This window comes from Dama dama, chromosome 3 (assembly GCF_033118175.1).
Source record: "Dama dama isolate Ldn47 chromosome 3, ASM3311817v1, whole genome shotgun sequence".
Classification (NCBI taxonomy): Eukaryota; Metazoa; Chordata; class Mammalia; order Artiodactyla; family Cervidae; genus Dama; species Dama dama.
This window is the reverse complement of record NC_083683.1, coordinates 61116560-61188648: the sequence shown is the minus strand read 5'-3', so window position 1 is coordinate 61188648 and position 72089 is coordinate 61116560. Positions and strand designations below refer to the sequence as shown.

Sequence of the window (72089 nt, the reverse complement as noted above, 5' to 3'; positions counted from 1 at the left end):
TATCTTTTCCCATAAAACATAGCAATGTGTTAAGGTTACCTTTGAAATTTGACTCTAAGACCAGTGACAACATCTAATTTGTGGTCATGAGATATAAAACTTGATGTCAGGTAGAAGGGAAACCCTTTGAACTAGAGAAGGTACAACCGAACTCCGACTTATCAATCCTGTATATAATTTTCAATGACAGTCACAAAAGTATAAATATCCAGGGGGCAGGCATCATGAATCTATGGTTTCTCTAGCCAGTTGCTAGAGACATTTTCAAAACTTCAAGCAGTGTATAATTTATGAAAATGGCTTCAGGTTTCAAGTTTAAATTCAGATTGATACACTGTCTTTTAAAGCAGGAGAACCTGATGGATCTATAAGAATGCTATAAGCACAACCTGCAATGTAAATTTAATGGTTTTATGCTAGCCAGAAAAAAAAAAAGCTCTGAGATGTAGTAGAAACGATATGGTATGTTTGTACATATGGGAGAGAAAAAAGAATGTGGGCTTCACAATCAGATTCAAGTTCAAACCCCAACTGTGATGAGTATGTGGACTTGAGTATCAAGTCTTGATTTTTTTCCACCTGTGATGGGACTAATAGTGCACAGACCTCATAGATTTGTTGTACTCTTCACATGGGATAATACACACAGAGTGCCCAGTATAGAACCTGGTGTGCAACAGGCCATCATTCTATGTCAATCCTTCTCTCTCTTTCTCTCTTGCAGTTAACTGCTGCCCCATGAGCTACCCTAGGCGTCCCTCTTTCCCCAAGCCTGGATGTAGAAACACAGTCTCCTCAGCTCCTTCTGCCTTGCTGTCTCTGACAAAGCACATAGAACATGGAACATAAGAAAGTTCCCAAGGATTTAAAGTCTTTTGAAATTCCAAGTACTGGTTCCAAGACTAGAGACCCTGCCACATCTGGGATGACCCATGGTAAGCTCCTCCCACTGCCCAGCACCATCTCTCCTACACTAGAATTAAGCCATAATATTTGTCTTACAAATGGTACCTTAAACTCATTTGAAGCAAATGAAATGCTCCTGTATAGAAAACTATCTCCAGCCCACCTTAGAAAAAATTTCATGGATCTTTTCTTCCCTTAATATAAAATAGTGGCATACCTGGGCACTCTGAGGGGTACAGAACATACATTGACAATTCAGATCTCCTGGCCCTTCACACTGGGTCATACCCGTTTTAATGGCACAATTGAGATATTTTCTCACTTACAGAGAGGCTATAAGACTAAATAGCATAATGGCTTATAAAAGCTCCTAGAAGGGTATTTACCTCAAAAAATAAATGCAGTCTTCTGTTTCCAACTTTGTCTCTGGATTCTAAAGTTACTGAGATATTTTACATTTGATATCAAGCTAATTTTTCTTTCCAGTGTATACTTAAGAATGAATTCTGATGGCTGTATATGTTTTTAGAAAGGGGGCCTAGGGAAGTAATTTTTCTCCTAAATTATCTAAATGTCTCATTGCATAAAGTTATACTATCAATATTATTATTATTATTCAGTTGTTTGGAAATTGCATAAATACAGATAAGATAAATGTTGAATTATACTGCTTCTAGTTCTCTCCTATCAGCCTTTATATAGTAGGGATTTCATATCAATGTTAGTTTAATGTTAATATTTTATGTTGTAATGAGTTGTCAATGTTTTTTTACTAGAATGGGTCATGTTGCTGTCCCTGATGAAGTGTGTAAAATAAAAATACATGTAAGTGAAGCTGTAGGTGCCTTTATTCATGATGAAAGAAACCTCAGAATTCTTAGATAAAAGTGTTCAGATGTATTTGGTTAGAGAAATGGTTGAAAATTTCAGAATTTTAAAACATTTTTCTGTATATTCTATATCTAACCACATTCAGATAACATGTATGTGTATTTATCCTTTTTCCATGTTGGGATACTCTGTCTTTCTCTAAAAATCATGTATGACAACAAGCAATAAATTGGAAAAATGAAAGCTGAGATTGAGTTGATTTGGATAAAAATGTGCATTTCTTTCTATTTAAGTTTTCACAATATTAATGATCTCATATAAAACCTTTGTTGTTGGTCAGTTTCACCATGGTTGAAATGATACATCACAGGAATAAAATAAAGCTTAAACAAGGAACATCTTCTAAATGTTAGCCAAGAAAAAAAATGACAATTAGGCTTATCTACTGTTAAAGACTGAATGTTTAGTTCATTCCCAAATTCTAACACTGAAGCTTAACTCTCCAAGTGATGATATTTGAAGAGGGGTTCTTTGGGGGGTAACTAAGGTTAGATGAGGCCAGGAGGGTGCAGACTGGTCGATGGGATTAGTGCCCCTGTAACAAGAGACACCAGCGAGTTTATACCTCTCTGCCACCTGAGGACACAGCAGACGGTGGCCGTCTATAAGCTGGGAAGAGAGTTCTCACCAGAATCCAAACTATGCTGGCTGGCATCTTGATCTTGGACTTCCAGGCTCCAGACTGTGAGAAAATAAAATTCTGTCATTTAAGCCACCCAATCTATGGTATGTTGCAGCCTGGGCAGAATAATATATCTAGCAAAGTGAAGGCAGACTTATACACTATTGGCAGGAAGAAATGATCATATATCATTGTACCTTAACATAGTGCAATGTCTCCTCTGAAAATTTAACTTGTGCTTGTAATTTTTATTCGCTGGTTGTTTTTGTTTGCTTGTTTGTTTGCTCCTGGATCACCCTTGAAAAAGTAAGTCACTACCAGCAACAACATAGTTTCATCCCCAGAAAGAGGGCAGGGAAGCTAGACCCTCTGGGAGCAGTCAAGGCCCAATGTCAGGTAAAGGCAAGAAGACCTTTACTGCTCGGAGTGCCTGGGACCTACGAGGCAATAAATGGAATCCAATGGAGCAGAAAAATGAAAGGTTGAAAACCTATGTAATGATTACAAGTAGAAAAGCCTGTAATAAAGTAAAAATTTTAAAGTTTTTTTAAATAACCTGTTATGGATGCTTCCCTGGTGGCTGAGACAGTAGAGAATCTGCCTGCAATGTGGGAGGCCTGGGATCAATCCCTGGGTTGAGAAGATCCCCTGGAGGAGGGTATGGCAGTCCACTCCAGTATTCTTGCCGGGAGAATCTCCATGGATAGAGGAGCCTGGCAGACTACGGCCCAAGGAGTCACAAAGAGTTGGATATGACTGAGCGACTAAGTACAGCACATTGTGGATGAGGTCTGTAGATGAGAAGCTTCCCAGGTTCACACTTGACATTCAAATCCCTGCAAAAATAAAAGGGATGCTGACTGGGGGTCCTCAAATGGTGGGCTATTGGGCCTCTTGTGACATAGGGCAGCTGGTGTCTTGGAGGATAGTTTAAAATTAAATTGTAAACCTGGAATTCAAGTGAAGAGACTCCTTGCCTAAGCTTGGCCTGAGGAAGGAACTTAGCCTCATTCAAAGATACAACATGGTAGAATCAGCTTCCTCCAAGGTGTGATTCTTCACTCCCATCCACCCACAGGGACGTGGGCCAGAAATATCTCCTTGGCCTTTAGATTTTATGGAATTTTACTTTAGTCACACTCTGTGTTGGTGAAAATTATGACAGTAAATGGCTGAGCTCTGCTTGGATACGGAAATCAGATGGAATCCCTCTCAGTTCAGTTCAGTTCAGTCACTCAGTTGTGTCCGACTTTTGGCAACCCCATGGACTGCAGCACATCAGGCTTCCCTGTCCATCACCAACGCATGGAGCTTGCTCAACTCCAAGTCCATCGAGTTGGTGATGCCATCCAACCATCTCATCCTCTGTCATCCCCTTCTCCTCCTGCCTTCAATCTTTCCCAGCATCATAGTCTTTTCTAATGAATCAGTTCTTCATGTCAGGTGGCCAAAGTATCGGAGCTTCACTATTGGAATCCCTCTATTAGACTGTATATGCCCTTGGGGTTCTTAGATGTTGAAAGGAAAGGCATAGCCTCAAGAGTAAGAGGTGAAACTTCTTGCTTATCTGGCATGGCAATAAGCTCAGGCTTGTTTAAAAATTTAATTGAGAACATAAAATAAATGTGCGCATCCTTGCAGTGGACAAGTTTGATTGACAACCAGGCATGCCTCAAGTAGTGGGTGCATATTACTTGAAAGGAGGTGCTCTTGGGAAGACTTGAGGCCAAATGGTTGGTGATTCAGAAAGGAATCATAGTTTGTGTGTTACTTTTCAAAGGAACTGATGAAGAATTTCCTTCCCAAATTGTTAACATGCTGTTGAATATAAAACTAAATGAGACCGAAAATTACAAACTCATTTCTATATTTGATCTTTTTGGCAACGTTCTCTTAATTCCTCTCTCAAACTACTTTCTCAGGTAAAATAAATGGGAGAAATGTGTAAGCTCTAACTCTGCAAAAGAATAGAGTTATAATTTTATTCTCCATTTGTGAATCTCCATGAAAATGAAATCGCTGATGAGAGCAAATCAAGTTGGGTTGATGCTCCAGTGCACAGGCAGGTATAAAATCTGGATATTAATGGACCATATTAACTACCTAATTAAGTTTTTAAAAATGAAAATCAATTATGTTTTCTGGTATTAAATGAGTTGAGCTAGAGCTAACTTTTTTTTTTCTCACCTTCATGAACACAGTAATACTTCCAGATTCTACAACACTTTCCAATGAAAGGAGATTGGGTTTTAATCATAATTTCCATTAAGCTTTTTATCTTGGCATCTCTTCACTTTCCTTCATTTCACGTATAAATCCCAGCTCCACTCCCAATCATTTATAAAAGAATTTTTTAAAATTGAGCTCATTAGCATTCTGATAATGCTTTTATTCAAGAAGAGTATATAGATTTGAATTATTACATTATGAAGATTCTTGTAAGACCGAAAATACACATTTCTTATGCCTTCAAAATGAATCTTATTTTTCTAAGCTTTAAACCTATCCATGTATTATATAAGACAAAATGAACCCTAATTAATATTTAGGAAAACAAAACGGTGAGTTCTTGGTTGACTTTCGGTTGCTGCTGCCCCTGCGGTTCAGTTGCTGCTGCCCCTGAGTTATGTCCGACTTCTGGGGAACTGATGGACTGTAGCTCTCTGTCCATGGGATTTCCCAGGCGAGAATACTGAGTGGGTTGCCATTTCCTTTTCCAGGGGATCTTCCGGACCCAGGGATCAAACCCACATCTTGCACACTGCAGGTGGATTCTTTACCACTGAGCCACCTGGAAGCATCCTGACTTTCAGCTACCTTAAAAAAGAAATACATGTAAGAAAAGTAGTCTGATACCTTGAAAAAGAAATATGTGTAAGAAAAATACTCTTATACTTGTACCCTGAATAGTTGGTTCTATCCGCCTTGCTCCAGAAGTGCGAAGGACATGTAGAATTTCTTTTATCATGATAAAAATAGGAAAATTGTATCAAAACCATCATGGGCTTGACTAGTCACAGACATTGATAGCATCTGCAGATTAGCAGGTTAATAGTTCTCGGTCTGCCATTCCTGTTCAAAAACAAACTCTAGCTTTTGTTGAAGATTTATTAGATTGGCCATTTTGTCTTTTCTTGTGAAATGGTTCATATTCACACACTGAAATCTCAGTTTGTATCTGTGGTTGGCAAAGAAAATGGCAACATCGAGCTTAACTGTGAAGAGGTAGATGACCTATTAAAATAACCATTAGACAAAGGAATCCAAAAAAAGATGAAACTTTCTGTCCTTTCTGAAATCCATATGCTTTCTGGTATGATCCTGGCCTTGTTTTTGTGGCTGGCAGAATGTTTTGTAGTTATAGATTTGGGCTCAATAACTGTGTTTTAGTTCAGAAAGGCCAACTGCATGTAGTTAATTGTTGGACTGTTTACATTAGTCTCATTTCTAACTGGAAATGGGCCCTGGAAAATGTTTTCAGCATCCAACAGAGACAAATTTTAATGTGGAACATTTCAAATGAAGCAGTGTTTTCCAATACATCAGTTGCTTTAAAATATTTTCTTTGCTGTAATGTACCCAGTATAGCACCATGAATGATAAGTTATCTTAATCCTCCTCTTAGATACTGGAAATTTCTGGTGGACTTTGGTATATCAATACATATATGTTTGATAATTAGGCTGGCAGTTTACTCTAGGTACTATGGCTTGCATACATTTTCCACAGTACTGGTCACTGATTAACCACATTATTACCATTTACTTGTCTGTCTGTCCCACCGGGTCATGAGCTCCTTGAGACCGGGAACTGAGGTTTTTATCCCATATACTGCTGCCTAAGACAGTCCCGTCATTGCAGGCACACATTTGCTTCTCTTTAAATATTCACTGTACACTTGCTAAGTCTAAGGCACGGTGTCAAGGCTTTTCGTTTAGTCACTCACTTAACATCTACAGACTAACCTAAAGGCAAAAGTGTATCACCATCCTCATTTTCTGGATAAGGAAATGAAGTTATCGAGAAGATAGACCATGACTAAGCCATGGCAGAACCAGGCTTCAAACCAGGGAGCCTGACCTCAGAGGCTCTACTCTTATTCTGACCACTATTGCTTTATAGGAATGATCTGGGGTGAAGGCAGATGAGAAAGAAGACTGGGGAACCTGGCCCTAAAAAGAGGCAATTAGGTGGATAATAGAATATAATCTTCCAAATCTGTAGGTCAGAGCTCTGAAAGTCTTTGATTGTGTAGCTCAAGTCTTCATTCCCTCAACTACTCTCTTATATTGCCTTTAACTTCCTAGAAATAGTTCTGTATCCATTTTATGGACACAGTTATACTTTCCAGAGGCAGTTAAATAAGAACGGAAGTGTGCCATTCAGAAATCCATAATCCAAGCGTGGTTAGTTAAAACTGAAAGGATCTTTTTTTTAAGAGACAATTCTTTTTTTTGAAGTATGATTTGATTTACAATGTTGTGCTAGTTTCAAGTGTATGGCAAAGTGATTCGTATATATATATATATATATATATATATATATATATATATATATATATATATATTCAGATACTTTTCCTTTATAGGTTATTACAAGATATTGAGTATAGTTCCCTGTGCTATACAGTAGGTCATTGTTGCTTACCTAGTTTACATACAGTAGTATGTATATGTGAATCCCAAACTCCTGATTTATCTCTTTCCAACCCCCACCATGCCCTTTAAGAACCATAAGTTTGTTTTCTATATCTGTGAGTCTGTTTCTGTTTTGCGTATACACTCATATTATTTTTTAGATTTCACGTGAAAGTGATATCATACAGTATTTTCTTTCTCTTTCTGACTTATTCCACAAAGCATAATATTCTCAAGGTTCATCTTGGGCTTCACTGGTGGCTCAGCTGGTAAAGAATCCGTCTGCAATGTGGGAGATCTGGGTTCAATCCCTGGGTTGGGAAGATGCCCTGGAGAAGGGAAAGGCTACCGGCTCCATTATTCTGGCCTGGAGAATTCCATGGACTGTATAGTCCACGGGGTTGCAAAGAGTTGGACAGGACTGAGCAACTTTCACTTTCCCTTTTACTTTTTTCCATATGTGTCACTGCAAAAGGTAACATTTCATTCTTTTTATAGCTGAGTAATATTCCATTGTTTATATAAACCACATCTTTTTAAACCAGTCATCTGTTGATTGGCACATGGATTGCTTCCCCACCTTCCTCTGAATGAGGCTATCAACCATGATCAATTGTGAATGGCCAAAGTAGTTCAGGACATTTCACAAAATCTTCCTTTCTCCCTCTACCTTATGAGCTCATAAATCTTGGCATTATCTCTATCATGTATGACTACTTTTGACTAATAATAATTAATTATTCCAAAAATTATCCATTAAATGATGCTATTTGTCTCTTGCTGATACTTTCTTTGCACAGTCTCTGCAAAGATCTGGTCCATGTATAGAGAGACAGGTAAGCATGTAACCAGCAAGTGGGAGCAGAGGAGATCAGACTTGCAAAAGGGCCTACATAAAAAGTTACAAGGTCCTAATGTCCTATTAAATGACTACAACAAGCCAAGCTAATTCAAGCACTGTATAACAGATTTTCCAGGGTGATAGCAGCCTCCCCTGGTTCCCCCCTCATCTCTAAATACACAAATTTGATAGTGGAGAATAACAGGGGATAAATACAGCTACACATCTTTGTCCCCAATTGAATAAGTCCATGTGGTCTAGGGGGGTAATCCAGAGGATATTAGCAGAAGCATCACAATAGTACTTCTAAACACATCTCAGTGAAGGATTACCCTTAAATCTATGCCAACAGAGGAAAAAGAAATCTACCACATTTGACATTCACATAGTAAAGAAGATGAATTCATAATCCTGTTTTTCTGCCATTACTATTATATGTACTGTTTGGCATGAACATTTCGGTAGGCTGTTTATAGTTACGGGTCTCTCTGCTGGCTCAGCAGTAAAGAATCTATCTGCCAATGCAGGAGATGCAGGTTCGATCCCTGGGTTGAGAAGATCCCCCTGGAAAAGAAAATGGCAACACACTCCACTATTCTTGCCTGGAAAACCCCATGGACAGAGGAGCCTGTTGGGCTACAGTGCATGGGTCACAGAGAGTTGGACACAACTTAGTAACTGAAGAACAAAAACAAATTCATATTTATAGGACTGTTTTTGATTTAGGTACTTATTCCAGGGATAAGGATTTCAGTTTTCCTTAAAAAATACTATAGGTTTTCAGTGCAATAATTCTCAAAAAAAAAAAAAAAAATTCACAGCATTCTAATTACTGAACTTTGAGAAATTTTTCAGAATTTGGTCTTTCCTTCTGATAGGGAAATTTTTTTTAGGGGATTTATAAGGCTAAATTTATTCAACTTTCACTCCTAAGAACTTGGGGCTGGAAAAGACTGACTTCTTTGCCTCTCCCTTCTTTCTAAGTTCAAGTGTAAAATACTTGAGAGAGATTGTCATTGACACTGTCCTTAAATATCTATGAAGTGGGAGATCTCATATCACCCTCTCACAGCTGTGGAGAAGCCACATCACATCGCTATTTATAAGCTTCACTTTACTCCATTCAGTATAAAAATCAGGCTATGTCTCCATAAACTTGGCCTTGTGTGTGCTGTGCGCTGTTGTTTCTGTCGTGTCCGACTCTTTGCAACCCGATGGACTGTAGCCCACCAGGCTCCTCTGTCCCTGGAATTTTCCAGGCAAGAATACTGGAGTGGGTTGCCATTTCCTCCTCCAGCAGATCTTCCCAACCCAGGGATCGAACCTATTTCTCTTACGTCTCAGGCATTGGCAGGCAAGTTCTTTATCACTGACAACACCTGGGAAGCCCTGACCTGGCCTTGATCTCTGGTTTAAATTATGTGGCATCAAGAGGAGCTTCAAAGTTACTGAGAACTGTAGCAAAGGAACTGCAGACCAGTAGCTCACTCATTTCTTCGCAAAAGTCTCATTTCCTAAGAAGCTTTCTCTGATCACCTATAGTTGGTTAGGACTACACTTAAAGATCTCCCCAGGGTAACTTGTACTTTTCTTTCATAGATTTTCACAGTGTGAGCTCTTTGAAGCAGAAAGACTATCTCTTTTGCTTCCTTCTGAATCCCTAGTTATCAAGTTCAATGCTGGCAAATACCAGGCAACCAAAAAATACTTGATGAGTGGATGAAGGACTCAGTGGGTGATAGATGATTCCTGTTCAGCCTCCTAGAAGTGGCCTCTTTCTTCCAGTATCTTTCTACTCAAAATTATCTGTGGCCAGGACTACTATGTATTTATTGGTATCTATTTCCTCCAGCTCATAGAGGCTGTAGATAGCCAGCCTACATTTTTCCAGCCTCTTTTGCAGTTAGGTTTGGCCACATGGCTGATTTTTTACCAATGAAACGTGGTCAGAAAACATCTATGTTCCTTTCATAACTACCCTATAAATTCCTGTGTGATCCTCCACATGCTCTTCTTCTTCCACTGGGTAAACACAGAGGCTTCAGTAAAGAACAGTGAGGCTCTAGAGGATGGCAGAGCCACAAGATGTCTAAATGGCTCTAGAGGATTTTGTGTTAATTTGCTAGAGCTGCCATCACTAAGTACCACAAACTGGGTGGCTTACACAACAGAAATTTGTCTCCCAGTTTGAGAGGCTAGAGGCTTCTGTTCAAAATTCGGGAAGAGTGAGTACCTCCTGAGGACTGCAAGGAGGGCTCAGTCCTCTGACTCTCTTGGCTCTTAGAGGCCTGTTCATCCTCATGTATGGGCACCTGTGTCTCATTTTATGAAGACACCAGACCTACTGGATTAGAGGCCCACCCCACTCATCTACTAATCACATTTGCAACAACAGCTCCATTTTCAAATGAGATCATGTTCTGAGGTACTTGGGCTTAGGACTTCAACATGATCAGTTTTTTTTTCAGCCCATAGCAGGCCGCAGGGAAGGTCATCTGTCAAAGAGGGCCATCTTCATTAGACACAGTGTGAGACACTTTTGCTGTTTGCTGTCATAGTAACTACTGCCTCCTACCGTAACTATGACACCATCCCATCGCACTAACCTTGGCCTCGAGAGTAACAAAGAAAAGTACCTACCTACCTATATATTAGGACGTCCTTGGTGTCTCAGCCGGTAAAGAATCTGCCTGCAAGACAGGAGACTTGGGTTCGATTCCTGGGTCGGAAAGATCCCCTGGAGAAGGAAATGACAACCCACGCCAGTTTTCTTGCCTGGAGAATCCCATGGACAGAGGAGCCTTGGTGGGCTACAGTCTATGGAGTTGCAGAGAGTTGGGCACAACTGAGCAACTAACACAAACACACACTACCTATATATTATGCTTTTTGGAAATTTTTTTTAAAAGCATCAAATTGTCCCTCAGCCTTCAGACCTGTAATTTTGCATGGACTTCCCAACACTGAACTGGTCACTGTCTGAAGAGGGTCACTCTTGGTCATGCAATGGCAGGAGAAACAGCTTTGGAGGACCCAAGTTTCAGCGCTGGCTCAGCTTGCCCTTAGGTAAATCATGTCTTTCTCTCTGCCATTGTTTATTCATCTGCTGAAAGAAAACAATACTCCCCTTCTGGGTTTGTTGGAAGGATTAATCAAATTAAATTAATCTTCACAATTAGCACTAAGTCTGGCATGGAGTAAAGGTATAATGTGGCTTTTTAAAAAGGTAAGAGGCAGGTTTCTTATCTGGAAGCTGTGCTCTCACCCTTCAACTTTGGCATTCAATGTCTGAGGCACATAGGATTCAGCAGCTGCCGTAGTAAATTAAACCTGGGGCAGATATTTGAATGGATGGCCTGAAGAGGAATTATATTTGGGGAGGCTAAAAGGATTTTAACTCAACAAGAATTTCCTATCACTCAGGCCTACCTAAAGCTAGGCTGATTTGTAAAGTAGTGAGTTTTCTGTCCCTACATGTATTCAAGATGACAACACCCTTTGGTGGAGACCAGTAGCTCACTCTTATTTCTTCTCAAATGTCTCATTCTCTAAGAAGCTTTCTCTGACCACCTACAGTAAGTTAGGACTACATTTAAAAATCTCCCCAGGGTAACTTGTACTTTTCTTTCATAGTTTATCACAGTGCAAGTTCTTTGAAACAGGAAGACTATCTCTGTTGTTTCCTGCTGAATTCCTAGTTATCATTATTCCTCAATTCAGGTATTATTGAGGCATTTATTCATAGGATAAGTAGTTCAAATAGATTTATAACATGCATACTGCATGATTATCAGAATGGTGGGGCCAATTAATATAGGATTAGATATAAAACAGTTACATTCTTTTGGAATCCAGAGAGACAAGAAGTTTGCATGAAAACATGCCCAGGGGAGAAACTCTATCTAGTGGTGGGCTACAGCAGCAGAGATGATGGAGTCATGGGGAAGGGTAGAGAGGAAGGCACCAGAATGGAAGAAAAAGAGTGGTTTCTAAACTCAAGAGTATATTTCCCCTGTGACACAGCTTTTCAGAGAACTGGCCCTATAGTATGATTGGAAAGGGCAGAATACTTCTCAAGGGCCATTCTCACTGTCACCGCCCTGCTCATGTGCCTTAGGTCTCCAGAGACCTCTCCATCAAAACCAAGCTCACAGCTTAACCCTAGGGGATATCCTACCCCTGCATCAACCTGAGCCATGCTCAGCATTAGGCCACTACCCCTTAGGACCTGGTGGGACCAGCCTGTGTGAGGGGCCAGGCTGCTGAGCGAGAGACTCCCTCTCAAACAGCGTGGTTCTGAGCAACTGGAAAGCAGATTTTTTACTGCAGATGTTCTGGACTCAGAGTGGGGATTGCCAAATCCTACCCAGGGGCTTCAAAGGAGGGTGCTTTTGAAAACCTTGTGGTCAATTAAACTCATCACGCCTAGCATTCTTCTTCCCTCAATTACTGGCTGAGATGGAAGACTTTTTGGCTTCTGTGCTCATCCCCACTGAGCTTAGGGCTTCTGTTCCTCTGCACACATCCTCCCCCGGCTCCCTTTTCCCTCATCAGTTGCCCCGTGTACCATATGGAAGCTCTATGCCACCGCAAATAACACTTTCTACCACCAGCTCCATCACCTGATTGAAGCCTGGCCATCTCCCTGGACCCAACACGTTTCTTACAATTGTTCATTCTTACACGTGATGCACAAGCTCAGGGGAGGTGAGTTGGGCCATCAAGCACTCCCCCAGCATCACTTCCAGATTCTTACTCCTCTGCCGTAGCAGAGGAAACCTTGCTCCTGGGAAGCCTTCTGCCATCTGGATCTGCTTTCAACTACATGCTTAATTGCTCTGCAAATGGTAGAAAGGACTAATTTTAGCATTTCCATCATTTACCAAGTTATAAATTTTGCAGCATGAATTAATCCCACTTAATCTAGGTTGGAATCCTTGCTCTGCTAGTTACTAGCTGTTTGGCCTTTGGAAAGTTATTTAATCTTCCAGATCTCCGATATCTTTATCTAGGAAATGGGGATAAAAATGCCTACCAAAGGAGACTGCTATGAATTGAAATACACAATAGATATGAAATCATAAGAAGCATAAAATGTGAATTGAATTTGGATAGAAATATCTTCAATAGTGTGAACATAATTATCCCTGTGGTAATTAAGTTAGTTATTATTTTCTTAATATGAAAAACTATTTGGTAAAACTATTCTGTATTATGGGGCTTCCCAGGCGGCTCTGCGGTAAAGAATCTGTCTGCCAGTGCAGGAGATGTGGATTTGACCCCTGGATCAGGAAGATCCTCTGGAGAAGGAAATAGCAACCCCCTCCAGTATTCTTGCCTGGAAAATCCTATGGACAGAGGAGCCTGGCAGGCTACAGTCCATGAGGCCCAAAGATTCAGACATGACTGAGCATACACGCATGCACATTCTGTATGATACAGTAGTGGTAGGTACATGTCATTATATATTTGTTAAAATCATAGAATGTACAGTATACAAAGAGTGAACCCTAAAATGAACTGTGGATTTTAGTTCATAATAACGTCTCAGTATTGTCTCATCAATTGTAACAAATGTACCACAGTGACTCAAGATGTTAATAATAGGGGAAACTGGGAAAAGACAGAAAGGAATATATGAGAATTCTGTTTCACTTAATTTGTCTATAAACCTGAAACTCAAAATGTAGTCTATTAGTTTAAAAAAAACTACACATATGAAGTAGATTAGTTCATGAGTTGAGAATTATTGAAGCTGGTGATGGGAGCATGAGGTTCATTATATATCTTCTCTCCAAATTTTCCATTAAAATAAAGTTTTAAACAATGTATTTGTTCAAATTGAGTCTTTCAACCAATATCTTCAACTATCAGGTATTCACTTTAACCCATCTAAACTTTACTGATGGTATTTTAATCATCAAACTCAGTGGTAGACATAGTGGGAGGTTTAAGAACTCTTTAAAACATGGTAGATTCCTCAGTCGGGAAGCTGAAGGTTGTTGCAGAGACAAGAGGTTTACTTGTGAAATCAGTGAGTCACACCAGAAAAACAACACAGTAGAGAACTTAAATCCCGGGCACAGAATGTAAGCTCTATGAGAAACCTGGAGAAAACAGAATTAAAATTCTATCAGTACCCAGCCTGGCACCCTGTGACAATCGAGGGCGTGGGAAGGAAAGCACAAGAAGCAGGGGTTTTATATATATATGTGTATATATATATATAATTACGACTGATTCATGCTGACGTATGGCAGAGACCACCACCACAACATAAAGCAATTAACCTCCAATTAAAAAAATTTTATCAATAAATCTGAAGGTTTATAAACATCTTGAATGTCAGGAGTTCTACCAGGAAAATTATGTGGGTCTTTGACTTTGTGGCATAGGAAATCACATATTGCTCAACTTGTATTTTTTTAAATTCCAAAATAAAGGACAGATGATGTTGAAACCAGGGAGTAAGATCTCACTCTTGAATTGAGAGCAAGGAAAAGATGAAACTACACAAAAGTATGTATACAGGCTTGCTGCTGCTGCTGCTGCTGCTAAGTCACTTCAGTCGTGTCCGACTCTGTGCGACCCCATAGATGGCAGCCTACCAGGCTCCCCCGTCCCTGGGATTTTCCAGGCAAGAACACTGGAGTGGGTTGCCGTTTCCTTCTCCAATGCATGAAAGTGAAAAGTGAAAGGGAAGTCGCTCAGTCGTGTCCAACTCTTAGTGACCCCATGGACTGCAGCCCACCAGGCTCCTCCATCCATGGGATTTTCCAGGCAAGAGGACTGGAGTGGAAGTGCCTTTGCCTTCTCCATGTATACGTGTCCAAAGCTGAGCTGGATGCTGTTTTCTGAGCAGAGGGCAGGGCCAAGCACTGAGTTGTTGATGAAATGATCACTCAGGTGATTGTTAGCCTTAGACGATCAGTATGGCTTCTGTGAAGAGTTCAGATAAGGAAGACGGTTTTATTTCAGACCAGTTAAAAATAAAAATATGTCTATGTACATACCTTTTACAGATTTATTTTGGCCTTTGTAAATATCACTGAGCCTTTACAGAGTACTTTAGTATATTTTGCCTTATTGGAGAATTATTCAATTAATGATGGTTCTGCACAAGATTCTAATGTTGATTCTCACAGAATTTATATATTGAGTGATTTATCCCCTTTCCTGCAAAAAAAAAAAAAAAAAACAGAAATAGAAGATTATATATTTAGATTTTCATAGAGAAACTCAGAAATTGTAATTCCTTGAGAAACAGGAACATTTGAGACTCTCCGTGGAGGACTAGTTGTTATTCTAAAATTAGATCGCAAAATCAAATTTCCTGAAATACAAAATCAAGGGGGTTGTAAATTTCAAGTTTTGGCAGCTTGGGCAGCACACAGGTAACTGTGGGAACATCTGATTTAGATCCGGGAAAAGAGAGTGGGGATTCGGATCTAATGAATCTTCATCTTTTTAAACTCGTGTAGTCTTTTGAATAGTAAATAAACTTCTGTGGATGCAGAAGAATATCTCTACCGTGGAACTGCTTTCTCTGACTTCTTAGGGGAGCTTCTAAATCATTCCCCGTGCTCCTAACTGCTGCCAATTCCTAGAAATTTCTCTGGTTTTAAGAAATAAATCCAAGAAACCGCAGCATTTATCTGGAGAGGAGAAAGAAAGGGATTTGTGAGCACACTTTAATGCTACAGGGATGGAGAAGAAATGATGTACAGAAGGCAAAGTGCTAGGTAGGGCTGATGCATTACCTATATCAGTTCATTAAATCCTGCAACCACTCTGCCAAGGAGCTACCTGTATTTTCAGAGGAAGAAACTGAGGATCAATTTGCAACGTACCAAAGGACACGTGGCTTGTATGTGGCTAGGAATTTGAATCTAGATTTGTCTGAGCCCCACAGCCTTGGCTTCCCATCATGATGCCTTTATATCGTTGACTCTGGGGCAACATTTCAAGCAGAGGAGAAGAGGTAACATTTTATCTCATTCTCTGTGCCTGTTCCAATTATTTAAAAGATCACCCATATATAAAAAAGAAGAAAGTTGGCTCTTCTTAGGATCTTCTGAGGGCTTAAACCATGTTCCTTTCCTCCAATCTATATAACTGCTATTTCATACATTATTGGAAATTCCATCAGTATTTATTCAATTGCATACGTGCTCAGTCGTGTTCAACTCTTTGCCACCCTGTGGGCTGTAGTCCTCCAGACTCCTCTATCCATGGAATTTTCCAGGCAAGAATACTGGAGTGGGTGGCCATTTCCTCCTCCAGGGGATCTTCCTGATCCAGGGACGGAACCCGAGACTCTTGCATCTCCTGCACTGGAAGGCGGGTTCTTTAGCAGCTGAGCCCCCAGGGGAGACCTTTGTGTTAAATATTTCTTTCTCTTGGTTCTTCTTTTTGAAAGGAAAATATACCCAAGGAAAGGATGGCATATTAATGATTAAGACCAAAGTCTTAACAGTCAGTTAATTTACGTACCCTTTGAACCAGAGGATTCCAGATTACTAGAAAAGGAAAGATATGCTCTGTGGGTTCATAACTGGTCTTGTAAGGCAACTAGGAAAGTAGTAACTGAGAAGAGGTTAATAAAAATAGTTCTGATATTAAGACAAATTGTACATTCATTGGAAAAGGTTTTCATACTTTTAGGGGGGAAAAGCTTAGTTTTGCTTAGCCTTACATTGAAATAACAGTGTAATGAAACTTCGTCCTGAAATCCCAGGGGTAGTCACTGGGTGCCTATTCACGCAGGTAAGCTTAGAAGGGTAAGAACTGCATGGGCAGGGAGCTGGTACTGCCCAGATACCATGGTGGGGGCTTATAGACCTCATCACATTCTACCTTCACAGTGACTCTTGAAGAGAGGTTAGCAGACCCTCTATGCAGATGTTGCTAGTAGTAGCTATAAACATTCTTAATTTTAAAAAGATGCAGAGCAAATTATTCCTTAATTGCAGATCATTTTACAAAGATAAAAACCAATGTTAGTTTAAGCATCACTGGCATATGGCAGAGCATGGAATTTTAAACCCAAAAACCTGTTTTTAAGCTCTGTGTTTGCCATTATGAGTTGTATAACTTTAAGCTAGGCATCTTGTTTTAAGCCTCAGTTCTTATCTCCTGTATAAAAGAGTTTATTAATAACCGAACACCCAAAGCTTTGCGATGAAGTAGCTAGTCCGGTTTATTTGGGTAATGATTCATCACAGATACTCAGAGGAAGAGGCAAGAATGGGGGATGGATGGTAAATTGTCAGTCCTCAGAAGGAACCCTGGGTCTATCTCACAATATTGCTCAAGGCCATCTCTTCCCCCTAAATAACTTCTTTACTCACCCACACCATTGCGGTTCTTTATCCAGCTTTAACTGTCAGATTTCTATAAAACTGCCATAGATTACAAGATTTAAAAATTTTAAAGGCTTACATGCTCAGTATGAAAATCTCTAAAGTACATGTGTCACATGTATAGATAATATAAAAATGACTATATTTCCAGATTAGCTGGAGCGGAACATCAGGTAAACACAAGCGTAACACCTGTGACTAGGAATCAAAACTACGCTTTTCAGGAGAATGAGGAATGATTCCCCTAAGTATCTTGATTCCTTACCAAATAAAAAATGGACTAAAACAGAGATCGAACAAGAGAGGTGTTCCAAGATGATGATCCAGTGAATGGTAGACACTTTCCTGGCATAGAACACCCACTGTTTGAGGAAATTTAGAAGTAATATTGAGACTAGCTCCTCCAATCCTAAATGTTTAAGGTTTCAAGCTCAGATCTTCTTCCCACCTCTTCCCTGTGGCTAAATGGAGAAGTAAGGCTTTCTGGAATATTTCCATAATGGTTTCTCTTGCGGAGCTGTTCTCTATGGGAGATCAAGGTGTTCATGGAGACACGAAGTTGCCCCCTTGAATGCAGACCTGGCAATTCTAAAAGGCAGGTTAGAATGTTAGCATGTAACTAAGCAATCCCCCTGTCAGCAGGGGCTGCAGATCTGAGGCTTAACTGGGGCTAAAGGATCAGCTTCCAAACTCACCCACAGGGCAGCTGGCTCATGCTCTACTAAGTTTGTTATGGACTGACTTGAAAGAAATCTAAGAAAGTAAGTGATTGCCAAGCTAAGTAAGGAATTTAAGTAAGGATGGTAGGATGCGGACCTCCCATCCTCCCCCTACTTTTGGGTATTAAATTGTGATGATACTGTGTCTTTTTATGACTAAGGGGTCATAAAATGCAGTGGTTTGCTAGAGCTGGTGTGAAGTTCATACCATGGCTTTCATTGCTCAAATGAAGGAGCTGAAATATCTATGTGACCATCGGTTAAAAAACCCTAATGTCCACTCCCACTAAACTGAAAACTAGGGACTACCATAACAAGTTTGTATCAAGGGTTCCAACTCTTGGGAGAGGGATTTCCAACAAAATATTTAAAAGCACCAAAAGGGTGAAGCACAGTGAGAAGCAAGCTTTGGAGAAAAGAGCTGCTCACCTGGATGAACTCGGCGAGCTCTTCCAGGAAACTGCCTTTCTGGGGAACTAAGAGTTAAGTCCTGGAAGTGTTAGGGTGGCTTTGTGTCAGGACAATATTCAGAATTCCCACCATTGTAATCACCAGGTCTTGAATCTGGAGGGAAAATACACTTTGTTGGAAAAGTGGTTTGAATGCCCACATGCTTAGGTTGTTTTGGAGGGAGGCTGGGAACAGTTGAGGCCACAAAGGTGTAGAAAAGTGAGCCAACTATGCCATGAGGATTTCCAGAAGAAAGAAAACACCTCAAAGTTTGAATTCATCAAGCCAAACTGCCTTACAATGGAATGGCGCTCTAAAAATGCTGATTTTCCCAGGCTTTCAAGAGCAAAAACTTAATTAAAAAAAAAAAAAAAAACCTATGTTTTTAAAATAATAGATACCCATTCTTACTAGTAAGAAAATTAAGTGGCTTGCCTTTGAAAAACTAACAAGCCTCCTTCTCCAAAAAGAAAGGCAGTGATTTCTTTATCAAGCCTGACATTAATGTGGGCTGTCACTGAACAAAACTAACAGAGTGAAATATCAAACTAGCAAGCAACGATGCTCTTCTATCTGTAATGTCTATATAGAGGTTTTAACGCGTTCATCAAGAGTTGCAAATTTGCATCAGTTTTTCTTCCACACTTCCTACAAGAACACTGTAGGTATACAGAGTTAAGATTCTTACACAAACATTCCTTGTCTTGTTGCTTTTTACACAAAATATTTACATACATTTATATGAAATATTTATCCTGTGCATCTATGGTAGTACTTTTAAGTTTTGACCTATCTTAAAATCTCCATAAAGCCAGTTTCATGAATAATTTGGTAAATGTTAACATATCATACTGTCTGAGTCACTGGGGAAGCCCAACATATCCTAGTTAGCACCAAATAGACTGTCACTAATTCATTTTACTCAGATTGATAGCAAGTTAATGGTTTGACACTAGAAAACTTATAAGAGTCTTCAATGAAGATCTTCTGGTATATCCTATATGCTTGTATTCATATTATACCTCTGACTAGATGAAAGATTTTAATTTTTTTTTTAATTAAAAAAAAGTGGCTCAGTGGTAAAGAGTCCACCTGCATTACAGGAGACGTGTGTTCAATCCCCAGGTTGAAAAGTTCCCCTGGAAGAGGGCATGGCAACCCACTCCAGTATTCTTGACTGGAGAACCCCATGGACAGGGGAGCCTGGTGGGCTACAGTCCATGGGGTCACAAAGAGTCAGACATGGCTGAAGCGACTGAGCAAGCATACTTTGAAAATAGTTTTATCTTATTCTAAAGTACTCTTAAAAATTTATGTGCAAAAAGTTAAACAGATTTGTACATTAAAATATATAATTTATAGTAAAACAGAAAAGTGTTAGAAATATTATACATAAATATTTATTATCAATGCTGTGAATAGAAATATAAGAAAAAATACCCTTCCATGACATCACCATTTAAAAGTAATGACTGTTAATAGTTTAATATATTTCCACTAAGGTTTTATTTCTATCATTTTTTTTATATGCTCAGGCCATGTGCTGAACTTTATTTCATCCTGCAAACATCATTATAAATATCATTAATTTTTCATAAAATATTTAAAGTTGTATAACACTTCTTAATATGGATTAAGTGTTATTTAACACTCTTTTCTTTGGAATATATATATATATATATATATATATATAATATATATGATTTCTCTCTAAAACTGCAATTTAACTTTTTTGTTGCATTATTTCCTAAACAAACTTTCCCAGGAGTACAAGGCCAAAAGATGTGATACCTTTTCAGATTTATAATCCACAGTATCACATTGCTTTCTGTTCACCAACAGGGAAAACAGAGATCTTCTCACTCCCAAACAGTCTGAGAATGTGTTTCACTAACTTTCTATATTCTCATCTGAATATTCTAATATTCTCTTTTTTTCTTCTCAAAATTCATTTAAGTACCTCATGATTGCTTTGCATTGTTTTTGCAGCTAAACAGTTTTTGTCAGATTTATTATCTATTTATCTTCTGTAAGATATCTTCTCTAATGCATTTTGGAAACACTCTTTATGTGGCTTTTCCTTTGAACTGATAACAAAACATGTCTAGGACCAGTTCCTAGAAAATACATTTTCTTTTGATATGGTAAAAACACTAGAATCTGGAAGTGAGGCTTTCTCTAATGTTGGCTTTGTTCCCAAGGTTCACATAGAGCATTTGATTCAATGATGCTGTAACATTCTGCAGGACAATTATGTAGCTATAATGATCAATTCTTATACCACATCATTAATCTCCTGCTCCTTCACATAAGAACTCTTACCACTCCTTATTTTGAAATAATATTTAAAAATCAGAATTAAAATCACATTTTTTTATATTCCATCTTAAAACATCCCAAAAATCAACTTGACTGTGAATTCTGGAAAAACTCTAGCCACAGGTCATAACATCCCTGTGCACTACAGTAACTTGGCTGAGAAATACTGGATAAGACTCAGACATATAGGAGGAAGCTCTTCTTTGGTACAGAATTGGCTGCCCAAGAAAATGAAAGTGGAAACGATCAATTAAGAAAGATAATTTTCTTATTTATAAAAATAGAGCTCATTTCCCAAATAGGGCTTATGTTCTCAAAATGTAAGGCAAAGCTTGCCACGCCTCCAGGCCCTCCATTTGACTCAGAACGGATCTCAGGTCCTATACACCTCGTGCCTACCTCTGCCACCTCCTCTCTGCCTCGCCCTTCCCCTTTATCCCTTTCATTCATTCTGCTCCAACCCTTCTGGCCTCTGGGCTGTTCCTGGAATAAGCTGGGCAAACTCCTACTCCAGATCTGGCCTTTGCATCAGCTGTTCTCTGCCTAAATTTTCTTCCCCTCAACATCCATGTGCAAACACTTGCTTACTCTAACACTTGCTCAAATGACTCCCTCTCGATGAGGCCTATCTAACTCCCTTATTTAAAGTTACAACCTGTCCCCTGTCCTCACATATCTGAACCCCCTTGCCCTGCTCTACATTTTCTCTCCATAAAAATTATCACCTAACTTATTTGTTATGTCTGTTGTCACTCTCTTTGTTAGAATATTAAGTTCCAGCAGGGTAGAGATCCTTGTTTTGTTCACCAACATCTATCCCAAGGACCTAGAGTAGTACCTGGCAAATTGGCATTCAAATATTATTTGTGGAATGAATTAAAAATATGTTTAAAGGAAAGTACAGACAGTATGCTGTGGACGGCATTTGTCTGGGTATCCACGACCTACCTTCGTCTCATGTCAACTTTTTGATAATATAGATCAATGTTGTTGACTTGTTGATCTGACAAATAGTCATCAGTCAGACTATGTATCAGCATTGTCCTAGGTCCCAGCAATCCAAGGAAGAGAAAATATAATTTCTATCATCAGTGAAGGTGCAGACGAGCAGCACACAACAGGGGCACCCAGCCCGGTCCAACCGGGGGCGGGGGGTGCTCAGGAAAGACAGATCATCAAACGGAGAGCTGAGGCAGGAGGAGGCTGGATGAAGGGCACAAAGTGTGCAGAAGACACTTCAGATGAAGGAGGCAGGATGCTCAAAGGTCTGGCATGATATGGCTGCTACCTACCATCAGTTCTATGCTATGGTATTTGGACTTTACCCTGAGAGTGGTAGGGAGTCATGGAAACATTGAAATAGAGTGTAACATAACCAGATTTACCTCTTAGAAAGAGCACACTGTCCTCTGACTCTCAAAGTGTGTTAAACAAGCATTTTATCAAATGCTTACAATAATCAAAATGCTTTTTCTTTGTGCTTTGGGGGAAATTAGAAGGTATGCCTAAGGAAAGAAATTTTCAACCGTATTGGTAAACCATGTGTTAAGCATAAGAATAATAGGTATTGAAAAAAGCTTTGTTTTTCCAAAGTTAATTACAATATGGAAAAGATATAAAAATTTTTTGAGTTTAAATGAATTATTTTCCTTTTAATTAATTTCACTATTATTAAATAAGTTAAACAAATTCAGTTTTCTTTATTTCCTAAAATTAAAAACTAAAGGTTCAAAAGGCTGACTGAGAAGGAATACATTTACAACTTTCAATGTCAGAAATCTTTGTTGTTGCTTCAGAAATGTGCAGCAGAAGCAAGCTGACATGTATTCTGAAAGTATGTTTGATACACGTGACTAGAATTTAGAAAGAGGCAGAGTTACATTCTTTATAAGCCCCTGGCCTTTTCTGCCTGGGAAGGCTAACCATCCTATCATTGGTGTCATACCCTACCATGAGGATAACTGAGGTGTCAAGAGTTACCCCTCCCTGCTACACTCTCCAAATAGCCAGTGGTGTCCTGAGATTCCTGGTAGGGGCCTCAATAAAAAGAATCTCTGGGGCAGAATATCCTTCTGTACCCTTATTCCACCTTTCTGATGTTAAATGATCTCTAACCACTTTCACGATTTCGTATCAAGAAAGTTGAGGATTGTGGGGAGGTAAAAAGCATTTCCAGAAGAGGTAATATTGCTTGAGGTTAGAGTTTTACATTCTTGATTAAATATATGTGTTCAAATTTTGTCAAACTCAAAACAGCGCTAGTGATTCTGCAAGAGAGAGATTTTATCAGCTACCTCCATCAGAACTTATGAATAAGACTTTGAATAACTCTCAGTGAGGATTCTTATCTCATTGGCAATATTTGAGTTCTGTTTTTGTATTTCTGGCATGTTTTCCAATACCATCAAGTTAATTCTCCAATTCTCAGCAGATACTGGGTGTCCTACCAATTTAACTCAAATCCCACAGATTAAGAGTTTAATCTTCAGCCCCCTCTCTCCTAGTTCTCAGACGTCAGTGGGTGGTCCTGAAAGTTCCAACTCTCCAATCATTTGTTCTTTCTAGTGACAGCCCTTTTCTGAGACCATCTAGAAGACTAAGTTTAAGCCGCTTCACTAATATATACTCAGGTATCTGTGCTCCAAAGGGGTGCTTCCTTGTGAATAATAGAAGTCACTCTTATCTCTCAGGAAACTTCAAGGATTTTAGGAGATCTGCCAGAAAACTGGGGACAAACACCAGATATATTTTTTATTATGTGTGTGTGCTCAGTCATGTCCGACTCTGTGACCCCATGGACTGTAGCCTGCCAGGCTCCTCTGTCCATAGGATTTCCCAGGCAAGAATATTGGAGCAGGTTGCCATTTCCCACTCCAGGGGATCTTCCTGACCCAGGGATTGAACCCACGTCTCTTGTGTCTTCTGCATTGGCAGGTGGATTTTTTTACCACTGTGCCACCTGGGAAGCCTTTTATTATACTACAGTATTATTTCCTTTTTTTATAGCCATGGGTAAGAGAATGAACTCTAGAACCAGACTACCTGGGTCCAAACCAAGTGCTGCAACTAACTAGATTTGTGACCTTAGGTCAAATTACTTAAGCTTTTTTTGACTCAGTCTCCTCATCTGTAAAATGGAGATAATAACAGTGATGGGGTTTACACACAAAATATGCCACCTTGACATGTTAAATTTCTTACACTGAAGGAATTTAAAACAAAGCAGAAGCAGGAAGATCACTCTGACCTCCTCACTCTTGCCCTTCTTCCCTGAAACTGACTGTAAAACTTCCACATGAGAAATGTCCTCCACGTACCAAGAGGAAGGAAGACACTCTTATTACCAGAGATAGGGAATCGGGGGCTAAGAAACAGGTACAAACAAACTTTGTTAAACTAGACTCATTCTTCCTAGTTACTTCTTCATTGCTTATTATCCCTAGGCCAAGCCTTTTATCTTATCAGTTCTTCACAAATTGTTTCTTTGTCTAAAATGTATAAAAGCTTCCTGCTCTGGTTACTTCCTCACATCTTATGAAGGTTTCCATGTATAATGTAAAAATACAGTCACACTTAATATGCTTTTCACCTATTAATCTGTCTTTGTCTGTTAAAATTTCTGACTCAGAAGAAGGTCGGGGACAACCTTTTCCTCTTGTATGACAGTCTCCACTTCACAGCATTGCAATTAGTTAATATGCTTAAGCCCAGGGAAGAGTGCCCGTACAAGGTGAGAGTTTTGTAAATATTAGCTATGATTATCTGTCAAGTCTTATGTTGTCCCACAGCACTTTGAATAAAAGTCAGCATTAAAGAATCCCCTGAAATAGGTGAATGGCAACTCCAGAATTAATAAGTGCATTGGGTAATTGGTCACATCATGTTTTAACTTATTTAGTGGCATATGCAATGAACAAGGATCACACCCATGCGAAATTAACCCTGACAAACAAAAGTCAGAAACTTTAAGATGGTCAATCTGTGGTTATTTTGTTTTGTTTTATCATTGTTCCTACTTCTCTGTTGGGTTTTGTTTTTGTCTTTCTTCTGCAGTTATATTTTTTTCAAATTCTGAAGAAGCATGATGCATTTAAATAATATAGCCTAATGGGCTTCCCTGATAGCTCAGTTGGTAAAGAATCTGACTGCAATGCAGGAGACCCCAGTTCGATTCCTGGGTTGGGAAGATCCATTGGAGAAGGGACAGGCTACCCACTCCAGTATTCTTGGGTTTCCCTTGTGGTTCAGCTGGTAAAGAATCCACCTGCAGTGCGGGAGACTTGGGTTCAATCCTGGGTTGGGACGATCCCCTGGAGAAGAAAAAGGCTACCCACTCCAGTATTCTGGCCTGGAGAATTCCATGGACTGTATAGTCCATGGGTCGCAAAGACTGAGCGACTGTCACTTTCCCTTTCAATGGCTGTAAGGTCTTAACCCATATTAAGGTGTTGGAACTGTTAAAAGATAAATGGAAGACTATGAAAAATTTTAAGAGTTGATGTGAGCAAAAATCAATTTGAATCTGGCAGTACCCAACTGGAAATTGTTAGGAGCCCTTTGCCCACAGGAGCTGGGGGACAGGCTTTTTGAGGCAGAAGTATGCAAGTACACTCTTTGATTGCCCGTAGCTTACGCATTTGCATTATTTGGGAAAGCCTAGTTTCCTGTTTGTGGTGAGTTGTCCTCAGGTTTCAAGACCTTAACCTTGAGGGACAGACACGCTAAGGTTTTGGTTTCTTTATGCATGTGGGCTACCGAGGCATTAGAACCACCTTGGTATAATGGTCTCCTTGTTTAATTAATTGAGCAAAACAAATACAGCAGTCAATGATGCCACTGAATTAACAGAGAGGACCTCAGACCCGGAACCATGCCCCACATAATAGCCGAAGCATGTCTCCCCAAAGGGCCTATTTAAGAAGCACTGGGACAAGAGTCAAAATAATACCAAAACCGGAATCCTTTACCCCTTAGCTTGACTTAACTTGAAATAGCAAATTTTCCTTTCATCAGATATTTAAGGTTCCACATGTTTAGAATTCAGGAGGAGGGATTAACTTTGATAAATCAAGAATTGTTGCTCATATCCAGAAAATATAAGATATAAACCATTTTTCTTTTGATTTCCGTTCATTTAAAGATCACATAAATATGCTCATGACTGAAAGCATGCATTCTTCTTTGCAGACTTCAGTGATAAAAATAGAATAATTAAAAAGTGGATGGCATTTCTACCTAATCCATTCATCAAATATTTATTGAGGAACTATTATGTCTCAGGCACTGTCCTGGATACTGAAGAGAGCAATGGAAAAGTCCTTGCCCTCATAAAGCACTCATTGTGGAGTGTATACATTGCACAGAGTACACATAATGGAGTGTATATGTTGCAGAGGCAGACAAGGAAAAAACAAGTGAGGGCAATATGCTATGTGACAAAGAGAAAATTAATTAAATAGAGTGGTCAGAGAAGACCTGACCATGAGGAAACATTTAGCAAAGACCTCAAGGAGATGAGGCTTACCTGGTGGCTTAGATGGTAAAGAATCTCCCCTGCAGCGTTGGAGACAATTCAGTCTGTGGTTCAGGAAGATCCCCTGGAGAAGGAAATGGCACCCCACTCCAGTATTCTTGCCTGGAGAGTCCCATGGACAGAGGTGCCTTGTGGGCTACAATCCATGCGGTCGCAAAGAATCAGACATGACTCAGCTCAGAGTTGAGGATTTTCTAAGGGAAGAGCATTCTAGGCAAAGGACCCAGAGATACCAAAGCTCTGAGGTGGGGCATGTGTATCTGAGGAATGAGAACAGGATCAGTCTGACTGCAGCAGACTGAGCAAGGCCGGGTGCAAGAGCAGGATGTACGTTTAGAGACATCAGGATGAGGGGACAGCACGTAAACCACATAGTAACCTGGGCCACTCTAAGGATTTTGGCTTCTCGTCTGGAAAACGGGAAATTTGGGGAGTGCTGGGGAGTGTCCCGATCTTACGTTTAAGAAGAGCGGTATGGCTATTATTTAGAGAATGAACTAAAGGGGACAAGAGAGACCAGGTAACAGCCTACTTCTGTAAATCAGGTGAGAGATAACAGTGCCTTTGGTCATGCTGATATTAATGGCAGTCAGTGAGGAATGGATGGATTCTGGACATTTTTGGATGTGCAAACAACAGGATTTGCAAATGGATGAAATGTGAGGTATAAGAACAAGAGAGAAATCAAGAATGACTCCAAGACTTTTAGCCTGAACAACTGAAAGGCTGGAGTTGCCATTTGCTGAATAGGTATCCCGCTGGGATTAACAGGTTTGGAGAGATGAAATTAGACACAACAAGTCTGAGACACCTGTTTATTAGCTATCTAAGCAGCAGTGTGGAATATGCAGTTGGCTTTCTGATTCTTCTGCATCCTGAATATGGTCCTTCCAGCTACATGTTTCAACACTACTGAGACATACATGAATTGCCACTTGATATAAAACATGTGTGTGAACTTCTAGAAGAAATTTGGAACCTCAACGCTGCTTTCAGAGAAAGCAAAATACTAACAGGAAGAATATAATTCATATGCTTATGAGTAGAAAGAGTCCCAGATAGAGCTAATTCTGCCTACAGCAGCTGCAACAGGCACCAAAGGGTAAAAGCAGGTTTAACTGTAGTTCAACCTCAAATAGGCCATGGTTTTAAGCGTCTCCGTGGTCTTTGGTACTAAGTATAGATTGATTTGATTTTCAAGCACACGGGCAAACAATGTTTCCTGTGCCAGATATGTATTTTTGCACAAAATAGTTTGAAAGCTCTCAGCACGAACACTCCAGTTGCAACTGACCTCTGTCAGGGGCGGCAGTTGCACCAGGACACGGAGCATGAGAAATAGAAAAAGAAATGGAGAGAGAAATTTGGAGCAACAGGGAACGGCAGTGAGGAAATTTCAGGAAATACAAAACGTAGAGTAGAGGTTAGAAAACCACGCCGTCTGGAGAGAGGCAGGTAGTGTCAATGGGTAAAGCCAGCCTCCTGCGCTCCTGCGCACAGACGCACAATAACAGGAAGTGGTGGGGACCCAGGGGATCCGTCAGCCGGGCACAGGTTTCCTCCGAAAGGGAGCGTGTCGGGGCGCGGGGGTGCGGGCAAGGCCCTTTGTTGTCACACAAGACTGGGAGTACAGCGTGGCCAGATCTTACCTGACTTTAAGAAAAGCCAGACATCTAGATATGCACGTGAAATCTCCTGATTTGTAAATATGGTCATTTAGCTCACATTTCCGAAAGGCGCTATGTAAGCCAAACAAAACTTTATCTGCAAGCTGCTTTCAGTCTTTAGGTCCCCACTTCACAACTTCTAACACTGCTATTTACATACAAATAGTTTTAACTATTGACTAAATTGAGCCATTAAACTCCAACATAGTTAGGAAAATTATTTCTCCTACACAGGAGAACCCATTCTTTTCTTGTGTAGGACCTGGAGTTTCTGTTTTAGTATGAAGTCCTAATATAAAGAATAAATATAAGGTAATCATATAATGAAAATAATTCCTTTTGGGGGTTTTTAAAAATATAAGTTACTGATTTTTTTGTTACCATTCTTGCATAAATCTCCTCAAACTAAAGTCTACATTAAATTAAGTATAATGCAGAATGAGGCAGCCATGCCCTGCTGCTTCTAAAATAGGTTGACATTTTGCAAACTTCTCGTGAAATATTCTTTTAAGGATGCTCAGCTTCAGAAATTATATAGGCTGGTGGGAAAGGACTGGTTCTAACTGGAACGAACAAATGGAGGGAGCAGATTTCATTATGATTAAGGTCAGTCTACATAGTCTTTCCTATAACTCATTTTCTCCATCACTCAATATAGAAATTTCCATTAAAAAGCAAGCATACTGGATGAGTGAAGAGCTTTAGAAGAATGCTTGAATTCCTTTGGTTTGCATCCGGATGTCCTCTAAGCTGGGTTAACCCAAGCAGACAGCTAGACCAGGGTTCCGGCCCTGTGATTTGAAAAAGATCTGGGCAGAGTTCTATCTTCCAGGAAAACTCTCCTTAGGGACGCTTGCCCTATGGTGGCTTCATTTCTACCCATACAGATAGATGGGGCAGCGGGCAGGAGTCTTCATTCTTTTTACTAAAATAATTGAGAAAGCAGATACCCCAGAGTAGGGTGATGTCTTAAAACACTTATTAGCTAACACGTTATGCGAGAGAGTGACTTTTAATTTTTTTTCTGTTCTCAACAGGGGCAGGGAGCTGAGACAGCAAGAGCAAGAAGAAATGACAGAGGCTCCAGAAGTCTGGAAAGGAGGTGAACTGGAGGTGTGAGGTGTCGCTTAATTTTGCCTAGTGCTAGCTCCAATTCCCAGAAGAGCGAGGGTGCAGATAGAGACTTCAAATCTCCATGCAGTGACAAATCAAAATGCTCTCAGGCTTTTGGGGGGAATTTTTTTTTATTTTAAAGTATCTGTTGCTCCAGATGAAAATAGAAAAGAGCTTAGAATTTAGAGAGAGGAAGGATCACTTTAGTTTATTTCTGATTTAGTTTATTTCTGATTTAGTTTATTTCTAAATAAATCTAAATTTATTTAGATTATGTTGACTTTTTATTTCACCCAAGCCCCATTTTGTATATAATGTCTGATGCCTTCAGGAAAACTTTCCTGACTGTGGAAAAGATGTGTGGAAAACTGTGGAGGAAAAAGCAAAGTGGAAGAGCTTGGCTCTGAGTTGACAAATCTATCTTGGTCAGTTACTTGTAAAAGGAGCTGGTCTTCCTAGGCAAACTTTGGAGAGATTTGCTAACATCGGGCTGAGGTAAGCCTGAGGTCAGAAACTGCTGTTGAAAATGTGACCCTACTCACAATTAAGGAAGTTCTCTGCTGTAGACTCTGGTGCAAATGCCTGCTAGCCATGTGTTTGCTCAGTGATTTCTTTGGCACTTTGTAAAATCCCATAGGATTTCAGGATATTAGTGCTTCCTCCTGACTTACTCTTCATAAATGGGCCTTTTAGACACCCTTTACTACCAGTTAGCTTCATGCGAAACTCCTTTTATTGAAAAAGGGAAGAAAGGGAAGTGTCTTTTCTCTTTTCCCTTGCCTTATCAGGTTAGAGAATATTATTTCTTTTTAGAGGGTCAGCATATTATTTTATTCTCATTAAATACTTGGGTTATGGATGTTAGTCATCTGATGAGATCTATGGTCTCCGTCCACAACAGTTTTAGATAAAGGGGTGCTTACAGCAAAAGATTATGTTGATTTTTTATTTCTCAATGAAGAAAAACCCACAAAAAACCATGCATGAGACAAGTGCTCAGGGCTGGTGCATTGGGAAGACCCAGAGGGATGGGATGGGGAGGGAGGCGGGAGGGGGAGTCGGGATGGGGAAAGAGGAAGTGGCCCTGGGTTCTGCTTAGGTTGCACACACGAATGGCAGGACTTCTATGGAGGGGAATTCTCTGTCTTTCCACTACTCAGCCATTGACGGGAAGTACAGAAATACCAGCGGGGAAGTGAAGGTGACACTGTTAGGTCAGATGGAGCTCCGTGGACATCCTTCGTGCCCCAAGCAGTATGCAGTCTGAGAACTACATGCCATCGCCCTCTTAATCGGTTCTGGATGGATAAGAGTGAGCTCTGGATTTCCCTGAATCCTAATCTGTTCACTGCCCATTACTAACAACTCACTGAGACCTGAGTTTCATCTCTAAAATCAGGATAATACTATACCTGCTCCACTGAATTGTAGGATAATTAAAGGAGATGATCCAGACAAACCAGTGCAGAAGCACAGAACTTGACACACAGCTCCAGGAGAAAGCAATCGAGAATTTTTTTTTTTTTTTTTGCTAAAGTGTGTATGTATTACATGAAATGTTTGGCAGGTTCCTCAGTTGCTGTGGATTAGGCAAAGGGGAAAGATGATAAAGCATTGGTGGGAGAGGAGAAAGAAGGGAAATCAGAGCACTGGAATGGAACCCCAGGGAGAGGGGACCACAGATAACTCTACATGGAAAGAGGCAGACAAAGCAACAGAGAGAATCCTTAGGTAAGGTAAGCCACAGGCACAACTGTGTGTATTTTTAGAAAATCATGCAATTTGAGCATTCTGGTTCCACTGCAGTGTTTTGTTTTCTCCCTTTTATCTTGTGTTCAGCCTCACCTCACACATTTCACCATGCCCCTCTTCTTCCTTATAAGATTTTCTGTAAGGTTCCTCCCCCTTCTCCTCCCTCATTCTTGCTCTCTTCCCGCACCCATTTTTTCCCCTCTTAATTCTTACTGGTACTTTCATTATGATTTAGTTCTCTTTTGCTGTTCTTGTAAAGCATTACTCTCTCTACCCTGCCAGCTACCTTCTTTTTTCTCCCTTCCAGATCATGAGAAAACTATTTTTTCTTTCTCTAAAAGCAGTCCTCTTTTTACTTCACAAACTCCTCTCTTCTTCGTATCCATTATTATCTGCCCCACTGGTCGCTCATCTTCTCTTGGCTAATTTTTGTTATTCATGCCACCTGGAGATGCTCAAGGACCATTCACCTGTACATGTGCTAAATGCAGGTGTTTGCTTACTGGCCTTCAGATTTTCTGTATTTCAAAACCTTTGTTAGAGAACATTGCTATGTGAACAGAGGGCCTTATCCATTATCATGTTGTTAGAAATAACTAGCAAGTACAATGTAATAGTCCATAGTGATATTTAGAGTGGCTTTTCTTCAAACAAAGATATTTTGGAATATAAAAGTGTTAAAAAATTGTCCCAGACTATTTAACAACAAGTACCCAAATTACTCACCAAAAATGACTTCCCTTGCTTTTTCCAAGGTAACTGAAGATGAAAGTGGGTCTGGCTTAGCTGATCCACTGATTGTTTATACTACCTTAATGAGCATGAGCATTGTTAAGTCAGACTTTAACCTGAATTACAGTGTAGACGCATGGATATGTGTGATTTAATGAAGAGCAATTCCCCAAGAACTTTATGTGGTCTAGATTCCACCATGGGAAGTCCATGTTGGTTGAGAGGACCCACTTCAACTAATGTAGATACCTCTTTTCCATTTGCTTGAGGCAAAGGGCTGGTTTGCTACAAATAATATAAAGAAGAAATTAGTTACTTGTCTTTGGACACTTTGTGACTCTGGTGAAGTTAAGTCTTTAATTCTGGTTTTTAATTAGGGCCAGACTGAAATCATTCTTGGGGGAAGCCACAATAAAAAATTTGTCCCCAAAGTCCCAATGTTTTAAGACTTGTCCTTTATGTGGCATGCATACATCTCTCTAAGGAGTATATATCCCTTTATCTCTGAAATGGAGGAAATTTTATGATTACTTAGTTTGGGAGAAAAAAACCCTGTATTACAATCGACAAAACTGAATTCTGACCATAGTGCCTCCTGTACTCCTAACGGTGGTTCTGGGCATGGTATGTCACTTTGCTGTTTTCACCTCACTCTGAAAGTGAAAGTGTGAAACTGTTAATCATTCAGTCATGTCCAGTTCTTTGCAACCCCATGGTCCACAGCCCACCAGAATCCTCTGTCCAAGGAATTCTCACTCTACTCATCTATTATGTATGCTTGCCTTGAGTTATTGGTTACCAAGGATAACCAGAGAGCTGAATGACCATATAAACATAAGGGGGTTCCCCCCAAAGTTCACTGTGTGCTTAAAATGCTATTGTTGGTAATAATGAGGTTGAGGTCATCATGGTGGTGATCTTGTCAAATCTCTTGTTCAGTCAAGTTGTGTCCAACTCTTTGAAATTCCATGGACTGCAGCATGCCACACCTCCCTGTCCCTCACCATCTCCAGGAGTTTGTCCAAGTTCATGTCCATTGGATTGGTGATGCCATCCAACCATCTCATCCTCTGCCATCCTCTTCTCCTTCTGTCTTCAATCTTTCATAGCATTAGGGTCTTTTCCAATGAGCTGGCTGTTCGCATCAGGTGGCCCAAATATTGGAGCTTCAGCTTTAGCATCAGTCCTTCTAATAAGTATTCAGGGTTGATTTACTTTAGGATTGATTGGTTTGATCTCCTTACAGTCCAAGGGACTCTCAAGAGTCTTCCCTAGTACCAAAGTTCAAAAGCATCAATTCTTTGATGCTCAGCCTTTTTTACGGTCCGACTCTCACATCTGTACATGACTACTGGAAAGACCAGAGCTTCGACTATACAGATCTTTTTTGGCAAAGTGATGTCTCTGCATTTTAATATGTTCTCTACGTCTGTCATAGCTTTTCTTCCAAGGAGCAAGCCTCTTTTAATTTCATGGGTGCAGTCACCATCCTCAGTGATTTTGGAGCCTGCCCAAAAGAAAATCTATCACTGTTTTCACTTTTCCTCTATTTGCCATAAAGTGATGGCACCATTATTCATACTTATAATACCTTATTTTCTCCTTGAGTGATTGGTAAATCTTCTTTACAGACCGCTGAGAAAGGTCATGATGGGAGAATCTTTTTGGATTCAAAGCTTTTTTAATCTGTAAGTTCTTAGTTATGTCTCACTTTTAGCAGATCATTTAATGAGGTTTACTGCAAAATGCCTAGATAAGTAGCTTTAAGAATTGTGTCTGCTTCTGAAACCCAGATGTAGCAAGGAAACCATCTGCACCCTCCATTACTTCTGGCCTCTCCCCATTTCAAAGACCTCTCTCTTGAGATCTAGTGAGAGTGAAAGCATTAGTCACTCAGTCGTGTCTGACTCTCTGCGATCCCATAACCCACCAGGCTCCTCTTGTCCATCGACTTCATCAGGCAAGAATACTGGAGTGGGTTGCCATCCCCTTCTCCAGGGAATCTTCCCCACCCAGGGATCAAACCTGGGTTTCCTGCGTTGCAGGCAGATTCTTTACCGGATGGGCCACCAGGGAAGCCCCCTCCAGCCAAATTGATCTACATTTCTTGCTTAACGTGGAAATCTCCAGGGGCTCCGCGTTTCCATCTACACCAAGTAGAAACTCTCCTCTCCAGCTGCCACTGAAGTCTGGGACCTGGGCACACGCACTCTGCCGCCCGCCATCTTGTTTTCTGTCCTCTTCGCTACTCTGGGGGCTGTTGCTTCCCAGTGCTGATTCCCACTTCTCTGCCTTCCCCCACATGGTTCCCCTGACCCAGGGTGCTTTTTCTTCTGCTTAAGAGAAGCCTGCCCATTTTATGAGGTCCAGATCAAATTCTGTCTTCTCCAAGATTCCTATACTGACTTTTCCAACAAACCCAGATTCTTCAGGCCCTTTCAGGTTCCATGGTATCTAGATCCCATAACCTATACTATATAGGACTTATATGTATGTTATCTTCCCTATCACTTAAGTGTACTTAGTTGCCCAGTCATGTCTGACTCTTTGTGATCTTTTAGACTGGTCGTCTGCCAGGCTCCTCTGTCCATGGAATTCTCCAGCTTCCTGGAGCGGTTTGCCATTTCCTCCTCCAGGGGATCTTCCTGACCTAGGGATCAAATCTGCGTCTCTTGTGTCTCTTGATTTGTTGGGAGATTCTTTAACTGCTGAGCCTGTTGCTTACCTTCTTTACTTGCTGGGGAAGCTCGATGATCACTTAGGACCCAGTGGAAAAAAAAAAAAAAAACATGACACAGAGTTTAGCTAAAAGACTGCGAAAGTATGGGTTGGGTAAAGAGAAATAAGCAAGGGGAAATGAAGCAGGATGGAGCTAGCAACTTCGGGAAACTCCTAACCACCTGTAGGCTTGAAAGGGCAAGGGAACTGAATGGTTTCGAGAACTCCAAGCTGTCGCTGTAGGAAAAGGCTATCTGACAAGAGCTGAGGTCAAGGAACCCGGCCGGTCTGTGGCAAGCTGTCATGGCAGGAAGACAGGAAGATCAAGAGCTTGACCTCATTGTCCTGAGCCTTGGGTCTCTTGCCAGAACTTTCCATCAGCTAAATCCAGCTGGAAGCCAGTGGGTATGAGAGCTCATTGATGCTGTCTGTAAAGCCCCCTGTGGCACAGAGTAGGGTGGGAAGAATGGATCTGAGGGGCAAAAGGAAAACACGCAACATGTGGTCGTTACTGTGGGGTTGAAAAGTTTCCTGAGTATACGTTTTCTCCCAAACTAGACTTACAGGGTAGAGACCATGACTTGTGTTTGGCCTTTGTCTTCCACAGTGCTTAGCTCAGTGTGAACTAGGAAAAGTGTAAAAATACATATACATTGAGATTGTATGAAAAATAAAGGGGAAGAGGGCTGGTTCTAACCTCCCGCATCATTTTTTTTCTATTTTTTTAAATTGGAGGATAATTGCTTTGCAATGTTGTGTTGGTATCTGCCACACAGCAACACAACATAGTTATAGGTGGTGATAGTAGTAAAGAACCCACCCTCCAGTGCAGGAGATGTAAGAAATTCAGGTTCGATCTCTGGGTTGGGAAAGTCCCCTAGAGGAGGGCATGGCAACCCACGCCAGGGTTCTTGCCTGGAGAATCCCATGGATATAGGAGCTTTGTGGGTTACAATCCATAGAGTTGCAAGGAGTTGGACATAACTGAAGTAACTTAGCACACATGCATACATATATATGCAATCTCCCTTCTCTCTTGAACCTCCTTCTCCCTACTTCCCACTTTTGGTTTGGTATCTTTTGAAGCATCTAAGCCTTACTTACTTACTTACTTACATCTAAGCCTTTACCAACTCAAAGTAAAATCCATGTGGCTTTAGCTGTCCCTTTGACCTCAACCTTGTGACTTCCTAGCTCTTGCCCATGCCACTACTCTAGCCATATGCCCTCTAGCTGTGCCCCAAGTATATTTCCACTTCAGGGCCTGTGCATCCGCTGGGCCCTTTGCCTGCAGATTTCCACATGCTTTATACTTCTTTCAAGTCTGCTATAATGTTGTCTTATCAGAGAGGCCTTCACTGATGATCCTCAGTAAAACAGTACCATCTCTCATTTCTCTATCCCCTCTTACATCACATCATGTTCTGTATAGTATTTATCACTCTCTGACATGTGATGTATGTATTGTCCATTACTTGTTATCCTCCTTGCACCAGAAGACAAGACCCAGGGAGCAGGGATCTTATTTCAGTTCAGTTCAGTTCAGTCGCTCAGTTATGTCCGACGCTTTGCGACCCCATGAATCGCACCACACCAGGCCTCCCTGTCCATCACCAGCTCCTGAAGTTTACTCAAACTCATGCCTATCGAGTCGGTGATGCCATCCAGCCATCTCATCCTCTGTCGTCCCCCTTTCCTCCTGCCCCCAATCCCTCCCAGCATCAGGGTCTTTTCTAATGAGTCAACTCTTTGCATGAGGTGGCCAAAGTACTGGAGTTTCAGCTTCAGTGTCAGTCCTTCCAATGAACACCCAGGACTGATCTCCTTTAGGATGGACTGGTTGGATCTCCTTGCAGTCCAAGGGACTCTCAAGAGTCTTCTCCAGCACCACAGTTCAAAAGCATCAATTCTTCGGCACTCAGCTTTCTTCACAGTCCAGCTCTCACATCCATACATGACTACTGGAAAAACCACAGCCTTGACCAAATGGACCTTTGTTGGCAAAGCAATGTCTCTGCTTTTTAATATGCTATCTAGGTTGGTCATAACTTTCCTTCCAAGGAGTAAGCGTCTTTTAATTTCATGGCTGCAGTCACCATCCACAGTGATTTTGGAGCCCCCCCCAAAATGAAGTCTGACACTGTTTCCACTGTCTCCCCATCTATTTCCCATGAGGCGATGGGACCAGACGCCATGATCTTAGTTTTCTGAATGTTGAGCTTTAAGCCAACTTTTTCACTCTTCTCTTTCACTGTCATCAAGAGGCTTTTGCTTTGTTTCAAATACCAAGATCAATGCCTGTCATGTAGTAGGAGCTGATAATTGATTATATACATACATATATAGTTCCCCCCACTACTCAAAGTACAGCATTCCTTTGAAACCTTTCATAAGCCAAAATGGCATCAAGTGGAGAAATAGTGACCTTAGGACATGCCCTGCTAACAAAGGAGCAGAATAAGTCCAGATAAAGCGACAAGTTCAAAGCGATGGTGGCTTTGTGCTGAGATGCAGTTTCAGGGGAAAGAACTTGGTGGCCTCACTCTGGTTCCTTGGGATGTGTGATGGCTCTAAGAACTCATTGCACAACAAATTTGAAGGGTGTTATTTTTGCTTTCACCTTTTTTTTTTTTTTTTGTAAAAATGAAAATCCACTTTGGATTTCTTTCTGTTAGGGAAAGCAGGTACTCTTATAGGTCTTCTGTAGAAGTAAAGTGGAGTGGAATCCCTTTTCATTGTTTATAAGTTTGAATGTGGATGTTCAGTCTTAGCCCATCCTAGGCTAAGCTAAATTGTGCACCATTTAAATGTTTTTATTGAGTCTGTGCTAAGGCAAGCCAGGAGCAGTCCCCATTGCAGCCCTGGGCACCCACTCCTTCCCACTAGCCCCTTCCTAGCTTCAGATTCCTGGAGAAGGAAATGGCAGCCCACTCCAGTGTTCTTGCCTGGAGAATCCCAGGGACGGCGGAGCCTGGTGGGCTGCTGTCTATGGGGTCACACAGAGTTGGACATGACTAAAGCAACTTAGCAGCAGCAGCAGCTTCTAGATGGCATTACTTTTGGTTATAGTGTCAGCAAAGATCCCAAGAGCTGGAACCACAGGTCCTGTCCCCTACTCTTCTCTGGCTTGCAGAATTGTACCACTATTTCTTTTACAGCAAACTTCCCAGTAGAGTCACTCTTGGAGCTGCTGTACTATTCTTATTTATTCATTCCTTACCAGGTACAAGGACCTGCATGGATGCTGGTGTCCTGGAATCAGCTTGTTTCTGGGTGGTAGCTCCCAGTGTGGCCTGGTGATCCTGTCTCCTGGTGACTGACTCTACTAGCAAGTGCTCTGTGAGTTGAGCCAGTGGCAGGGGATGCCCTGGCTTAGGGGCCTGCTGCTGGGGGCCCTACCTAGTGATGGCCCTCCTATCCCTCTGAAGCTCCTGGACACACTGGGCACCACTCTGCTGGCACTTGTCCTGGTGGCATCAAAGGTAGAGACCCCACACAGCACTCTCCATGTCCAGGATATAGGTTTCTCTTTTCTCTTCTTACTTCTTTTTAACATTAACTCTGTCCTTAGGACGCAGTTGGAAAAAAAGCAGATGAACCATCCCTAAGAAATGCTGGACAATATGCCTAGCCTTTCCAGATACCTAGTTCACCTAGGGGACAAATGCATCCCCCTTTCCCAGGACCAAGGAAACTGGCTCTGTAAGTAGCCTGACCAGAACACCACCAACCTGCTTAGACACTTCAGATCACCAGCTCTCTAGTGGTACAGACATTTCTTCCAGATTTCCACATCAGCAGTGGCCACAGAGGCAAATGCAAATACCAGCGGCCATTTGGTTATGACATCCATGCCCCCTACATCTGAGGAGGTAACACTCCTGAACGTCAGGCCATGTGGTCTTGATATTCTTCTCTAGATGGTTCTGGACCTTGGTGACGGACACAGGGATGATACCATCAACAAATAGTACCCTTCTAAGGGGCGTTCAGATGGTAAAGCGTCTGTCTGCAATGCTGGAGACCTGGGTTCAATCCCTGGGTTGGGAAGATCCCCTGGAGAAGGAAATGGAAACCCACTCCAGTATTCTTGCCTGGAAAATCCCATGGACAGAGGAGCCTGGTAGGCTACAGTCCACGGGGTCACAAAGAGTTGGACACGACTGGGCAACTTTACTTACTTTACTAAGGGGCGTTAGGCCTAACTGACAGGTCTAGGTTATCCAAAATGAGTCAGTTCCTTAGGAATTACCTTAGTTGCTTTAAAAGACTTTGTACTTTGTTTCCATATTTCCACAGCTAGTAAAGTTTCAGATCATTCTTACCCCAAATGTATCATCAATATCCCTAACCTTGTAAACATAGCAGCACTAACCCTCTCTCCCTGCCACTTCCAGCTTCCTCTGTTCTGAACTGCTTACACTTCTCCCAAAGGACACTATGTTTTCTTCTACTCCGTGCCACTGCACATCCTATTCTTCTGCCTAGAAGGTCCTAGCCTGGCTTGTCTGGCTGCCAAACTCCCAAGTATCTTTAACATCACAGCACTTTTGAGGCCAGTCACCTCTTAAGCTGAAGTCATGATTCCTTCCCATGGACCACCACTGTGCCTCCTGCTTGCCTTGATTTTTGTCCCATCGCATCATTAAGTATCTCATCTCCTCTACTGGATTGTGATTATTAATATCCATGGCCAGGGCCAAGGATTCTTTATTTAAATGTACAGCTCCAGTATCAGTAGTGTCAAAAATATGTTAGGTGCTTACTGCTTATTGCTTCATTGAATAAAAGAACGAGGTCCTAACAGACTGCCTGACTGAAGCCTTTCCCACTACATCTGATGATTCATCCTGTCCTCTAGGCCCAGCACATACTAAATTCTTTGTAAATGTTTCTGGCATAAAGATATTAAGTGAGTGAATAAGTTTTGAAACCAGCAATGTTCTTCTACATTTGCAATTTTCTCTGTGATCAGCACTTTTCCTAGTGAAGAATCAACTCCCTTCTACAAGACATCAGGCTGAATTCCCCCAAATTTCTTTCTCGCTCACCCTGCCTACCTGTTATTTCAATCTGGATTTTGTAAACATTCAGAGCAGATGACATTTTTACAATGGGCAAGAACCAAGGAGCAGAGTCTTACTAACTGAATGGAGCCCTGATGTGGTTACCATTAACATCAATACAACTCTGGTCTGGTTATGAGTTGTGACGATTAAACAGGATAGTATTTGTGAAAGGGTTCTATATAGAGATTAACGTAGTGTAATTAGTCATGAAGCATTAGAATAATAAAGTTTGAGGGTAACTCCTAGAATTCACCTAGTTCATTCTCCTCAAAAGCTCGGAGAGTGCATTTGTTTATAGAAATTTGTTTATAGAATTATTTATAGAAATATCTTTCTATATTTGCCATTAATACAGGTTGGAGTCATCAATAAATAGAATGAGAGAAGTCCAAGCAATTGTAAGTGCTAATTCAGAGGTCAGTAAGAATATGATTTTTAAGTCTTTGAAAGGTGTAGCATTTGTAATTAAAATAGCAAAAGATATTAGACTAATTGCAAATTTTCCTTAAGAAGGCAAAAAATTAAAAAATGGAAATTGCACTTGTCATGTCATAAAGCAATATACTAGGAAAAGTTCTCTAAACATACAGTTTTTCTTTGGTCAAAGTTAATGATTCATTGTGTCCCTTCGCTGGAAAAAACGTCAGTGTTCCTTTCCCTCATGTTTAATGTGGAAATTAATATTACTAATATGGATTTCACAAACTATGACATCTAGCAGTTATTGTTTTTCTTATTCATGAAAAAGCAGGAGAATATTTAGTTTCTGTTGAAGTAATATAATAATTATTTGAGTAAAATAACAGTGTAACGTTATATCAAAATTGAATTTTCGGCTTCACATGTTTCGTTTGAACATCAGTTGTATGGAAGGCTCATTAAGAAAAGGAAAACAGTATGAAAATAATTGTTTTGAAAGGGAAGGAAGGAAAAGAGGTATGCGGTTTCTTAAAAAGCCAAGGTAGTGTAACAGAGAGCAGAGTTAGAGGGACTCAGAAAATGAGTTCTAGCTTCAACTCTGCTACTAAGGAATCTCTTTTCATTGAGAATACTGAATATGTTTCTCTAGGTGAGTCTGAATGTGATAGCCTGTGATGACAAGCAAAGGGGACTATCCTCTTCTGGGACCAGATCAGGACCAGATCTCCTTTTGTAAAGGCTCATTACTGGATTGACTGTTTCACTGTGGCTCTACTTTATTAGGAGAAGGCACACAGAGGATCCGATTGAGGTACATACTACCAGGCACAATTTTCTGCCTTGCCACCTGTTCTCTCTGCCAATGCCCTCCATCCTTGCTGCCCCGTGTGGGATCCCTGGAGACTCTGAGAGGGTCACACTGTAACTTTGAAACACCCATTTGGGGGCATTTGTATAAAGCTGAGGGTGACGTTGCCGGGAGGTTGCTATGACAATTTGCAAACAGTAGAGGGGATGGGTCCCCATTCAGATTTGAGTCTGCACTGGCTCAGGCCTGCACACGTGGTCTGGCCATTGGCCGCAGAATCCCAGGACAGACTTACCGGACCTAGGCCCCCAGGAGAACTTCAGAAACCAGGCAAATCTCAGGAGGAAAGCGCAAGGCGAGCTTCCCGCCTCCCGTCTCCCCTCCCGCTGAAGTAACAAAACCTGTGACCTTTGCACAAAGGCCTGTGCCACAGACCACACGAGGCGGGTGTGAGAAGGGCAAGCAGTTTTTCCGTCTGCAAGGGAAAGAGAGGCTGTATATGGCAAAATAAAAAGGGAAATTCTCCACGTGTCTTGGATGGGAAAGGGAAAGACACTTTGTGTCTCTGGAGGAGAGGAATTGAAGGTATCGCTTGGGAAGGTGTGTCTCTCCCAGTGGCCGCGGAGGGAAAGGCTCGGAGTTGTTAAGGAAATGGGAGGTGTCTCTGATGTTTATTTTTGCCTAGCAACCCACAGCCAGCTGCTTCCCCGGCAGCCGTCCACACGCGCCTCGCTGCCTCCCCTCGTCCTAGCGACTGGAGAGTGGTCATTTGGTGTCAGTAAACCGGGGAGGGAGGATGTGTGGTGGGGGTGGAGGTGGGAGGGCAGCCCCCTCCTTGGCACACGTTCTGGGTCACCAGGCTAAGACCCGGCCCTCCAACGGGGCTAGACTTACCTTAGCCAGGTGGCCCTCACACAACTAAGTTATTTCCAAGATCAGATGGGGCGATGGGGTGGTTAAGCCGCTGGGACCCGGAAGGCGGGGAGGGGGGCGGGCAGCATTGTCTGTGAGCAGCCATTAGGTTCGGAAAGCTGAAAATGCATACGTGTTTGGGGAAAGCGCCCGGCAGGGGAGGAGGGGGTTTCTGCAGTGATTTCGGCGGGAGGGAAGCGGTGGTGGGTTGCGCTGGGCGGGGAGAGGACGAGCCGGGGAGGGCAGAAGGTCGTTGGCTGAGGCGCCGAGGGGAGCAGTGCAGATGGCCGGAGGGGTAGGCGAAGGGCGAGCGGAGGCTGCGGAGTTTTCCGGGGAGTGGAGGGGTGTCGACGCCGACGACTGGGGGCGGGGGCGAGGGGGAGGGACTTCGGTGGGCGGCTGGGTGGGGGAGGGGTGGGCGCGGGAGCCCGGGGGCGGGGCCTGCCCGGCGGCGGAGGGAGCGGGGGGCGGGGCTGCCCTCCTGGGCCGGGCGGCGCGCGGGCGCCGGGCGAGCGTGCGCGGGGGCGCGCCTGCGCGGGCCCGGGAGGCGGCGCGCGGGCCCGGGAGGAGGCTCCCGAGCGAGTCGGCCCAGGCGGCGCAGCCCGCCGCTCCCCCGCGCCCTATGTGAGGGAATCGGGGAGGCCCGCGGCGCGCCGGGGAGGGCGAGGCATGTGCACGGGCCGGAGGGTGCTGCGGCCGCCCGAGGAAGAGGAGGACGGCGGCGGCGGCGAGGAGAGCGGGGGGCTCGCGGCGGCGGGCCCGGGCCGAGGGGATGCAGCGGACTGTGTGTGTGTCTGACTGTAGCTGACGCGAGGCGGCGAGGAGGCGCCGGAGATCCGCCAAAGGGGCGACCAGGGGGCGGCCGCGGTGGCGGCCGCGAGAAGTAGCAGCAGGACGGGCGGCGGCGGCGGCGGAGACGGCAGCCTTGAGATGCATTTTCTTCTCCAGCGGCCATGTTAACCAGGAAACCTTCGGCCGCCGCTCCCGCCGCCTACCCGACCGGTAAGGAGGCCCGGGCCCCGCGGCCCCCGCCGGCCCCCGGGCCAGCCCTCGTGGCGCCGGCGCCCGCTGCCGAACAAAGTCTGCGCCGCGGCTGGGCGGCGCGGGGTTCCCCGGGTGGACGACGCGCCCTCGCCTCGGCTCATTGTTAACACGCGGGCCCCGAGGCTCCTCGGAACTGAGCCCTCCGTCCGGACGGGAGCCGTTCCTGACCTCCCCAGTCCCGGGCTCGGCGATGCGGCGGCGCCCGGGTCGGCAGTCCAGTCGCGCTCCGGGCCTATGGACGCCCGCAGAGTGGACCGCCGGCCCGGCCCAGCCCGGCTCCCTGGCGGGGTCGCGAACTCGCTCGCGCGCGGGGAACCCTACTTAACTTTGCAGCCGCCGGAGCCCCGCCCGCGGGCGCGCCGGGTTTCTGCGTCCCGGGCCTCCCGCCGCTCCCCGGGCGCTCGCACTCAAGGTCCCTGGCTCGGCCCGGGGGAGAGCGGGCTCCGCAGCCTGGAGGGGTGGGGTGGGGCGGGGCCACGGGGTCCTAGTGACTTTCTCCCCCTTGACCCTCTTTTGTCTCCTCCCGCGCGTGGCTGCCAGGCCGAGGAGGGGACAGCGCCGTTCGCCAGCTTCAGGCTTCCCCGGGGCTCGGTGCGGGGGCCCCCCGGAGCGGAGTGGGGACCGGCCCGCCCTCCCCCATCGCCCTGCCGCCACTCCGAGCCAGCAACGCTGCCACCGCAGCCCACACGGTGAGACCCAGCCCGCGGGCGGCTGGGAGGGGGACGGGGGCCGGGGGCCGGGAGAGGGGCCCGGGGCACCAGCACCCGGACTTGGAGGGTTCTGCAGCCGGGAGAGGGGAGAGAGGTCGAAGTGCGGGTGTCTCCACGCCCCTGGCCAGTGGCTTGTCCGGGACGCCGCCCTCTGGAACTTGGGCGAGCCCAAAGCTGCAGCCACAAAGGAGGATTCGTGGCACGGGCCCCTCACTTCCCCTCCGGAGCCCGCCCACCCCTGCGCTCCTCTTCCTTCGAACTTCCTCCGGCTCTTTTCCCCTCTTTTTTTTTACCCCGTCCTTGCTTCCTCGAGCTCGTTTCCCTGACCCGATAAACATCCCTCCCCCTCCGCCACCACGGAGTAGTTGGGTAGTGGATATTTATAGAAATAGATATGTGTTAGGGTCAGCCCGGCTGTCCTGCCCGGAAAATAGATCCCCCAAAGAGCCTCGCAGGCCTGGCCTCAGCCAGCAGGGAGCACCGCCAGTTGTCCCCCGCGTGTGGAAGCATGTTTTATGAGTGCTACAGGTTTGAGCATAGCAGAAATTGTAATTAACATTAACAAAAATAAGAGCCGCAGCCGCAGTCAAAACAAGCCACCCCTGTAGGTTTCTGCAGTTGGGTATTATTCAAAAGGAAAGGGCCAGCTTTACTTCCCAGGGAGGTGGGAAGGGCAGGGCGCCTGACAGGGCCCAGAGGGAGGTGAGAGCCCAGCCCCAAACCGGTGGCTGCAGAGATCGGCAAGCTGGACTTGACTTCAGCGTGTACCTCTTTTCTCGGTCCCAGAGAGAGCCCTTGGATGGTGGCTGACAGCCTAGCGGAGCTGCGCACTGGAGGAGGTGATGGTTTCCAGGGTCTTGTTTACATATTCCTCTGGATCTTGCAGAGGAAACGCCTAAGATGGTTCTACATGAGGGGTGCTTGCTAGGGATATGGCTTTGTTTGCCAAGTGAAAGTTAAGTTCTTGTAGAAAAGGCTATTTCTAGCCTACAGCGGGATAGCTCTGAGGGTCATGTGCTCTGCGGAAACTTGTTTATCAGAGGAGAATTTGTGAGGGAATGGCCAAAGTGGAATGTTTTCTGTTAGACCTGATTATCTGTGTACAGTTCCACAGGAAAATGTTTTCTTGTTAAATCTTCTCTCTCTCTCTCCTTCTTTTTCTGTCTCTCATGACACATCTAGACCCAGGGGCTAAGAATTCACTGCACAGAAGTTAACCAATCTGTTGGGGCTGCGGTTGATGGAAGCGAATCAGTAGACTGCTGATTCTGCGTGTTCTTGTCGCGGGTGATGTTTTAGTTGAGAAATTGCCATTGGGTTTTAGGTGTTTCAGTTTGTTTGTTTGGTTTGGAATCATCTGACAACTTGGAAAGTATAACATCCAGTTTTTTTCCATGTCTGAATGTAATCATATGACTTGGTGTCACCTGGAAATGAAATACTACGTGGTTTGCATCTGGATTCTGGTTTTCTAAGAGTGGGCTTTGCTTGATCAGAACCTCTTTGCAAATGAGATGTGTATGAGATGATGAAAAATGAAAGGTGATTACTATAGGAGTAGTCTGTGGGAGACCAGAAATGAAAAGATTATGTGGGTGCTTCTCAGCTCTCCTAATGATAGTGCTTAAATTTTACTGTGGTATCTATTTGATTCACCTAAAACTTCAGTGTGCCATTGATTAGAAGCTTGGTTTTGAAAGTATGAACTTTGGTTCTGGTTGTTGTTTAGTTTTGATTTTATTTACACAATATTGCAGACTTTCTTAAATGGGTGAGTAAAAGGACCACGGGGTTTTATCTGGTTCTACGCCTTCATTTTACGGATGAGGAGGGCCGACAAGTTAACTGGTTTGGTCAAGATGCCTGAGCTAGTTTCTATGAAAGCTGGAGCTAAAGCCCAGGCCCTCCTGAGTCCAGCTTTACATACTGTTTGACTGCTAATGCTAGGAAATTGAACTGGCTTGGTTATAAATGCACAAACCTTAAAGATCCATGTTTCTGTATGTCTTTGAGATTTTTTTAAGTTTTTAGTTTTTAACTCCACAGCAGTTACAACTACAATAGCTATTAATGATTGAGTAGGGGAAGGGCATTATGAAGAAGAAACTAGTGTTTGCCTGTTTTCCCTTGTGAGTGATGATGTAGGTAGATAAATATATGACTATAAGAATTGTAAACTTTGGAATTTATCTAGTGCATTGCCCTCTTGTTCCTTGTCTCCATGGATATCTTGTATTTAGTCATTTTGTTTATGTCTTTTGGTCCTAAAAGCACACCTGGTAACTACTCTGATTCTTAATAGTTTTTTCTTTTTAATGTTTTATGGGGGATATTAATTTGCTTATTTTTAAAATTCTGAAATATTAGTATTGTATCACTTTCATAACTGCTTAATGTTTAAAACACTCTCCAGTTACCAGTTTTACTGTTGTAAAATAATTGGAGTTGAAGAATGAATATTCCCACTTTAAAAAACTGTAGAGTTTGGTAGAAGAAAAGTAGAGAGTTGACTCAGGGCCACACAGACTATCAGTGTTTGAGGAGGAGTTAAAATTCCAATCTTTTTGGACTCAGTTCTATTCCCATAACACTATATAGCATTTCTAAGATGACTCCAGTGAAATTTTAAAACTCCCAGAAATGTTAACATAGGGAAGTATGTGCGATTTTCCCTTTTATTTTTGGAAGAGATTGAAACTACCAAATTGGCTAGACTATTGTTCTTACATAATTTTTAGTGCAAAAATGTTTCATGGTCAAAGAGGGCTTTTTTAGGTATCTATCTAACAGTTACATCCACTCACTGTGTTATTTTTAAATTCAACAGGCACTGTGCTAGGTAGGCATTGGCAGAAAAGGAAAAAGCAAGTAAGAGGTTTTAAACATCCTTAAGTTTATGGTATAGTCTTGGCCTATGTATTCTGGAAATGTTTTGGCATTTCTAGAGTTTTTTTTCCCCCTTTTTATAGAACAGTTCATTGCGCTTCTGACCCAGGTTGTGATTGTAGAGTCCTATGGTGTTTAAGACAATATCCTCCTTTACTGGAGCCCCTCAAATGAATTTCCTTAACATCTGGAAAGTTTTTAAGATTCCACATGTCACTTTTAGGTATTTAGTTGATGCTATTATTCTTTTAACAGGCTGTCCTTGCCTCCATGTCTCTGCTTATGTATTGCAATCCTAACATTTTGTGACTTGAGTCACCAGGGACAAGTCTTAGTTCCCTGGGTGTTAACTTCATGTTTTCTTATGAAGGTACAAAGGTAGTTCTCAAGAATAACTCAAAGAGGTGAGAGTTAAAAAGGAGTTACTGACATACATTCTTCCATTCAGCAGAAATTGACTGAGTGCTATGTTTGGATTTATGTCAGTAAGGATTTAAAAAGATAAGAGGTGACCCCACCCTGGAACTGCTCACATCCTGGTTGGTATATCAGGTGTGAAAACAGGTGTGAAATGAAATAAGTATTTTAATATATCAGTGCTCTGTAAGCACCCTGGAAGGGAAAAGGACCTTTTCCAAGAGGAGGTGAGAGTTGAACTGGCCTTTGAAGGGTGAATAGGAGTTTTCCACATAGCCCACTTTAGCAAGGAGATTTCAGGCAGCACTTGGAAAGGACGACGGTTCTAGCTCTCCTTTCAGTTCAGTTCAGTTCAGTTGTGTCCAACTCTTTGTGACCCCATGAACCGCAGCACGTCAGGCCTCCCTGTCCATCACCAACTCCTGGAGTCCACCCAAACCCATGTCCATTGAGTTGGTGATGCCATCCAACCGTTTCATCCTCTCTTGTCCCCTTCTCCTCCTGCCCTCGATCTTTCCCAGTATCAGGGTCTTTTCAAATGAGTCAGCTCTTTGCATCAGGTGGCCAAAGTTCTGGAGTTTCAGCTTCAACATCAGTCCTTCCAATGAACACCCAGGACTGATCTCCTTTAGGACGGACTGATTGGATCTCCTTGCAGTCCAAGGGACTCTCAAGAGTCTGTTCCAACACCACAGTTCAAAAGCATCAATTCTTCAGCGCTCAGCTTTCTTCATAGTTCAACTCTCACATCCATACATGACCACTGGAAAAATCATAGCCTTGACTAGACGAACCTTTGTGGACAAAGTAATGTCTCTGCTTACTCACTACTATACTAAGCACACTGTGCCTTTTACCTTGTTTAACCCTCCTAACGCCCCTAATGAGGCAGGTTTGTTACCCTCTTTATACCGATAAGGGCCCTGAGGTTCAGAGAGCTTAATTGCCTAAGGTCATATAGTTTGAAGTGGTGGAGCTTCAATTCATTTCCCTTGTGTCTAATTGAAAATCCCTGAACACCTAACCATTATGAAACATGACCTCACCGAAAAGAGAGGAATGTAAAAGAGTGGTGTCTCCACGGGTCATAGGGAATCCAGCTTATTCTCAGAGAGAGTGTGACTGTGGTAGGTGACACTGGAAAGACTCAGGTCATTTAGGCTCAGCATTTTAGAACCTCATGTTCTTGCCTGTAAGGTCTTGAGTTCTTTGTGGAAATGGAGTGCCCACATGAGCCTTAAGCAAAGTCAGGGGCAGTGTGAGTGACAGTTTTCAGTGGTAACTCCAGAAACGGCGGAGAGAAGAGATGGTGAATTCTAGGCTTACAAGCAAAAGGACATGTGAGGAGGCTGTTTCCATTGTTCCAGTAAAAGACACAAGAATGCCAGGTGGGATAGCATGGCTGGAGGGGAGTGGGTCAGTTAGAAATGACAGTGGGGCTTCATGGTGACTTGGGAAGGTACAGGAGATATGGAGATGGACTGAGAGACTATTTGGGAGGGTGACTCAGTAGGTAAAGAATCTGCCTGCCAATGCAAGAGACCCAAATTTGATCCCTCTGTAGGGAAGATACCTTGGAGGAGGAAATAGCCACCCACTCCAGTATTCTTGCCTGAAAAATCCCATGGACACTGAAGCCTGTTGGGCTGCAGTCCACGGGGTCTCAAAGAGTTGGACACAGCTGAGTACAGCAGCACAGCCTTTTCTTGGTCAGAATTCAGGGTTATGGGAGGAGGAAGTGGTTTGAGTGGAAAAAGTGCAAGTGGAGTTTGAGTTGCCCATGAGGAACGCAGTTGATCTGTAGTTGGACACAGCAAGTCTCGAGTTCAGGAGTCATGGATTGGGCTTGTCTAAGCTGGAGGTGTTCCAGGAGAGTTCCGGGAGTGAAAAGCCATGAGCAACTTGAGGCTTGAACTCTGGGGGAACCCTGGAACCCTCCTTGATTGCTGCTGTGGAGGAGACCAAGAGAAGGTAGTTGGAAGAGACAGAAGGTCATCCAATTCATTGGCAAACTCTAGTTCTAGTCACTCAGCTTTTGTGATGGTATTTTAAATTATGCAGAACATTAAAATTGCTATTATAAAAATTGAAGTCGGTTTCTGAAGCTCAGAATGTTTTACTTTACCCTCTTTTTAGAACTTCTTATAGCTCCAAGGTCAATTTTGTCCCCATTGAAGCCTCATGCTTTTGTCCTGTGTATACTGGTAATGTTGGTTTTTCTTCTGAAATCTCTCCAGGCTGCCCTGAAGGGAATGGTTCTCTAGGAGACATATATTTCTAATTTCAGGTCCTTTCATTCCTGGTACTTGAAAGACCACAGTGGGGAGGAGGAGAGGTACAGAGAGTGAGGCTTGGACAAAAAGCATTGGACAAGCCTGTACTACTTTTATATATATATCCAGGACTTCCCTAATTCATTTTTATGAACTGCTTTGCTTTTGGCAAAGAATGAGGATAAGATAACTTGTCTAGCTACAATGACAGGAGACAAGTTCATTTAGCATAGAATATCATCTGTGAGCTTAGTAGAAGGGTTCAACTAGAAGTCTTGCAGAAATCTAAGAAGTAAAATCCCTCAGTCATTGAAATCACACTTCAGACAGGCCCAAGTACTGAACTGTATTCTCCTTTGTTTTAGAAGCTTGCAGAGAGAAAGCGCATGCCTCAGATAGTGCATCAGTTAAAGAAAATTTGAAGGTCTTGGACTCCTAGTAAGAAGGACTTGGAATTTCATTTTGTAATCTAGGTAGTGTCAAACCATTTCTTGAATTATGATATTACATAGAACACTTCTACGCATTTAGTGATATTTAAAGCCCAAGAGATAGGGTTTAGGAAATGATGGGGAAAATACTGAAATTTGAGGACTTCAGATAATTGACCTTATTCTCCTGAAGGGCTGTGTGGCCAGACCTCAGAGAACACTGAATGAATGAGATGGATTGCAAACAGCAAGTTCATCTTTAAGCTTTCATATTAAAAAAAATCACCTACTGGGATGCTTTTAAGACTTGTGAGTTATTGTCTGAGGCTGGCAAGAATTCCTAACTGGGAGGGGATCCTGGCTGTTAGTTTTCTTCCACCCCTCACTTCTTGGCCATAATGATGCTTGAGAGAAATCCCAAGTAGATTCTCTGTGAGAAGGCTGGGGCCCCCTGGCTTATGCCATCACTTTTGTTCATACAGGAATGTTCAGGGATGGCTTGTGTGCCTGAAATAGAAATCGCTACATTGTATTCCTTGTTGGAAAGCTGAGTATCCCAGCAGCAGGAAGAAATACACATTTTGAGAGAGCCAAGCCATTGACCAAAGGAAGGCCCAAGTGTGGCAGTTGGATTGTTGGGCTGGATGGCCTTAAATGGTCATCACAGTCAGTAAAGCCCAGAGACTTAAAATAGGTTTGGGGTTTACAAGATACTACGGTACATATCTACATGGGAATCTTTTCCAGCCTAAAAGTACAATTCTCTTTGCTTCTGGATCATGTACTTTGCTACGTGTAATTAGTTTGATTTGCAAGTAGTGGAGAAGACCAGAAATGAAGACAGCAGTGCTCTCAGAATAGAGCTAGATGCCAGAGATGGAGTAGTAAACAAGACCGACCTGGTCCCTGCCCTCATGGTAATAAAGAAGCTACTAAGTGAAGTGTGAAAAATGTTGTAATCCGGGGGCGGGAGAGCCCATAGAGTGCCGACGTGTTCATGCTCTTTCTGTATCCTTTCATCTCGATATCAAGTATGGGTTGAATGGAATGTCTGTGATACCACAATGCCTGTGCTAAATGTTAGGTAGAGAACGATGGCCAAGAAACCTGATCTCTGCCTCCAGTGAGAACTAAAAACTCTTAAGGACCCTGAAAATGTGTACAGCAAACTCTTTGTTAGGTGCAGCAGTTCTGGGGTCCTTTCTTTTTTTCCCAGATCCCTAGTTCCGTAGCCATCCCCAGCCCCTCAGCCTCCTCCGCCTCTGTCTGAGGCTGTCTGCATCACCACGTCCACTCCCCCTGTGGCGGTGTCGGTGAGGTCCCTGCTGCATGCACAACTCTTTTCTTTTGAAGAAACCTGATACCGACTGTACATTCAAACCCAGTTGGATTTCGTGAAGGTGGGGGTGGGAGCCAGCTTATAAAATGGCCCTTGGGAGCGAACCGCTTCTGCCCACTCATGTTGCCCCTCTGCATTCCAGATCGGCAGTGGTAAGCACACGATGAATGACCACCTACACGTCGGCAGCCACGGACAGATCCAGGTTCAGCAGCTGTTTGAGGACAACAGTAACAAGCGGACCGTGCTGACGACACAGCCGAATGGGCTGACCACGGTGGGCAAAACGGGGCTACCAGTGGTGCCGGAGCGGCAGCTGGACAGCATCCACCGCCGGCAGGGGAGTTCCACCTCTCTGAAGTCTCTGGAAGGCATGGGGAAGGTGAAGGCCAGCCCCATGACGCCCGAGCAAGCGATGAAGCAATACATGCAAAAACTAACCAGCTTTGAACACCATGAGATTTTCAGCTACCCCGAAATATACTTCTTGGGTCCAAATGCAAAGAAGCGCCAGGGCATGACAGGCGGGCCCAACAACGGTGGCTATGACGACGACCAGGGATCCTACGTGCAGGTGCCCCACGACCACGTGGCTTACAGGTACGAGGTCCTCAAGGTCATTGGGAAGGGGAGCTTTGGGCAGGTGGTCAAGGCCTACGACCACAAAGTCCACCAGCACGTGGCCCTGAAGATGGTGCGGAACGAGAAGCGCTTCCACCGGCAGGCGGCCGAGGAGATCCGCATCCTGGAGCACCTGCGTAAGCAGGACAAGGACAACACCATGAACGTCATCCACATGCTGGAGAACTTCACCTTCCGCAACCACATCTGCATGACCTTCGAGCTGCTCAGCATGAACCTCTATGAGCTCATCAAGAAGAACAAGTTCCAAGGCTTTAGTCTGCCTCTGGTCCGCAAGTTCGCCCACTCCATCCTGCAGTGCCTGGATGCTCTGCACAAAAACAGGATAATTCACTGTGACTTGAAGCCCGAGAACATTTTATTGAAGCAGCAGGGCAGAAGCGGGATTAAAGTGATTGATTTTGGCTCCAGCTGTTACGAGCACCAGCGGGTCTACACATACATCCAGTCCCGTTTCTACCGGGCCCCGGAAGTGATCCTTGGCGCGAGGTACGGGATGCCCATCGACATGTGGAGCCTGGGCTGCATCCTCGCAGAGCTCCTGACCGGTTACCCCCTCTTGCCTGGGGAGGATGAAGGGGACCAGCTGGCCTGTATGATTGAACTGCTGGGCATGCCCTCCCAGAAACTGCTGGATGCATCCAAACGAGCCAAAAATTTTGTGAGCTCCAAGGGTTATCCTCGTTATTGCACTGTCACGACTCTCTCAGACGGCTCCGTGGTTCTCAACGGTGGCCGTTCCCGGAGGGGGAAACTGAGGGGCCCACCGGAGAGCAGAGAGTGGGGGAATGCACTGAAGGGGTGTGACGACCCCCTCTTCCTTGACTTCTTAAAACAGTGTTTAGAATGGGATCCTGCAGTTCGCATGACCCCTGGCCAGGCTTTGCGGCACCCCTGGCTGAGGAGGCGGCTGCCAAAGCCTCCGACGGGGGAGAAGACGTCTGTGAAGAGGATCACTGAGAGCACTGGTGCTATCACATCCATTTCCAAGTTACCTCCACCTTCCAGCTCAGCTTCCAAACTGAGGACTAATCTGGCACAGATGACAGATGCCAATGGGAATATTCAGCAGAGGACAGTATTGCCAAAACTGGTTAGCTGAGCTGAGCCCCCCGATGCTGGTAATTCTGAAAGATAACGACATTGCTGAGCCTTATTGGGTTGAAAAAGAGTAGCTCAGACTTGTTTTTATTTGCTCAATAACTCGACTCATTTGTATCTTTTCGGCACTTGTTTTAATGTAAGAAAGTTGTTTTGTTTTATAAAATACATGGGGACAATGCTTTAAGTTTTTATACTTTCTGAAACTGTTTTTGTGTTCTAAAAGTACGATGCGCCTTACTGTAACTAGTGTGGCAGAGTAATAAACATCAGTGGCAGGCCATTGATCACGTCGTGACTGCCGCGCATCTACAGATCGGTGTCAGAGACATTCACTATGTCTTCATGGTTCATAGTGTATTCTCCCCCAGGTGATTGCCTCTGAAGGGCCCCCGCACCCCCATGCCCTTCTCTCTCCACACTCCAGGTTCATGCACAGGTGCAGCATGTCCTGCTTCGTTTTCCGTAAGTTACCTGGCTGGTAGTGACGGTGGGAGGAGGATGATCAGGACGAAAATGGTATTGTAAGAAAAACTCCACCTTAGAGGTTTTTTTTTTCCCTGAAATAGTGCTCAGAGACAAAATCCCCACAGTTGAAATGCCCAGTTAGCATTTTGACATTCTAAAGGCCAGCCAAGCAGACCTGGTGGATGAATGGAAATGCGTGTGCCCCTCCAAATTCTCCAGTGTGATCAGCGAGCTGTTTTGCGAAGAAGTCTGGTTTAACAGAATTTGGTTTTGCGCCTAAAGTTAGAAATGTATTCCATGAACTAACTGTTCTTCCCTTCTCTTTGCTTTTCTCCCCACTGTTCCTCTTTCACCACATATCTGTTGCTTGCATCTAATTTCTTTTTCTTCCTTCAAATACATATCCCAGACTGTTAATACAGAAAAGAGACATTTTTAGCTGTGATTATGACCATCTTTTTCATGTTCCAATTTAAAAAAGAACAGCCTAACTACTTAAGGTGGGGATTTCCATAGTTCCAAAGACGGTTTAGCAGATTTGAGTGAGTTCACACTTCAGGTGCCACAGTAAGGTTCTTTTAGCCTGGGAAAGCATCACCTCTTTAAAAAGAAAGAGGGTTGAAAATCCTCTTCATGAACAGACATCAATTGTCCTTGTCCAGCAAGGCCAATTTTAACAAATTCTAAGGAGGAAAAGTTCAGCCTCAAGTTAAATGGTTTGACTTACTCTATGCATCATTAGAAGAACCACAGACATTGCATTCCTCTGTTTTATTTTACTTTGGTTTGGATTGCACTTGATTGTTTTTGTAGGAATGACACTTTACCTGGAAAAGTAACTCTTGAGAGTTAGGTAAAAGAATATTTTCTCCTCTGAATAAGAATTATTTTCACAGTGAAAATTTCAGTATTTTATCACTAATGTATGAGCAGTGATACATAGCGGTTTCAAGGCACGTGGAAAAAAATTTAGTTATGTGCAATTTAATATAGAAAGATTTCTGCCTGTTTGGACAATAGGTTTGGGTAGTATAAAATAGGATAAATACTCTTTTATATGCACAGATATTATTGTATGGATTGCCTGTAAATTGATTTACAAGTACTTAAAGCATGGTCCCCAGTGAGGCCAAGAAAGTTTCCGGTTAAGTTCTTTTAATATTAATCCTACAGTTTCTCTTGCTTTAAAAAAGAGAGTGCTTTTGAACAAAACACTTTACTTATCTTGAGACTTTGTCAGTTGATGGTGGAGAAAAATGCTCAGGAAATATTACAGATATTTGCCAAAAAATCAGTAATAAGATTAGCTTATTAATAAGGTAGTAGTGTTGATATTTGCTTTACTATTTAAGGTTGTCACTGATTAATTTATACTTCTGTATTTAGAAATTATAGCTTCTTTCCCCTAGTCAAATTCTTTAGCCTGTTGTACACATTTCTGTGTAATCTGTGGAAGTGCAATAATGTTAGTAAGTTGCATTTTAAATGATGCTCATGTGATCAGTCAGTGGCTTATAGAATTTAAAGATTGTGTATTATTAAAATTTTGGCTTAAAGGCATAAGAAGTGTAAGACTTGTGGTGGCTTTTTAAAACCATAAGCCTCTTAATGATGGTTAGCGTCTTTAGGTCATTAAAACAAACAGAAGCATAAAGGCTATTTCCCCCTTGCAATGCTCCTCTTCTGCTGTAGCCACTCCCAAGATTTTCACTGAAATAAATGAACCTGAGCCTGCCATTAATATGAATTTCCCTATAGAATGATTATCCATGTTAAAGTTTATAAACAGACTAATACTCCTCCCCCACCACACAGAACTAGTTCTTAAGATGCCAACAGTGCATTTGTGACTGCCTTTATTCACAAATGTAACCGGAAACTTTTCAGCCAAACTAAAACTGCAGCACTATGGGGCTCCCCCCATACCGCACCTCCTAAATACAGTGAAATTTTCCTTATTCACAGAGAGCCACCACGTTCAGTGTTTAGTGATAGAGCTGCTTTTTAAGTCTAGCTTAGTTACAATGTCAGAAAAGAAAAAGACAAATGTTGCATCGTTGAGATTTTAAAACATAAACCAATGAAGGGCTCTGATAGGCTACTAGGAGTTGGCTTGGAAACAGTCCTTGGTCTCACAGGTTGCCATTGTCTAGGGATGTCTGAGCTGTTTTCAGATTGAGGAAGAGCACAGCGTGGTTTGGTCTTCGGTTGTGGTCTCATCTGGCTCCGTTTCTTGCACCCCCAGAGCGTGCATTACCACTTAACGTGTACTGCTACAACAGTGATGCAAGACAGTGTAGGTTAACAGTAGCGGAGAACTTGTGCCCTTAGTGATAACAATGTGCCTTTTGTTCTGAATGCCATGTTGTAGGGCATGCATTTTTTGGCCTCTTTAACTCTTTGAATACTAGGCAGTAAGAATGGAACCCACCTCTGCAAAGAGACATCTGTCTTAAACATCCAGATACTTGCTAGCCTTAATAGAAACCATAAGGCGTAAATCATCGTCAGGCACCAAAAAAGGTCGCCACTGGTTAGTTAGACATGGAATTCCTATGTTTAAGGGGTTAAAGATGGTCTTTGTTGTATCTTAACATCAGACTGATTTTTTAAATGATATTTTTTTTTTGTTATGCTAACACTAGACAAAAATTGACTGTATTTGTAAAAATTTACCTCAAACCATTTAATTTTATAGTGTGATTAATCCCAGGGCATTTGGTATGAACCAAAGTGCATTCCTTTTATATATGCCTGGCTCTAGTAAGGATGGCCAGGGATTTTTACAATTTGGGTGCAAGGCACTTAAGCCACTTTTAAACTTACTAGGTGGTTTGGAGTCATGTGGAAGGACTCCATCAGAATGATAGGAAACACTTTAGGCATCAGTAGCATTGGGCCATATTGGAATCTTCAAAGTGTGAATTATTTTCAAGAGAGCATTCATTTTTGTAATTTATCTCATCAAGAATATTCTGGTAAGCAGAAGACTTAAAACTGATTTGGTTGGTAAAGGTTTTAATATTGCCCAACATAATGCTGTGGTAGCATTAAAAAAAAAAAGTATTTGTGAACTCTGTTTCTTAGGGGCTTGTACATCTCTGCTATGGACATAGATAAAATTAATTGTAATTATACTCAGCTCAACTGCTACAGTTATGTCTAGGCAGTGGCTTGGGTTTCTTTCGAGCAACAACTTAGACACGTGACTGTAATATGCTGCAACTGTGTGTACTGAAAATATGTGAAAATGGTTGAATGTGGACTGTGTATATATGTATGTAAAAATTTCTGTGAGAAGCTGCTGTCGCCACTTAACATGAAATATGTTCTAGTGGATTTTAATCCTAGTGGCCAGTTCTATGATACTGTATGTATTGTATAGCTGATGACAGGAGTAAGACTGTTCAGTGAATATTTGTTAAATTTTATTGTCGTGGCCAGAGATAATTTCAGAATAAAATTTTAATGTCCTACCTTACTTTTCTCCCCTTTTCTAACTGTAATTTTATTCTTGATCTATTTCTGGTGTTAGTCTTGGTCTGGTAGCCTGGAGAGAGTTTAGAATACAAATATTTTTCAGCAATCACAGATTTTTTTTTTATTAGTTCCATATAAAAGTACAAATGCCAAGTCAGAAAGGCTAGAGTTTTAATTAGATCACTCTTGCTTTTTCTCAATGTATTCTGTTCTTTACCTTTAGTTTTTTTGTGAGCCTCTGCTATATTCTCTATCTTATATTTAGTATCTTGCTAGAACATCAGATCTTTTTGTGTGTGTTTGCTTTTTAATTTCTTTTTAATTTTCAGGGCCGTGGGAGCAGAGTTGAAATTATTTCCCACTGGTCTTCATTCTTCCCTGTACTTAAAGCTCTTAATGTGCTCTCACAAGCTCCCCCATATTTTTTTTAATGCTTATGCTTTTGCAGTTTTTGTACTCGGTGGTCTCTTTGGTTCACATTTTTGGGAGTTTTTCGTGGCTCCTCTAGTCATGGCTGGAACAGAAAATAAGGCCTGTGAATTGCAGCTAGCTCATGGTTTGTCAAGTTCAGTTAATACCAAGCGGAGAGTTTACTCCCAGATGACAGTGAGCAGATGCTGTGGTAATTTGTCAGACATTGCAGGGTTATTGTGTAGACAAATATTTCCCTCTTGTGGAAAGAACTACCTCACATTTTTATTTACACCCGTCCTGCCACCTATAGCAGAGGAACTTAGTGTGGCTTCCTGCAGCAGAAGGGGGCTATGCTGAAAACAAGGGCATGCAATAGGTGTTCCCAACCCCAGACTTGGTCTTATCACAGCCTAGGCCATGGACTTCTGTAACTGCTTCTCTTGTTTCTCAGAGTTCTTACCCAGTGAAAAACTACCAACCAACCAAGAAACCTAGTATATTTGATACAGATTTTTTAAGAGATGGGCATTATGTATGAAAATGAAAGTTTATGCTAAAGCTACAGTTCAAAATATTGTCCAGATTTGACAGAGCAGATGATAGTTTTTCTTCATTCTCTATCATCAGATCCTCTGAAAGCTCTTTCGTAAATTGAATTTCTGTAACCTTTTCCCTTTTGGAATAAATACACAAATATGCTTGGAACCTCAAAGTTGTCTTCAAACCAGCATTGGAGGGTGTTCCTAGCTGGCATTGGTATTGATCTTTTAGAGCAAGAGAAATCAGTTTATTTTCTGTTTTGGAAAAAGAACTGTTGAGAGAGTTTTGAAAAAAGGGTGTTTGTGACTTTGTTTCATTGCTGTTTTAAAAAAGTTTGAATTATGTTGCATTTCCTTTGGGCCATCAGGCAAATAAACACTTGTCATGAGTGATGTTTAACACCTTCCAAAATGAAAAATGACTTGCCAGCACATTACACATACAAAAGAAAATTGCATCTTACTGCAAAGGATTTGGTTTATTTGGTTTGACTTTGACTTGGTGTTTTGCTGTGGTCACATCCTTAATATCTGTGCTGCATTTCGTATATATGGGAAGAAGAAACATAATTGCCATACCTTTGCATCTCAAGGACGTTTAATGAGCAAACTAATAAATTAATATTCATTCCTTTGAGGAAAGCTGAGATTTTAGGAGTATTAACTAGCCATCTATAGAAGGGAGCAACAAGATAAATAATAACTCCCATGTGTTCCAGAGCTTCTTGTATGCTCTTTATGAAGAAAGCCTCCCAGATCTCATGGTGGTGTATGAACATCACTTCAGCCTTATTCATCTTTCTGAACTGTAATTACCCTAATTTGATATTTGAGGAAACTGAAGTGCCTTGCTCCAAAGTGACTGCAAAAAACTGGGCCTCAGGTTGCAATCAGATGAACTTTGGTCTCGGACAATAAAGGAAAATCCCTAATTGTACATCACAACCAAAAATTTAGAAAGGGGAGAGAATTTGAGCTAGCAATGGGCGTTTCTATTTGAATAAATTGTGTATCAGTTTCCAGGAATATTTTTTAAAAGGGGAGAAACTACAAAGAAAAAAAAAGCAAAATGAAGCTGAGGACCAAGAGTAGCTTAGTTTCTTTTGGCATATCTAATAAGTAAATGCACTGTCAGCACACCCTTCAGTTAATTTAAGAAAGAGGGACTTCTCATATTGCCATGTGGGGGGAGATTAATTACAATGGCTTTATTCTTTATTGTTCTTAACATATGCTTTTACATTTGAATGTATGAAAATATTTTTGACTCTTCACTAAATCTCAGGGATTAAAAGTTAAATTTGACTAGCAGCAGGTAAATCTCTTAAATTCAAACTTACTCAGGTTTCCTCTCCTTTGCCTCCCTATTTAAGAAACAGAATGCCTGCCAAAGAAATATATAAAAATTAAAATTCCAAATATAATTTTAAAATACCAAATTGTAAATAAAGCAATTTTACACACAGAAATATTGTGTCTTTCCTTGCTTTTTACTCCAAATTACTTCCCCTCCTAAGTTTGAGGAGTTTTAAGTATCTAAATTATTTCTTCACTTACAGAAATGAAGTGTGTTATTTACAAAACAAAAACCCATGAACAGGCTTGCATCATTTAAAGTAAGAGGTTATTAATAGTTTTCTGTTGTTTAGGGGGAAATAGATTAGCGTACAAGCAGTTTATAAAGATTTTCAGGAAAAAGTGTATGGGTACGTTTGGACTGATATTTTTATCCTTTTTTTCTGAAGAGGGATACCTAACCTAATTTACCTTTTATCTAGAGTTCGATTTATTTGAATTTTTGGCTTGAGTAGCCTTAAATTTTAAAAAAGAACACAAAAACCACCCCCCCCCCCAGATGTCCATCTTATTAATATCTATTGTAGATGGCATTCATTTGTCAAATATTTATTAAACGCCTGCTACATGTCAGGTATTATTTAGGTACTAATGATAAATGTTGGTGAACAAAACTTCGTACCTTTAGGTTTTTAGACTGGGAAACAGGCCGTTAGACAAGTAAATATATGAATAAATACTGTTGTAAGTGTAAAAATCTGTAAAGAAAAAGTACAGTGGTGCTGTGTAGTGTGGATAAGGAAAGTGGGGAGGTTGTGTTGTATGGATCAAGAAAGGCTTCACTAGTGAACAGAGCTTTTGTGAACAGAGGAAGGAGAGCATGGACGGAAATACTGAGCTAAGCGCAAGGCATGTGTGAGCGATTAAAGGAAGGTCCTTGCAGCTGAAACTCGCAAGATCCCCAGGAATGAGAGAACCTGGCGTGACATGAAGCAGGGGCGCTAACTGGGCCCCAGGCCATGCCAAGCCTTGTAGGTGCTGTCAAAGATTTTGGTCTTTATCCTATGTGCAAGCAACCATGGGCTTTTAAGGAGGAAAATGCCATGAGCAGATGGGCTCTCCCTGGCTGTCTTTAGCAGAATGTGCTGAGCCGGGTCAGAATAGAGAAAGGAAAACCAATGCAAAGTGTTCTCAGGAGATGTAAATTGAGAACTGAGGGCAGGAATGGAGATTTTCAAAGAGGATGGCTTGGAGGGCTTTTTAAGATGCAGAACTATTAAGGTAGAGATAATAGTGGTGTTTCTTTGTGCAGGAAAAGTAGCTGTTGCTATTTTAGTGTCTGATTTGCTACATTGCATCAAAAGGAAATACAGTTTCTGGTTTGCTGGAGAAAAGAGAAGGGTGAAGATTAATGCCTTTGGATATAGAGTTACTATAAAGTACTAGTAAGCTATTTATCTCTAGCTGAAATTTGAGGACTTTGAGTCAAATCTCATTTATTAATAGAATTAAAAAATTTCAGGAATTGTATGTTTAAAAGAATTTGTAAAAAAGAAAGAAAAAAGATGGAAAAAGGGGATTGTGGAGGTCGGCTAAGCCAAATCTCTCCCCAACAGCTATCCTCTTCTTTGGGTTTCCCTCCATCTCTTTTTCCCTCCCTTCTTCCTTCCATAGAAGTCATACTTTTAATGTACAGACATTTGAATACAACAAAACAAAATAACCACCCCCCCCCAATAAAAAATAGAAGAGAAGGTAAAGGAGATAGATTCCAGTTAACTTTATGTTAACTGTGAAGATAAGATTAGATAGAAAACGTTAATAAAAGATAAAATTCTGAGCAAGGAAAGGTTATTTGTGCTGCTGCTAGATAAGGAAAGCTTCAGGGAGGAGGTCTCCAGCCAGGTCTTGGTGGTCCAACTGGCAGAGAGAAAAAGAGCATTCTCGAAGAGACTTTCTACAGCTGGGCCTGTCGCGTATCATACATTCTTCTGGTCATCCAATATTTATTAAGCACTTGGTGTATATGATTTTTTTCTTTGGCCTAATGTAAGGGCTAGGCAGAGACTGAGCTTTTTCTGTTTGTTTGCTTTTTGCAGAATAAGAAAGTGAAGGATAATTCCTTTGTTTTGAAGGGTGAAGCCTTTTTGCCTTTTGGTTTCCTCAAACGTGCCACATTCTCAAGTCACAACAACTGTACAAACGCATGCCCTGTGAAGAATGCCTTTCCCAAACTGTTTCTGCGTGGGCCTCAGCTCAGGCCAGACATCATCACTTCCTCTCCAAAGCCCTCCTTTACCTGAGCGTGGGCAAGGGGGCCCTTCCCAAAAGCTAACATTGGCAATCTTAGCACCTGGGAGGAAGTTTTGATGAGTAGAAGGTGAGTGGACATGACATGAGATCCTTTGCCCTGCTTCCCTCCATCTTACCCTCTGGGCATTCACTGCCAGCTGAACAGAGAGGTGTCTAGAGATATCATTTTAATAGGGGAGGGGGCCAGATGTTTAACAGATAATCCTGAAAATGTCAGGTATAAATCATGAGAAGTGCCATGAGGGAAAAGGAGCTAGGTATTGTGAGAGAGAAAAGTGGACTGGGCAGTCAGCAAAGGCCCCTCTGGTGTGACGGTGTTGGTGTGGTATTCTGAAGGGCGAGGGCAGCTCAGAAGCCCAGGACATGCACACAGTGCTCTTTAAAATACTTAACCAATAAGGGTCTGCTCTGTAGCACAGAGAACTCTCTTTAATTCTATGTAACCACCTAAGTGGGGAAAGAATTTAAAAGAGAATAGATACATGGATTTATATAACTGAATCACTTTGCTATACACCAGAAACACAACATTGTTAATCAACTGTATGTGTGTGTGTTCAGTCATGTCTGACTCTCTGTGACCCCCATGGACTGTAGCCCACCAGGCTCCTCTGGCCATAGAATTTTCCAGGCGAGAATACTGACTGGGGTCGAAGGGAAAGATGACACATGAGGAGGAGGAAGAGAAAGGGAGGCCAGACCACAGAGAAGGCTGTTTAGACCACGTGAGGAGTTGGGAGTTTGTTCTGAATGCCCCAGGAAGCCATTGAAGCATTTAAAGCAGATTTTTAAACAGTCATTCAGATTTCCTATGGAGAAACACTGGAAGGGAGCCAAGTGGAAATGGTGAGACTTGGTGAGACAGCGTGAGCCCTAACCGCCTGAGAGGACTTATGGACAACGTGTCTGATAGGATTAATAAAGGCCCCACACCACAGGTTCTGTTTAGGAAGTGAGGTGAGGTGAGGGTTAAAAGACCACGCCAAAGGTACCATTTGTGTTGTTATTGTTATAACTAGAGTTGCATAGACTGGGATGAAAGTGTGTTTTATAAAATATGACTATATAAAAATTACAGATAAGTAAAAGATTTCTTTCTGACAAATTTGAGAGAGGACTACTTGCCTATAAAATCTCAAGGTGCACCAATTCAATTTAATTAATTTATTAAGGACTTTTTAAATCACTAAGAAAAACACACTAATAAACCACAAACATGATAAATGACATGTTTGAAAATTTTATGTAAGAAATAGAAATTGACCAAAAAAAAAATTAAAATTGTGATCCAAACTAATGTCAATTAGAGCAATGAAAACATTTTAACCCATAAAAATAAATAATAAAATAAATAAAAATAAATAAATAAAACAAAAATCCTCCATGCTAGTAAGGGTGTGGGTGGCTCAAAACATTCATTTGATGCTGCTGGGATATAATTAGCAGAACCTTTCTGGAGAGCAACTTGGTGACCTGCATGACGAACTTCAGAAAATCTCACATCCTTTTACCTGGCAATTCTACTTCCAGAAATAATCTCTCAGAATAATCCATGATATAAACAAAGATCTGTGTACAAGGATAATCATAATTATATATCAGTTCAGTTCAGTCGCTCAGTTGTGTCTGACTCTTTGTGACCCCATGGACTGCAGCATGCCAGGCTTCCCTGTCCATCACCAACTCCTGGAGCTTGCTCAAACTCTTGTCCATTAAGTTGGTGATGCCATCCAGTCATCTCATCCTCTGTTGTCCCCTTCTCCTCCTGCCTTCAAACTAAGGAAAAACCTTGTATCCATCAGAGAATTGCTTCAAGTATAAGAAATTTATGCATTTTCATGGGGAAAATGTTCACATCAAAACATTAAGCCAAAAACTTTCCCCTTCAAAAATAAAATAAGATTCAAAACTGAATGCCCTCTCCTCCAAAAGAGATGGAGGCAGAGAGATGGCAAAGAAAAAACAAAGAGAAATAGACCAGTGTTTTAGCAGGGAGTTGATTTTAATTTTAATTTTCTTTAGATATTTTTCATCAATTTTCACAACGAGCATTCACATCTTAATATTTTTTAAAATATAATATACTTTAAGAAAAAAGCATTTGTAAAGGAAGACCTGGATGTGGTTCTCGCCCTCGGCAGCCTGGATGACGCTTGCTGTCCTTAAGCCTCGGGTGACCATGCTCTCCCTGCCCTCCCTGTCCCCCACACCACGCAGGCCTCCCCAGGCTGTCTGAGCTGCTCCACTGTGCTTTCCCATTAATAACCCACAAGCCCCGCCTTCATAGACCTTCAGCTTCATTGTTAGGACTGGCTTGACTGTTGCCCTTTAAGTTTCATGAGGGCCAGGACTGCTTACCATGGAACCCCCGGAGTTTGAGTTTGGTGCGAGATGGTGCCTCAGTAAAAACTCTTGAGTAAGTAAAAGTGCTTGGAGAGGGTCAAAGAGAGATGTGTGCAAAAGGTTTCAGGAGAGTGAAGGAAATGGAGCGTTTCAAGTGGTGAAGGAAGAAGGCTGTGTGAGGAAATGGTATGATGGGTGCAGATCCAGTCCCAAAGGTGGGTAGATGCTGATAAAATGGCTAGCAAAGGTGGGTCAAGTGAGGATGTTTTTCCAAATAGGCAAAAGTAAATCAGGCTATTGTGCCTTCTTCTACTTACATTTTCCACTGCCCTCTCATCACACTGATAAAACAGGCCATTTCCTTGACCTTCCTTCAAAACCCTCCACCATCTGTTTCCCATCACTTTCCAACCTTATTCGACTTCATTCTCCCCAGCCCAGTATGTTCTAGCCATACTTGTCTTCTGTGTGTCCCCTGGATGTATGTCTCATTCCTGCCTCAAGACCTTTGTACTTCCTGCTCCCTCCACTGAGATGCTCCTCCCCTCCTTGCCTGACTCATCATTCATTAGCTCTGACTCCACCTGTTCAGATAGCACTCCCCTGACTACCCTACCAATGCCCATCCCCCCCACCCCCAATCCTTCTCCATCATACTACCCTGTTTTATTTTTTTTTAAAGCATTTATTAGTATCTGGAATTATCTTGTTTGAAAGTTTAATGATTGTTTATTGTCTGCCTCCCTCATTAAGTGTAACTTACATGAGACTAGTTGTTCAGTTGCTCAGTCATGTCATGACTCTTTGTGACCCCATGGACTGCAGCACGCCAGGCTTCCCTATCCTTCACTAACTCCTGGAGTTTACTCAAACTCATGTCCATTGAGTCAGTGATGCCATCCACCCTCTCATCCTCTGTCACCCCCTTCTCCTCTTGCCCTCAATCTTTTCCAGCATCAGGGTCTTTTCCAATGAGTTGGCTCTTCGCATCAGGTGGCCAAGGTATTGGAGCTTCAGCTTCAGCATCCGTCCTTCCAATGAATATTCAGAGTTGATTTCTTTTAGGATGGACTGGTTTGATCTCCTTACCAGAGATCATGCTGATTCTTGCTATCTCTGTATTTCCATTGCCTTAAATGCTGCTTGGCACACAATGTGTGTGTGTGTTCAGTCACTTCAGTCATGTCCAACTCTTTGCTACCTATGGACTGTAGCCTGCCAGGCTCCTCTATCCATGGGATTCTCCAGGCAAGAATACTGAGTGGGTTGCTATGCCCTCCACCAGGGGATCTTCCCTATGCAGGAATAGAATCCATGTCTCTTGCCTGGCTCCTGCATCGGCAGGTGGGTTTTTGCCACAGGCGCCACCTGGGAAGCCCAACACACAATCAGTCCTCCACAAATATTTCCTGTTGAGAGTAAGGTCTATGTATATTTGGAGGAAGTGAGGAAAAAGACAGTAGCAAGGGAGAAATTAGAAATATTGTATACCAGGAAGGCAGGAAAAGTACCATATTTAGTGTCAGCCCTGAATAGTGGCTACCTAGAATCTTGCCTTGGGACTTTAAAGTTTCCTCTGGGTTCATAGGAAATAATGCTATGATTGATTAGCAATGTCCTCCATGGGCACAGGAAGGGTTTAGTGGTCAAACAGACTTTTCTATATTCCGCTGAGCGTTGCCTCAAGTCTTGTCTTGACGTGTGGACATTGTGTTCAGGACGTGGCAGAGACTAGACCTTAGTTAATGTAAAGGTGTTTGTTTTTCTCTTTTTCTTGAGGAATCAGCATAACGTGAAAGGCATAAATGCTTTTTATATCAGTACGGCTTGTGTGTGTGTTCCATGGGATGGGAGGGCAAAAAAGTATTTCCTGTCACTGTTAGATCTTTCAGGTGATATCAGAATGGTAGCTAATTCTGGGTAAAAATTTATTACCAAGCATCTGGCCAGCAATAAGAGGTGGACTAGTAGAGATGACAGGGAGGAAACTGCAGATTTTCATTCTTCAGATACTTGCTGTCTCCTTTGAGCCTTGGAATCTGCAAATTTCTTACTCCCCAAGCTAATTATTTCCTCTTGAGAACAGTAAGGCTTTTTATCAAGATGGCCGCATCCCTGTGTGTCCTGACACACGAATGTTGAATAATGGTCCTGATTAACCCAGTGACCTTCATGAACGATAAAAGGGGAATATCCACATGGGAGGTTTTGCCTTCTCCGGGAATCAGGAGTTTCTTCCCCTTGGACTTACAGAGGCAACTCCTTTATGACACACAGTGAGCTGTGCTTATTTCTTGTCTTTTTCATGTATCATGCACTCTTGAAATGTGGATTTTAAAACCCAGTGCAGAATGTTTGATCCCCAGGCCCTTCCCCAGGATCTGCTCAGCACACACCATTTAACCATGTTCAGATTAACCCCTGGGCACCTGCAAGTCACCTCAGTGTTGCAACCATCCAAGCCCCAAGGTTTGGAGGGCTCAATACCACTGCCGCATTCCCCTTTTACTCTGAGCACATGCTCAAGTTGATCTTGCCCTGAACTGGTGCCAGAGAGGAAGGGAAGCCAGCTCTCTGCTTGGAAGTGGCCCAAGTATCCATGACAATCAAAGGGCTGTGGTCTCGCACAGTGTCATAACTCCAGTCCTGTCTGTGATCAGCCCACCATTGTGCCTTCATTTGCCCTCAGGAGCAGATTATGGTGGGGCTGAAGCTCAAAGCTCAAAGCAGGCAGAACAATGGCTCTACCAAACATGTCCTTGTCCTAATTCCCAGAGGCTCTGAATATGTTAGAGGACATGATGTTATGGACTGAACTGTAATTACCCCTCCCCAAATTCATGTGTTGAAACTTGTGATATTGTGGTAGAATAAGAAATGTGTACTTGACCTTAGTCCCTAATTTCTGACACAAGAGCTTCTAAGATCCTTGGAATCTCCATAGTGATAAGAATGTCTTTTTGTAACCCAATGAGATGACCAGTGACTGGGGGCCCCTAGATGGTGTCAGCATAGGGTTGGTCCCTGGCAAAACCAAGTCCTACCCTCTGATCTCAGGGGAGGGAAGAGGGGTTGGAGAGTGAGTTAGTAACCTATCATGCCTGTCTGTGACGAAGCCTTCATAAAAATCTCTCAGCTGGAGGGTTTGGAGAGGTTCTGGGTTGGTGTTGGCATCCATAAGCAGGAAGTTTGGTGCACCCTAACTCCACAAGAATAGAAGCTTCTGTGCTCGGGACTCTTCTAGATCTCACCCTTTATGTGCCTTTTCATCTTTTATTATATCCTTTATAATAAACTGGTAAACTTAGGTAAAGTGTTCCCTTGAATTCTGTGAGCGCGTATAGCAAATTGAACCTGGGAGGGCGTAGTGGGAACCCCCAGTTTATAGCAGGTTGGTCAAGCAGCACAGCTGACAACCTGGGACTAATGCCAGGTGTCTGGAGTGGGAGAAGTCTTGTAGGACTGAGTCCTTGGTGGACTGTCCTGCATAGTAGAAACTAACTCCAGTAGTTAGGGTCAGAAGTGAATTCACTTGTAGGACAACTGTTTGGAGAATCGAAGAATTGGTTTTTTGAGATCGGGAAAAACCCCACACTTTTGATGTCAGAACTATTGTTAAGTATTAATAGTTGTGGTGCACAGGCTTCTCAGCATGTGGAATCTTCCCAGACCAGGGATCAAACGTATGTCTCCTGTACTGGCAGGTGGATTCTTAACCACTGGAACGCCAGGGAATTCCTGCAAAAGTATTTCTGAGTAACAGTTAATTCTGTCCTTTATCAGTCATTACTTTTGAATGTGTGTGTGATGTTCAGGGTGCACAGTTACTGAAGACAGCTTCCCATGACTGTATTTTGAAGGTCAGGACAGCTTCCCCATTCTTTCTGGGTTTCTATTCTCTCTTGTCAGTAATCTGTTTTCATTAGTTGTTGAAAAACAACCACCCTTATATCTATCCTGACTTCTGAAAGGTCAACTTTCTAGGTATGCCTGGTTCCTAATAGTTCATCATCTCTGGGGAAATATAAAAAGCCAGCACTCCTAGTCAGGCAGACACACATTCTCCTCTCAATAGTTGGAAGAAAGTGATTGTCTTATTCCATTCCCCTCTGTTCTTTGACCTGCTGTGCCATTTTTTATTTATATCAGTTGCTTGCACTGACTCTTTCCACACCTTTCTTAAGACCTCTAGCTCTTCTGCAGCCTTAGGTAATGCTTTTAGAATTCTCCTTTCCACAGAACATACCTTTTAAAGAACTTTAAAGGAAGATATCTATATTTAAAATTGAGACCGAAGATGATTATGTGCTTGTAGGCAGACATAAATATTGTGGTTCTGCTCTCTTGAGTATTTTTAAAGTGTGCTGGAAGTTTGGCCATGATTAGAACTGGTTTATAACTGCAAATGATTTTAATGATAATATCCTGAAATGCCTTTACTCTGCACTCATATATAAAAGGTAACAAAAAACAATGATCCTAAGAGTATGCCTTCCTTTAATTTTCATACTTTACTTATTTCAATATTGAGACAGAATTTGCTGAAGTATTTAAGATTTTCCTATGGTTTTGAGTTGTTTAAATATTGATACATATTTTTCCAAACATGACCTCATTGGAGAGTCACTGTATTTGGCTAAAAATTAAACAAGATTTATAAGCTTATTAAACAATTCATAATACAGCAAGTTAAGAAAGAATACTTGTGCACTGGCTTATTCTCATTGGTCTGTCTTTTGTGATGTCAGGTGAATAGTTTCATTGTATCTTTCTATTTCCGCTCTTGGGCAAATGAGCATGTTGCTGAGACTTAATCATATGAATGTTTAAATTTTTGTTCTCTGACATCAACCATTTGTGGAAGTCACTGGGTATCCAAAAGCATATTTATAAGCTTCGTTCTATTGTGGTTTTACATTATTCATCAAGTAAATATTTCTTGAGTGCCTTTGTTTACCATTGCATCTCAGGTCCCAGGACAGGAATAAAAGTTAATGCTAATAGTTCCCAGTAATCAGGAATATTAATTATGTCCTGGGCACTGCTCCCTGTAGTCTTAGGATGTAGGTGTTGTAGTTCTCCCAGTTTTACAAATGGAAAGCTAAACCACAGAGGAAGTAACTAGCCCAAGGCCTTATAGCTACAAGTGGTACAGCTGGAATTTGAACCCAGATTCTGTGTTTCTACCCACTAGTTGCTGAGTGAATAACTAAGTAAGGTATTAAAGAGTCCCAAATATCTCTAAATGGAATGAAAACTATACTGGAAAATGAAACTTTCTGGCTGGTTTGGGAGGATTCCATATTCCTCATCTGATTCCTCTTATTCAAAAAACACACCCAGCATTGCTCGGCTACACTGATATGGAAGGACTTCTGGAGACTGTGACAACGGAGTCACCTCAGCACCACTGACCTCCCACAGAAGATGCCGTGAAGAAGACTCTTTAAGACTTTATAAGTCTTTGTAATGTGTTTAAGGCATGAGTGAGAAACTTGGGGAAAAATGCAAATTCTTATTACCTGCAAAATGATTGCTTTTATAATGTTACTGTCTTTTAGAAATCTTTGCTATCAATATACTGCTGTTCTTGGACTAGCTCTGAGTTTGTAAAATAGGTGCAAGAGCAGACGTGATTGCTAAGAATATAGCGATGACCTCTATGTAAAATTTATAGGCCTGGAACACACTGTGCGGAGGCTTTTGATCAAGACCTTTGAAAGTATTGCATGCATACACTTCAAGTAAAAGATCACCCTAATTATTTTATTCTTCACGCAAAGGATCTTTGTGAGTAATTGGAAACTCTTTAATGAGCTTTGATTTATAACACTGTTTTTAATTTGAGACTTTAGATTATCATAATCCTAGTGGTTGTCAAAATAAGGACTGTGATTGATCTAGCATAAATTCTAAGTTCGTGCCATTTCTGGGTGTGACAGAGAGGAGGGTGTGGAAAGCAGTGTTTACTGAGCACCTATATGCCAGGCTCTCTGCTGGCACATCTGTACAATACGTCACCATTGTATTTCAGCCTCAGAACAGCCCTGAAAGGCCTCTGTATTTTATCAGTGGGGAAAGCTAATGTTTAGAAAGTTTACACAGTTCTACACCTGGTAAAAGCTAGAACCCCAGATCCATTTCCTGGTCTATCCTTTCTCACCACTGTTCTACACTGCCGCTGAGCTGATGAGCCAGCCAGGTTGGGAGGGCAGTGAGGGCTTCTCAGAGGAAGTCATGTTTGAGCTGTCCCCCAGAACCTGAGTAAGGGGATTCCAGTTGAATGAGGAGAGGAAGGGCATTTCAGGCAAAAGAAAGGAGGTATGGGAGAGTGTGACATCCACAGAGAACTAGAAATATCTGCCCAGGCCTAGAGCGCAGGGTGTGTTTATGAGGCTTGCAGGAGAGCCAGTCATGAAGGTAGGGGGTCCCGCAGGGCCACCAATGCCAGGTAATGCCAGGTGCTGCCACATACCTGTAGGAACTGGAATGACTTCTCCCCAAATTACCACTGACCACAGAAATTGGCTGTTGATTTATCAGAGGAAGCAAGGGTGGGATAACAAATTTTGCCTGCGATGACTTCTTAGCTTCTTGCCAACTTTTCAGCTCTGATTCCTCATAGTCAACATTCCACAAATGTTACTGACATAGTCCACTTGGCCCAGAGAATGGAAAAGATACTAAAGAATGGAAAAGATTCTTGCTTTCTAGAGGCTGGTGGCATCATTTCATGTACATCTGAATCCATCTTCCTTAACCAAAGTTGTAGAAGAAAGGCATTTTAATAAATCTGATAAAATTGACTATGAAAATAATTTAATGAATTTGAATAAATAGACTCCATGAAAATAGACTGCAGATCTTTCTAGTGTATTATTGAACCACTAATACCTAGCACATAGTAGTTTCCTAAACAACTCTCTTTAACAAACAGATTTTGAAAACTCCTACAAAATTCCTATAAAATGTTTTGGTCTTTCATCAGATTTACAAATTTTTCCATATATATTAATATACTCAGAAGCCTTTTCTTGTACAGTAGTTTTATTTATTTATTTATTTTTACAGTAGTTTTAAAATGTGCTCTTCAAGGAACTGAAGGCAGGGGATATTCCAAGGATACATATCACAAAAATATTTGTATTAGCTGATAACTGTACCATGTCATTTTGTCAGGCAGTATTTTGTTTGAATTTTAAAACTGTCTGCTATATTGGGATGTCACTATAACTTATGTTTTAGATTTGCATAATGCTTTTCTTTATCTTCTTTTAATTTATCTTTAAGTTTTATATATATTTTAACTAGTAATAATTTTATAATGATCTGAGACTCTTAGGAAAGGGTTCATTTTTTGCTAATGAGAAATACATTGGGGTTTGAAGTTGCATTTCAAATACTTGAGGCGTCCCAGGTGGCTCAGGTCTGTCGTAAAGAATCTACCTGCAATACAGGAGACCCAGGGACCCAGATCCAGGTCATTCCCTGAACTGAAAAGATCCCCTGGAGAAGGAAATGGCAACCCACTCCAGTATTCTTGCATGGAGGATTTCATGGACAGAGGAGCCTGGCGGGCTACAGTCCATGGGGTTGCAAAAAGTTGGACCCAAAGGAGTGACTAACACTTTCAAATACTTAAAAATATATATAGTGAATTCAGTTGCATGATTCAGTCAGACTTGGAACAATTCATCTCCAAATGTCTTCCTCATCCCATAGTACCATTCTTTACAAAATAACTAAAATTGTGTTTTAAAATGATCTTTATATAAGTGATAAAATAATTGTGTATAAGTTAGAAGCTGGACTAGAGAGCCTGGAAATTCTTGGATGACAGTTCTTCTTGCTATCGTCCCATAACTTTATGGCTTTTAAATATATCCCCATTACAGAGAGTCTTTCCAGCAGGTGCTGGTGGTGTGTGTCTCGGGCAATGAAACAACTGGACAGTGTGGATTCATGTTGTGGGAGGAAGGACTGGGTCACTGTAAACCAGCTTCCAGCTTCATTTCCCTAGGCGTTACACTGAATTCTTTTAGAGAGATGGAGGATGACCTGAAGAAAATGATCAGAATGATAGGAAGACTAAAAATTCAAAGAGGCATAGTTAGTAAAACTAGAAATATTTGACCTGGGGAAGATAGGAGGATATAAAATTAGTGTCACATATTTGGAGAGCCTAAGCAGAAATTCAGCCTTGTTTGCATGATCCTATGGCTGGCCTTCAGTGGAAGCTATAAGGAGTTTTTTGCCCAAAGATAAGAAAGAAAGCTTATGAAGGACAGGGAAGGCTGGTGCACTGCAGTCCATGGGGTCGCAAAGAGTCAGACTTGACTTAGCAACTGAGCAACAGAAATGAAGGAATCACAAAGGTGTCCAAAGAGACAATGGGAATTCTCGTTCAAGATGGCAGACAGAGTGCATACATGCATCTCTTTTTGGCTTTCAAATCCCATAGCGACGTCAGTCAAGAGGAACAGAAAATAATACATGAAAGATAGTCCTGGGCACAGGAGAAGGGACATTGGGAAACTAGAGATAGAGACGCATTGCTCAGAAGCAAAAACTACTCGGAACTGTATTAACAGATTCAATCGCATTTACAGGAGAGGGTTGCAGTCGGGGCCAGAGTTATTTTTTCCTGGCAGCAGACTCACAGAGAGGCTCAAAACTTGGAGCATGAGAGAAAGTTGGACAGAAGTCAACTGTGGAATAACTGTGAGTCATAGCCTGCATTCCCCTTCCCTGCGTCACATGCTTAGGCTAAAACCAGAGGATTAATCTTTTGAAATAGTTGAGAAGTGTCTGCTTAGGATGTAGCCCTGGAAGGGGTGATGCCCACTCTGAATAAAATTCTCCTTCAGGCTGGGAGGTGAAAGGGAGGGACATCCTCCACCTCCTCTCTCCCCTCAAGGTCAA

General features: G+C 42.2%; 1 protein-coding gene across 2 annotated transcripts; it reads left to right on the top strand.

The window, feature by feature from the left end:
* The first annotated feature begins 42087 nt into the window (after nt 1-42087).
* Nucleotides 42088-56263, top strand: DYRK2 (dual specificity tyrosine phosphorylation regulated kinase 2). 2 transcript variants are annotated; one of them, XM_061130612.1, is made up of 3 exons: nt 42088-42473; nt 43056-43204; nt 50714-56263. In XM_061130612.1, exons 1-3 carry the CDS (start codon nt 42425-42427, stop codon nt 52313-52315), a joined length of 1800 nt encoding a protein of 599 aa, XP_060986595.1. In that variant the 5' UTR covers nt 42088-42424; the 3' UTR covers nt 52316-56263. The 2 variants fall into 2 exon arrangements, with proteins under 2 accessions (XP_060986595.1, XP_060986598.1); XM_061130615.1 differs by lacking the exon at nt 43056-43204 and having other exon boundaries at nt 42092-42473.
* Nucleotides 56264-72089: the final 15826 nt, after the last annotated feature.

Excerpts from the sequence above, each read along its gene's own strand:
- DYRK2 (XM_061130612.1), top strand. The coding sequence starts at position 42,425 with ATGTTAACCAGGAAACCTTCGGCCGCCGCTCCCGCCGCCTACCCGACC. Across the intron at positions 42,474-43,055 it reads TCCCGCCGCCTACCCGACCG|GCCGAGGAGGGGACAGCGCC; the intron begins GTAAGGAGGCCC and ends CGTGGCTGCCAG. Across the intron at positions 43,205-50,713 it reads CTGCCACCGCAGCCCACACG|ATCGGCAGTGGTAAGCACAC; the intron begins GTGAGACCCAGC and ends TCTGCATTCCAG.